The following is a 72089-nucleotide window of genomic DNA, read 5'->3' as shown; positions in this document are numbered from 1 at the left end:
GTTTCCAACTTCCTAACCGTTTCTTTAAATTCAACACCAACGACCTCCAAGTCAACTCCTTTCTAGGATCAAAACCAACCGGGATACCAAGAAAATAAAAATTGCTTTCCTCCACTTTGCAAGAGAGAAAAGAAGCCGCGGCTTCCAAAAAAGAGTCCCTAGTATTTATGCCAATTAATTTGCTTTTGTGAAAGTTGATACCAAGGCCCGACACAATCTCAAAAGCTCTTAACACCCCCTTTATCGCCCTTATTTGCTTCCAAGATCCTTCCCCCACCAAAAGAGTGTCATCCGCAAATTGGAGAATGTCCACCATACAAGTGTTCTTAATTCTAAAGCTCTCGAATTCCCCAATTTCTATAGATTTCCTCACCAACCCCGCGAGACCTTCCGCCACCAAAACAAAGAGAAAAGGAGAGAGAGGATCTCCTTGTCTCAAGCCTTTAAAAACACCAAAATCTTTCGTAGGACTTCCATTAACAAGCACCGACATGTTACTATTGAAAACCAACAATTCCATTCAACCCATCCATCTCCTACCAAAACCCATTCTCTTCAACAAATACCTCAAAAAATTCCAACTAACTTTGTCATAAGCCTTCTCAAAATCAACTTTAAACATCACACAATTTTTTCTTTCCGTCCTCGCATAATCCACCACCTCATTAGCCACCAACACTCCATCCAAAAGGTATCTATCGGGAACAAAAGCATTTTGACAAGGAGAAATCACCGAATCAAGGACCCATTTAAACCTCCCCGCCAAAAGTTTGGCCACCACTTTGTACATGCAACCGACCAAACATATGGGTCTATAATTATCAAGAGATAGCGGGTTACTTTTCTTCGGGATCAAAGACAGAAATGAGGAAGAAATAGCCTTTGAGATTACATTGCCGGAATAGAAGTACTTGAAATAACTCACAAAATCCTCTTTTATGAAATTCCAACATTTATTAACAAAAAGAAAAGAAAACCCGTCCGGGCCCGGGCATTTATCACCCCCGCAACTCCACACCGCCTCCTTTATTTCCTCTTCAAGAAACGGTTTTTCAAGACTCTCCGCCACCTCCTCATCGATACTCTTGAAATCAACACCTTCCAACAAAGGTCTACTCTCCTCCATCTCCACAAATTTCTCTTTAAAGTGCTTAAAAACCGTTTCCCTCACCTCCTCCACCGTAACCGCCATTCCCTCCTCCGTGACAATAGGTCCCAAGTGATTAAAACTTCTCTTCTCTTTCATTACCTTGTGAAAAAAACCACTATTTGCATCTCCCTCTTTCATCCATTTCAAACTAGCTTTTTGTAAGAGCATATTTTCTTTTATTCTCAAGTTTCTCCAAATCTTACTAGACGCCTCCCTCCTTAAATCAAGATTAGCCTCAATAAGATCCTCGGAAATGGTCTCCAAACAAACATCGACCGAATTCAAATCCCTAACACCTTCTTCCATGTCCAACTCGTATCTACCGAAGACCTCCCTATTCCACACCTTCAATTTATCCTTCAAAAGCCTAAGCTTTTCTTTAAGAACAAAATCGCCTCTCCCATAAATTTTCATGTTCGCCCACTCCTTCTCCACGAAAGGCAAGAAGGAATCAAAAGAAAACCATTCATTATTGAATCTAAACGGTTTTGGACTCCAATTAGAATTATCCACCTCAAGCCATATAGGACAATGATCGGAAATATCCCTCTCTCCAATCAATTGAACGATCACTCCCCACCTACTAACCACATTATCCACCACAAGGAAACGATCAATTCTACTCATAGATTTTCCATCACCACTGTACCACGAAAAATTCTTCCCCTTACAAGGAACATCCACCAAAAAACTTTTGTTAATGAACTCCGAAAATAATCCCATTTCAAGATTATTCACCACCCCCGTTCTCCCTTTCCTCTCCTTTCTATCTTTAACCGCATTAAAATCCCCTCCTATAATCCACTCCCCGTCAACAAAAGACTCCTTCAATCTTAGAAGCTCATTCCACAATATTCTCTTCTTAACCAAGTCACAAGACGAGTAAACATTCACAACATAATAGCAATCACCCTTCCACAACACTTTAATACCTAAAAAACCCTCTCCTTTGAAGCTATTCACCACCTCCATTTTTCCCGCCTTCCACAAAATTAACAAACCGCCCGACCTTCCCAAAGAATTCGAGAAAGAATATCCAATGTCCGATGAAACCCAAAAACTCTTCGCCACCTCCTCATTCAAAGAAGTAATTTTCGTCTCTTGGATCATAAAAATCTCCGCTTTTCCCCTCCTAATCACCTCATCAATCCTCCTCCTCTTTAGCGCACTAACGCCTCCTCTAATATTTAAAGACCCAATAATAATTGTAAACAACTTTTTTCCCCTTCCTTACCCCCTTTCCTCCATTCTCCAAAATATTTATCCGGCTTTCCAATTTTTTTCTTCCCTCCGCATCTACCACCCCCAAAGCCACAATAGCCGATAAAATTTTATCGCCACTATCACCATCCAAAAACGCCCATTGTCTTTTATTACTCCTACAAATATCGGACTCCTCATTTTGATGACCATATTGAGTTTTATTATCCACAACCACATCCTTACCCCTTCCTGCTAGCGCCTCCCCTCTGCCAACACCTAAACATTCCAAATTACTCTCCTTTGATTTTTTCACTTCTCCCTTCTTACTTCTACCTACTGCATTGCATTCAGCCAAACATTTTACCTTTAACATTTTTTCCTTCTCTGGCAGCTACCACCGGATTCAAACTGCAATTTACAACCGACTCATTTACAGATACTGGATGCAGCACCGCTACATCTCTACCTGGACTATCGACATTCTCTTTATCACTAAACCACTATATTTAAAAATTTATATAATTTTAATACCTATAAATGATTAAAAAAAATTATTTTCTATAATAAATTAATACTAAATATGAACACAAATTTATATTTAAAAAATTATTTATGAAAGTTCATATTTACTTAAATTGATGTTTTAAAATTTATAAAATATTTTAAAGACATGTTTTAATTAAACCCGTGAAACGCACGGGCCATAGATCTAGTTATTCGTAAAGTATCTGTAGTCGAGCTTTATTGTGAAGTGGGATAATATTAAAATATTGAGACTATTATGAAGATAGCATGATGACCACATATCATGGATCATGGATAAAGAGTTATCAAGTCTTAACATATGTAAGATATTATGAGTAATATTTATATTAGATTGATCCTTTTTAAGAATACTACATAGAATATTATACAAAAGTGTTATACGTTATTCTGATGGTGGTAGTGATGTATACCACCCTTCGAATTGAAACCACTATGGATCCTAGATGTGAAGTCAAGTACTTTATTGCTAATCAAATATTGTCCGTAACTGTATGACCATAAAGACGGTTGATGATACTCCACAAAGCATGCCAAGGGACATGAGTGGCCTAGATGAAATTTGTCCATCCTGCATAACAAGATAAATGTCTAAGAGTCCAATATTGAACTAGACAAGGGTGACACGATTTATGTCTTGTGTTTAATATAGACATGAGAGCAAAAAGGTAATTGTACACAATATATAATATTATCACGAAAAGATTTTTGTCAGATTACATGACATTTTCGTGACTTGAGTAGTAGTGATGTGTTGCTAGATACCGCTCACTATTTATTATATTAAATATTTGATTTAATACAATTGACAACGCCACGAGAACCTGCAAGATAACATACTTAAGGACAGTTGATGAGAGAGATAGAATAAATAAGAAACACTATAAGGTACGTACTTGAGAGATTTATGAAACACCGTAAAGTACTATGTAATTAAGATAAATATAGAACAATATATATTATAATGTGTTTATTTAATTAATAGTTATTATAATATAATAATAATAATAGTAATATTATTATTATATGATGCACTTAAGTGGTTCTATAAATTGAGCCCTTGTTTAGAAGCAAAAACACTTTTGATGAAATTTGGTTTCTGAAACTCGATGACCATAATTTCTCTACTTCTCACTCACTCAAAGTTTTCATTTGTAGTAGCTATCATTGAGATTGAAGACACACTATACATGTGGACTGAGTAGAGGCGTTGATCATTGTTCATCGCTTGTGATCATTCATTCGGATCTACATCAGAGTTGTTAATCACCACAAGAGGTAATTGTTCTATCACTGATCATTCATCATTCCTAAGGATCAACAAAATAGAAAAAATTTGTTTTCCATTGCGTCTTGTATCGCAATTCTCTTAAGTGGTATCAGAGCCACTTACAAAACCATGAATTAGGTACATGTTTATTTTCATTACTTTTTTGGTTTAATTCGATAAAAATACATAATAAATTAAATAATAAAGATAATTCATTTTTGGCATCATATTAAGGACGATTTGGATGATTAGATATTGACTATACTTCGTAATCCAACTTTTCTATAGTGAACCAACGATATATCGATCATGCATAAGTTACATAAAAGTTATGCTTTTTTTGGGTTTAAACACATGACATTGTGGTTTAGACTATTTAGAAGTGAATGTGAGTTTTTAGAAGTGACACATAAGAATATCGATGATTTAGCACAAATGTGACTGAAATTTTAACGTGAAAATTAATATTTTTATTTAATATATTATAAATAAATTACAACTATAAAAAATATCTTGACATTCAAAATACTGTTAAATTTTTCTAGAAACATTATCAAAAATCATTTTAGTTTGCGTGGATGAATCAACGGCGGCTGGGTCTAACTTTGACACTGCAAGGTTTATGGCGAGAGTGAAATTATCTCACGAGTTGAAGAAGTTCATGGTGGTACAGATTGATGGGAAGGAGGTCAAGCTTGTGCTTAGGGAGGATGCTATTGGTTCGATTCGAAACTCTTCAGGTACGCAGAAATCCCATTCTTCTGTTTCTGTTTCTTCGGAATCCGAAGATGTGTGGTCTGAGAATTTGTTTGATGATGTTGGGGTTTTAGAAAGGACTGACAACTTGCATTGCAGTCCCTTAGACCCAGCGATTAGTCCGGTATATGTTCCTAATAGTGTAGCTCCGAGTGTCAATGAAGGCTCGGATTGTGGTAATTTTCTGTCCGCGAGTGTTCCTAGGGTGGATCCGCCTAGTCTGGTTCCTTGTGTCGCAGGGAGGAAGAATGTTAATAATGCAGAGGGAAGTGACTTCAACCAACCATCGGCATCAGTTAGCGACTTGGTGAAGGAGTTTGATTCTACTGCTAGGCCTTTGGTTGTGTCGGTTTCGAAGGATGAGAGTGGTTCGGTGGCGAGTAGGGCGGCCGGGAAAGATGGAAGCAGGAGTTTGGGTTCATTTGATTCAGCGCTCCTCTTATTGAAGGATAATGGCAGTGAGGGAGTGGGAAGGAGGTAGAATGTGTTGGGAGACGGTGAGGTGCAGTTTTCAAAATTTGCAAATGAGGATAGTGTTGGTCCTTCTTTACCTTGTTCCTTTAGGGGATCTGGGAGTAAATATAAGACCAAGAAAGTGAAATACAAAAGTTTGTCAGATGTAGGTGTGACCAAAGGAGGGACAGTGGTGGATGGAGGCAAGAAGGGCGTAGTCTTGAAATCTCAAGGTAAGAGGAAAAATGCTGTGATTAAAAAGGTGAGGAAGAAAGGGCCGCAGGTTCATTTTGTTCCTAGCGCCGCTTCGGACTCTATTCATTCTTCCGATGGAGATAGTCCGGAGACTTATGGTGTTCAGAAGGAGGAATCGGATATTCGGAGGTGTAACAGTAGACAATGGGAATTTCTAAAAGGGGATATGGGGGGAAAGCTTTGGGCGGCTATCGTTGCTTTGGGGGTTGCGGAGGCGGAGGGAAGGGATAATTTGTCAAGTAGGATTGAGAAACTTGAGAATTATAGTGGTGTGAGAATCTTTGATAAGAAGGAGTCTTCAAAAACTTTGCGATGATAATCGGCTCTTTGAATATTAGGGGAGGAGGTAGTGCTTTAAAGAGAAGGAAGGTGAGTTCTATAATTAATAAGGGGAAGGCGGACATCTTTTTGTTACAAGAAACAAAAATTAAAGATTTCAAGGATTCCTTTGGTAAGAGTTTTTGGAGCGGACCGGAAATTGGTTTTTCCTTTTCTAATTCAAATGGTCGATCGGGGGGTATGCTAACTCTTTGGAGGGTTGGCAAAGTGGAAGTGGTGAATAGTTTCAAAGGGGAAGGTTACTTGGGCATCATAGTTAAGAGTGATAATTTGTGGTACTACATTGTAAATGTGTAATCTTCGTGTGTCCTCGAAAAGAAGAGAAAACTATGGGAGGATTTGTTGTCTTTAAAGGAGATATTTAAGGATGGGGAATGGATTATAGGAGGAGATTTCAACGCGATCAAAAACCGTAGAGAAAGGAAGGGGAGGGCCGCGGTGGTAAATCTTAACGAGGTGGATCTTTTTGCCGATTTTATTCACAAAAGCTCTTTGGTGGATGTTCCTTGTAAGGGCAAGAAATTCTCGTGGTATAGTGGTGATGGTAAGTCCATGAGTAGAATCGACCGGTTCCTTTTATCGAATGAGGTGGTGAATAGATGGGGGGTGGTCGGTCAATTCATTGGATCTAGAGACATCTCGGACCATTATCCTATTTGGTTGGTGGTGGACAATGTTGATTGGGGCCCGAAACCATTCAAATTTAATAATGAATGGTTTTCTTTGGACTCTTTCTTTCCGTTCGTCGAGAAGGAATGGAAAAGCCTTGAAGTGGAGGGGAGGGGAGATTATGTTCTAAAGGAGAAGTTAAAACTTCTCAAACCCATTTTAAAGAAGTGGAATTGCGAGGTTTTTGGGAGGTTTGACTTGGAAGTAGAGGAAGGTGTTAGGGACATAAACCTCAGAGATGAAAAGTTGGAAGAGGTGGATGACATCTCGTTTAACGAGGTGGTGGAGAGGAGAAGGGAAGCAAATTTTAGTTTTTGGAGGAATTTGAGGATTATAGAGAATATGATAATTCAAAAGTCGAGATTGAAATGGTTAAAGGAGGGAGATGCTAATAGCGGTTTCTTTCATAAGGTGATGAAAGATAGACGGAGAGTGAATCATATTGGTCCTATTCTTGCTTCGGGGCGTTTGCTTGATTCGGTGGAAGAGGTTAAAGATGAGGTTGTGAATCACTTTCAAAATAAGTTTAAAGAAATGGATGAACATAGACCCACTACCGAATTTAAGGTGGGCAAAGGTCTAAGGCAAGGTGATCCTCTCTCGCCTTTCCTTTTCGTGTTGGTGGCGGAAGGTCTTGCGGGATTGGTTAGAAAATCTATGGAGATGGGTGATTTTGAGAGTTTCGATTTTCAAAGAAGTTGTGAAGTGGATATTCTCCAATTTGCGGATGACACTTTGTTGGTAGGAAAAGGGTCTTGGAAACAAGTGTGGGCTATTAAAGTGGTTCTCAAGGCCTTTGAGCTAGTGTCGGGGTTGGGAATCAATTATAATAAAAGCAAGTTGATTGGTATAAATGTGGGTAGAGGTTTCTTGGAGGCCGCTTCTAACTCTCTTGCTTGTAAGGTAGAAGAGAGTAACTTCTTTTTTCTTGGAATACCGGTGGGTTTTAATCCGAGAAAATACGAGACGTGGAGCCCGCTAATTTCCAAAATGAAAAATCGGTTGGAGGGGTGGAAAAATAGGTTCCTCAACATAGGTGGTAGAATTACGTTATTGAAGTCCATTTTGAGCTCTCTAAGCGTTTATACTATGTCTTTCTATATGATGCCCAAAAAGGGGGTGAAGGAAATAACAAAAATCCAAAGTAATTTTCTTTGGGGAGGAGGGAATGAGAAAAGGTGTATTCATTGGATTAGTTGGAACGATGTCACTCAACCGTTGGAGAAGGGGGGATTAGGAGTGAAAAATATAAAAGATTTTAATGTGGCACTTTTGAGCAAGTGGAGGTGAAAGATTATTCAAGGGGCGGATTCTCTTTGTTACAAAATCTTAAAATCTCGTTATGGTGATCTTTCGGTGAAGATGTTGGGAGGGGTGGTAGATGTTAAAGATGTGAGGAGGGCATCTTTTTGGTGGAAGGATATCTTGAAAATTGGGACCGATTTTTTTCTTGACCCGTTTGTTTCTTTGTGTAGGTTTTCAACTCATAATGGGTTTCGAACACCTTTTTGGGAGGCGGTGTGGTTGAACGGGAGGGTTTTGAAGGTCGACTTTCCGGTCCTTTATGAGGCGTCGGCGTTGAAAGGGGTGGCGGTAGCCGCGATGCGGGGTTGGGTGGACGGTAAATGGTTGTGGGGGATCTTGGTATAGCGGAGCACTTGTTGTCCAACGGTGCTATCTTGACCGAATGGGAGGAGATTAGGAATTTGTTGGTGGATTTTGGGGATTTGGGGGAAGACAACGACGGAGTGGAGTGGAATCACAATAGTGGTGAAGGTTTTTCGGTTGCATCGTGTTATACGGAGTATGCTAGTATGCGTGCTCCGTTTGGTCCTCTTTGTAGATTTCATGAGGCGAAGGGGTTGGTTTGGAAGTCGAATGTCCCTTTCAAGATAAAAGCTTTTGCTTGGAGGCTCCTTGCCAATAGGCTTCCAACAAAAGACCTTTTGGTGCTTCGTGGTATTCCTTTCTCTCTTGATAACTTAAAGTGTTCCTTTTGTATGAGGGATTTGGAAAATAGAGACCATTCTTTTTTTTGCTTGTTCTTTTGTAAAGAATATTTGGAGGAATATAGCGGGGTGGATTGGAAAGAGTGGGATAGAGGAAAAAGAGAGCTTGTCGAGTTTTATGGATTGGCACTCCTTTTGTATATCAAAGAAGGTAGATGTAAAGAAAGTAGACATTATTTGGTTGGCAACGACTTGGGCTATTTGGTTAGGTAGGAATGGGGTTGGTTTTAGGGAAGAGGTTTGGAATTTTGATGATTTAGCTTGGAACATCAAAATTTTGGCTTGGAAGTGGTCTTTTTGCAGAGAAATTACACACTCCAACTATTCCTTTTACGATTTTGTCAAAGAACCTCTAAGGTTCTTATCGTAATTATATTTGGGGTGTAATTTCTTTGTTTTGGCGTTTTAGTCGTTCCTTTTGTAAACAGGTTGGAGAACCCTTAGTTCTCCGGTTATATAATATCTTGTTTACTAAAAAAAAATCATTTTAGTCCAAATTTACTAAGACCAAAAAATCAAAATACAATTTGTTTCTCTCTAATTTTTTTTATTTACATTATTATTAAATAAAATTTATACTTATTTATTCTAGAATTGTTTTACAAAATATTCAAAACTAGATCTAATTATTAAAAAATGTTAATTAAGAAGAAAAAAGTTACATAAATATTTTTAGGGATTGAAATAAATTACAAATTTATTATAACAAATATTATTATTATATTAGTAATCTTTTTTTGACAATTATATTAGGAAACTTATAAAATATATTAACGCATAAATAGGAAAGTTGTAATAAAATATTCCAAACGGATAAACACGGAAAGAAATTAAATTCAAATATGTAGACTTTTGGAAATTTAAGATTTTAGAATCCTTATTATCAAATTTGTTCAGATTCTAATTGAGTGATGGAGTTTCTCTTATATAATGTTACTTTTTCACAACTTAGAAACCCTAAAACCATTTGTGTTAGGGTTTGTGCTTTGTTCTCATGGATATTTCTCCATTGGTATTCATTCCTGAGGAACTCGTAGCTGAAATCCTATCCTTGCTTCCAGTTAAAACTGTATCGAGATTCAAATGCGTGAACAAGTTATGGAACACTCTCATCTCCGATCCAACCTTCATTGATAAGCATCTTAACAAGTCATCACAAAAACAACATCTCATTGAAGTATGGAGGGATACCAGAGATTTGATTATCGTACCATTCCCCTTGTATGATCTACACGAAAATCCATCCATCACTATTCACAGAAACAATCTTCGTTGTTTGAATGACGGCGATTATTCCGTTGTTGGAACTTGCAACGGATTGATCTGTTTGTATAGTAAATCTCTCTACAAAGTATCAACTTTCGGGTATAAAGAATCATCTGTTGAGTATATGGAATACTCAATCCATTTGTGGAATCCTTCCACGAGAAATAAACCCGAAAATTTTGCTTCCATTCGTCATATCCATGATATGAAGTCTTTTCATTTCGCATTTGGTTATGATGATTCAAAAAAAAGTTATAAGGTTGTGGCTTATCATATTGAGGCTTGTGCGGAAAGTGAGGTTAAAGTTTTTATTTCGGGTGATAATGTTTGGAGAAATATTCAAAGTTTTCCGGTGGTGCCTCTTAGTTGGGAGGGGTATTCCAGTGAAACTTTTCCTAAGAATGGTGTGCATTTGAGTAACACTTTTAATTGGTTGGCTATTAATGACTATTTCTTTTCTTTTTATCGATGCACGGATATTACTCATGTTGAGCAAATTGTGATTATTTCACTTGATCTTTCGACTGAGACATACAAAGTGTTGCTTGTGCCACAAGGTTTAGTTGAGGTGCCACAGATGCAGCCAGTTATTAGTGTTTTGATGGGATGTCTTTGTTTTTCTCACCAAGAGAAACATGAATTTGTTTTATGGCAGATGAAAGAGTATGGAATTCGGGAATCTTGGACTCGATTATTTAAGATTAGTTATCAAATCCTTCCCATGGATTTCAGAGATGAAAGTTTTCGAATGGCTTGCCTTTATAAAAAGGGTGATATGGTGGTATTTGTAAGTGATTGTTCGCATGATCCAGTGATATATAATTTGAGAGATAAAAAAGTAGAGGAAGTTATAATTAATGGCGGTGGGTACTGGTTCTGTCATGTAAATGTTTATGTAGAAAGCTTGGTTACGGTTTGTTGAGATTGAAAGTAAGTTTCTCACCTATGGTTATAACTTATTTAATTAATGGTGTTTGCAACTTTGCATATTATTTTTGTTGTGGTAGTCTAATAGGTTACTTTTGATGAGCAGCATATCTTGGTGAAATTGGAAACGGAGCTATGGTTGGAGAAGCACTTGATATCATAGGACGATGATGCATGGATGAGACAATCAGTTATATTTCCTTAATAGAATCTATACATTAGAAATACTAATTTATATATATATCAGTTTATGCAAATGTTTTCATATTTCAGAAGTTTCTTTTTATATACAATTAAGTTATTGCCGAATGATTTAGCATTATATAGCATATGAAGATTCAGCTTGGCTTCTTTTCTATCTAATTAGGACTTAATGCTTGTGGCTTCTCTTCTTTGTTATATTTTCATAAGCTTTTTTCTTTAGCTAAGATTTTTCTAGAAAATTTATTAGCAGATTAATGTTTAGTCCAAACTCCAAATTTCCAAGGATGAAATGTTTTCGCAAACTCCAAATTTCCAAAGATGAGATTGTTTCAAGAAAATTTTTGTTAAAGTAAAAAACTATAATTCAAGTAATGTAATCCGATACTACGGGATTGTAATCGGTTACGAGTGTGAGTAACACTATTAGTATTTTTCTGTTTTGTAGCCGCGGTAAATTTTTCAACTTTTAGTTATTAGGTTTGTTGTTTGTATCTCAATCCACTTGTAAACATATAAATAATTTGGAGGTATTGTTGTCAATGTTAATAAAAAATTCTCTCTCACTCTCCCTCTCACTCTCCACATTCAAACCCTCTATTTTTACCAACCAATTGATTCTAAGTTCTAACATATAGCATCTTGAGTCTGGTTTGATCCACCAAACACCTTGTGTGCAACATGAATTTTGTCTCCAATAAAAGAATCCGTACAAACCTACTCGTTCTTAATGCGAAGAATTACGACAAATGGTGCAAAAAAAATGAAAGTGTTGCTTGGCTACCAAGATGTTCTTGAAGTGATCAAGAACGGGATGAACCCTCTTGTCGGAGGTGCAACAGATGCCTAGCAAGCAACGCATAAAGAAGAGAAGAAGAAATATTTCAAAGCGCTATTTTTGACCCATCAATGTGTGGATGGTGACAACTTTGAGAAAGTTGGAGATTGTGAATCGTCAAAGCAAGCGTGGAAAATCCTGGAAAAGGCATACGCAGAGTTTGACAAGGTGAAGGTGGTGAGGTTACAAACTCAAAAACGTCAACTTGAATTAATTCAAATGAAGGAAAATGAGATAATCAACAATTACATGACGAGAATTACTCGATTGGTGAACAAAATAAAAGCATGTGGAGAAACTGTTACGGAGCGGAATGTCGTCGCGAAAATCTTGCTTTTTTATGGCAAGATTTGATAACATTATATCAATTGAGGAATCAAAGGATCTTGCGACAATGAGCAAAGAGGAGCTACAGATCTCCCTTAAGGCTCATGAGCAAATAATGAAGGGGAAAATAATGACAAGGCAAAGACAAAGATCGCTTTGTAAGCTCGTTTCAATGAGAAAAACAAGAAATCAAAATAAAAATGGCCCATGAAGAGTAGAGGGGATTTTCATAATTTTGGTGGAAGAGAATTCCAAAATTCAAAGAATTCGACTTGTCAAAAGGGTGAGGGCATTTGCAACAAGATGATGGTCAAGGCATGAAAAGGGAAAGATTGACAAAAGCAAGATACAATGCTTTGATTGTCAAAAGTTTGACCATTTTGCAAGAGGTTACAATGTGAACAAGAAAGAACCTCAAGGGGATGAAGCCAAGGTTGCAAGATAAGATTGTGATGAAGATAACACACTCTTAATCATGATCACAAAAGAGGAATGCACCAACAACAGGATGCAAGACAACAACAACAGCAATTCTGGGAACGCTGCAGAAACATGTTGTAACCGGTTGCGTAAAAACTATAATCGTTTACATGCGGAAGAAAACATAGTGGTAACTGTGAGAGAAGTATTTCAGAGCAGTGAGGAATGGTATTTGGACTCTAGTTGTTAAAAGCATATGACGGGTGTAGCGGGGAAAATCTGAGATCGAAGCCATAGGATTGACTCGACTCAATATTTCAGTGAAAGTCGCCACCGCGCTTTATTGTTTCCAAAGGAAAAGGGAAAAGAACGAAGAAAACTCAAAGTTTGTTTTTAAAACAAAAAGAAAGAGATCTTAGGTACGGGTGTTGTTTATACAAGGGGAAGGTTATAAGCACCCCTCATATATGTGGTACTCCACAGGAACCTTTTTGAAAATCTGTGTCGTGTGTGCTACAAAAGGGTTTGTTTTATTTTTAAAATAAGCTCGGCAAGACGTTAAGCCTTGTGCCTACATACCTCCTCAGTGCAATGGAGAAGTCAGAACTAATGTAGTTCCGCTTAAAAGGGAAAAACGTTTTAAAACAAATAAACACTTTATCATCGTCGGAGAGAAATACTCAGCCATTGATCTTGAGCATGAGAACAAACGAGTTCTTTGCATCGCAAATGAAAGAAGGGCTCCAACTCGGATAGAAATCAACAAGTATGCCACTAGCTCTCTCACGCGGAAAAGATCTCATTATATCAATCAATTTCAAAATCGTGGGGTCTCGCCACTCGTTTCGACAATTAGTCGTGTCTAAACTTTTGAAGAAAAGCCACTAAGGGCAAAAGATATTTTAAAGAAAGGTTTTGAAAAGATTGCAAACATAAGAAGGTTTTTGAAAAAGGGAGAAGATTTTGAAAATTAAAGAAGGGGAGGAGATGAAGAGGCTATCCTATTGCGTAAAATAAAAGCTAAGGAAAAGAGCGGTCTAACCGAAATAAGAAGCCAACACTTGACATTAAGAGTCAAGGTATATTTCCCATCCTTTGGACTTATCAATACCAAACCAACACATTATCACTTGAGGATCCAGATGAACTTATTATCTTTAGCACCACTTTGCATTAAGCACATTAAAATTCTGACGGAATCGGGCAGAGTAACGGCTGTTTTCGGGTAAAATCCTTATATCAATGCCTTGGAATTAGCCATCAAGGACTTTCAAGGAAATACCTGCATGCATAAACAGACAACAATCCAATGCCAGACAGACAGAATAACAGCAGAGTAATAACGGAATAAGGGTCCAGAGGTACTAAGTCCATAAGTCCAAATCTCCATAATGCTCGGGATAGTAACCAATAGTCCGAAAGAGAGCCTTAAGCGTTTTTTATATTTTTGTTGTTTATTAGTGTTTTAGCATAAAAGTAAAGTATGGTCCAAGTGGACAAAAGAAAAATAGCGGAAGCATAAACATATGTCCAAATGGACAAAGAGAAAATAGCGGAATATAAACGTGATGAAATGATAAAGTAAAGCATAAAGCAAGAAATATAAAGAGCAATATAATAAAGTGCGGAAATTAAAGTCAATTGTTAGATGTTAAAGATAACCATCTTGAAACTTGTCAAGTATGTTATCAAAGTTAGTAAGAAAGATCGATGGTGAGTGAAGGATGTTCTCGGATTTAAATTCAATGGAACTTTATCAGAAGCTTGATAAAATCATAGCGACTACACGATAAATTTCCATAAGTCTTAAATCAACCGCATACAATTCTCTTCCATATTTGATCTTTTTATGATTCGGGACACGAAATATTGCGCTATGTTAAGCAGATCGCCAAGTGATTTATGTAGAAATCACCATACAACGAGGCCGGTCAAAACTCTATGTACTAATGCATGCGAGAGAAGCGATATGTAGATCACTCTCCGAAAGCAATACCGCACGAAAAGAAAAATAGGGAGCGATCTAGTCTTTACCAAGAATCCATAAGAATTCTCAAGGCATTAAGACTTTCATCGATCGAAATAAAAAGAAGTAAAAGATGGAACCACATTCAAAGGCTCCTTTCATCAATAATTTCAATCACTTAATTTTGCGGATTTGGATTCTCATCCTATCGACGCCCTAAGTCCATTGAAATTATAGAGAAATTAGGCCTCTAACTTGTGATTCAAAGAAAATATCAAAAGAATGGAGTAGAAGATGAGTTATAACCAAAAACAAGTTAAAAAAGGCAAAAAAACACATTCTGCTCAGATGTAAATGGATTTGCACAGAGTGTAAATCGATTTGCATAACTCTGTTCTCAAATCTGCGCAGTTTTTTAGTTATGTAAATCGATTTGCACCAGATGTAAATCGATTTTCACAACACAGTTTTAAAAAAAAAACAGCAAATAAAGAGAAGAAAACTTGTTTAAACATAAAACCAAACACCTTGTGATCTTGGATCAATTTGTGCACGAAAATGTATCAAGTAAGCAAGAAAAAGTCAGCAATGTAGCACCAAGGGTGCATCAAACATAAACAACAATGGATCACATCTTGGATTATGGAAAGGATCTAGAATTTTACCAATTCTTTCACAAACTTTGAATCTTCTTCAAGAACACACAACCACAAGCCTTGATCTCTCACAATTGATGAAGAAAGTAGTGTTTAGGTTGAGGTTTAGCTCTAAATTAGTGAGGTTCAAGATGTGACTCACTAATTTTTGTGGAAGAAACAAGAGCTTTGAGTGAGGGGTTTGGAAGAGGTGAGGAGAGAAAGAGCAAGAGTTTTCTTGGCTATCAAAGCTTGAAAAATGAAGAGGGTAATGCATCAATTTATAGCACTTAGGCTTGGGAATTTTTGTGGTTTGGAGTTAGGATTGGAAAATAGAATTAGGCTTGGGAAAAGGATTTGGAGCCAAAAATGAGATCCAATGGTCTTGATGCAATCACATGAGGGTTTATGATTAAATGATGTAGGTAATCAAATACAAGAGCTAAGTCATGCTTCCCATGCTTGCAAATGATGTCAACACTTTCAAAATCTGAAATTTGCCTTCATTTTTCCAAATTCGCACTGGTGCAATCGATTTACACTTTATGCAAATATATTTACATTGCTGAAAAAGGCAAAATCTGGGGCAAAAATAGTTATGTAAATCGATTTGCACATTATGCAAATCGATTTGCACTGATGGTAGAAGCAAATCTGGGCAAAATCAGTTGTGTAAATCGATTTACACCTAATGCAAATCGATTTGCACAGTGAAATTGTTGAAAAATGCCCTTTTTGATGGATACTTTGACTTGGTACCTACAAAACACAAACATACAAAAGCACAAGGCAATATTTTTGGTATTTTGGTTAGTAAAACAACATATACAAGAAAAACATTGGTGCTTGATGATTCCTTTGCAGATGAATTGTACACAACATCACAAGTAGAGTTCTAAGTCGAAACTTCTTGATTGATGATTGATATGCAAATGATGTATGATCTTAGGGTCAAATATTTGGGTATAACAACGGGGAGGAAGGATGATTTTTGAAAATCAATTGTGCCACAAAGAACAAAGTGAAGTTCGCATATAACACCACTCTAGCGGCCGATGGGATCGGTGACATTTTGACCATGATAAGGGATAGTGGAAATTCCTTGATCAAATATGTATTTTACATTCCAAGAATCAAATTTTACCTTCTAAGTATTAGCCAACTGCTTGAGAAGGATTACAAGATTTGTAACACCCGTATATTTTAATTTTTAATTTAAATGGAAATTTAATTAATAATTTGAATTATATGTGGTTTGTGGGATTTAATTGGAAAAGGATGGTTTATGGTGTTGGGTCATGTGTGATGTTAAGGAATGAGGGGGTGTTATGTTAGTAAAGGTCTTATTCCAATTAAAGTTTATTTTATAAAATAATAAGGAATTGAGAATAAGAGAAAGGAATGTGAAAAGAGTTTGGAACACGAAGAACGTGAAAGAGGAGCAATGGAGGGAGAGACCAATCAAGAACTCTTGGCTAAGGTAAGGGGGGACTCTTCCGGTTAATTTCTATTATGTGATTATGGGTAATAGGATGGATTAACGTATGATTCGATTCGATTGGGCATATTGGGATTTGATATTGTTAGGTATGTTATGATTTGGGATAATTGATGAATTTGTATAGATTGTTGGTTGTTGATGTGTTGTTTTGATGTATAATGATGTGTGATGAGAAATTCGATGATTATATGCCTGTCTGCTATGTCTGGAATCGTTTTTGGGTGAAAAAGATGTGAAATCACATAGTCTAACGCAGACCCGTAATTCTGCAAAATCGCCAGGTCGCGCCGCGAACCTCTGTTTGCGCCGTGAACCGTGGGCAGAAAACCAGGAAGTTGTGATACGCTCAGGTCGCGCCGCGTCCATGTGTTGGCGCCGCGAAGGCGTACTTATTTTCTCGTATCGCGCCGCGTGCATGAGTTGGCGCCGCGAACGTGTTTGTGTGGTTCAGGTCGCGCTGCGAACTTTGGTTGCGCCGCGTGCTGTAGCGATAGTTATTTCTTGGGAAAGTTAAATGGTGTGTAACTTTCGAATCGTAGGTCTGTTTTTAGTGTCGTTTCGAGTACGATGAATCTTATGAGATAGCCTACGTGTTTAAACGATGGAATGAGGTGTGAATCCAATTATTTTTAAATATGATTTTATTTCTTGGTGAATGATGTATTGTACATATATGTGATGAGATGTGTTAAATACATGCTATGTTGAAATATTAATCATGTGACGATTTGTGTAATTGGATGATGTATTGTTGACATATATGACGAAATGTGACAATATAAGAGGTTGTTTTGAAAACATTACGATGTGATGATTGTTGAGAATTATATGATGATGATTGAGGATTTGTGAATATTAATATGCTGTTAATATTAATATGTTGATTGTGGTGAATGTATGTGAATGATTGAATGATGCTTGGACATGTACATACTTGTTTGTGATGATATTGGTGAGATGAAATGAGACGATGTTAAGCATCGGATCGGTGATGATATAAGTATGTGATATGTGTGCATTCATTCATAAATCATTTACATTGGATCCCGTTGATGAGTGGATCGTTGGTGGCTAATTCCCATTGTGCGGAGATTAGAAAGCAGTCATCGTGTGCCCATGGGGGTGTGAGCGATGAGGTTAGTCGTGTGCCCATGTGGGGTGAGAGCGACTTGAAGGGCAGTATCGCAGAGAGAAGTCCTGTGAATGTGATTCACGGATTTTGGTACCACATGCATAGTGTCAGTTGTGTCATATGCATTTTGTCATAACATGATTGTATGGATTTCTGTGTTGTGTTGTAATCTATTATTGTGTGAATTGATGAATACACTACAACGAGGAAGGGCTTTTAAAGCGCTTTTTTTGGCCTTTAACAGCGCTTTAAAGCGCTGCCAAAGTCAGCGCTGGCATAGGCTACGAAAGCGCTTTTAAAAGCGCTCTGGTAGGCCCCCCTATAAGAGCGCTTTTCTGGAAAAAGCGCTCTTGTAGGCCCCCCTTTAAGAGCGCTTTTCAGGAAAAAGCGCTCTGGTAGGCCCCCCTTTAAGTGCGCTTTTTCCAGAAAAGCGCTGTGATAGGCCCCCCTGTGAGAGTAAAAAATAAAAATAAAAACGCAACATACTAAAGCGCTTTTGTAAAAGCGCTCTTATAGGGTGGGCTTTAAGAGCGCTTTTTCCAGAAAAAGAGCCCCCCCTATAAGAGCGCTTTTACAAAAGCGCTTTAGTATGTTGCTTTTTTTTTTTTTTGCTTTTTTATTAATCTTTGGCAGCGCTTTTAAAAAGAAGCGCTTTAGTATGTGGGCCTTTAAGAGCGCTTTTTAGAAAGCGCTTTAGTAGCTAAATGAGGTATTTTAATGTGCAGCCTGTAATTTAATCCTCCCAGTCGACCTGTAATATTTTCGACCTGTAATATGTTTTCAACCTGTAATATTTTCGACCTGTAATTTATTTTCGACGATATTATTTCAGCCATCAGTAAGACAATATATATATATATACTAATATAATACCATTATAATATCCAAAATTATATATATACATCATTACAACATCAATTATATTATAGTACTTCAATTCGACACAAATCCTACATGAAAAAGCGCTTAATATAAAAATGACACAAATCCTCTTTTATTTCTTCCAACTTAAGTTTCGGGTATCCAGCGGCACGGAATTCGTCAAGGTACTACAAAACAAAAACAAAATATGAATGATACATTTAGTTAAATGTAATAAATTATATGAAATTATCTTAAGTTATAAATTCATACCGTGAGCGGAATCTCTAATTGATTTGCCTGAAGGATTTCTTTCATAAACCTCAATACAAAGTATCCGCAATCGTAACTGTTTTTCTGTTGCGGACACTACATAGAAAAACAAATAAGATTCTATAGTTGTGCATTGTTTTATCAAGTAGCATAAATATATTATAAGCAACATTGTGAAAAATAATGTACCTGCACTTGGATCCAAGTAATGTTGCTAGATTTAGTTCGGGATACCTGTGCGTCCCGTTGACTTCGGAACACTTGTATTGATCTAATTAACAAATATATAAAAGCATATGTTTAGATCAATCCCACAAATAAGTAAATATATATATATATATAAATATACACGAATATATATTTAGAACGATCCCACTTACAAATCAACGATGTCCTTCATGGCCGGATAATTGGTCCATTCACCATTTACCGAATTCAGATAATACACGACTTCCCTTATAGGGTTGATAGCAAGCAGCAACCAGTGTGCTCTATAAATAAAAACAATAGGTTATATGAAAATTTTGCTATACACAAAAGAAACAGAGATTAGATGAACAAAGAATGAGAAACTAACCCTACTGGTCGGGTATTATACGCCCAAAGATGCAGACATTCTGTATTGCCGGTGGACATGAATCTATCGACTAATCGCTGTCTAACTGATTCCCGTTCCGAAGCAATTGCCATTCCGCTGCAGTGGGCGGAAGACACGAAACGGAATCTGTTAGACAACGGAGTCCCGCGCAACACTCTGTCATACAACAACCTTGAATAAAAACATAATAAACATTAGATTATTTTCATTGAAATGTGTAAATAAATTATATTGTGGGACTAATTAAATAATATATCGGATGAGGGAATATTACCGGATGTATGAGTGCATGTTATTGACGCCTAGTTGATCATGCTTAAAAATCTCCTCCAAGTCATCAAGTGTAATAAGTGACTTGAATTCAATACCGAAGACACTCTCATCCATAACGATTTCACGTAAAGCACCATCCTTCAAATCGGACATATCAACCATTATTGCGAGCGTCGACCGGTACTGAGGCATAAAAGCACCGCCTTTTTTTCCCGCTGGCTTCGGAGGACCAGTGGGTGGTACGGTACGAACTTGCTGCGTCACTTGTTGTGACTCTCGAGCGGATGCCTAAAAATCATATAAGTTAGGTAAAATATAAAATCATGCAGATTTAGATTCAGATTAATTATTAACACTTTAAATGTACCTCTTTTAGTGATGCAACGGACTCCTCCTCCTGTAAAATCCCTTTACCCTTAACTGTGGGTTTTATAGGAGCAGTCTAAAATTAAAATGTAAAAAATAATTAATAAACGGTTTAGAATTGACATTCGAAAACTAAATGATTCATAATCGTTTTCAATATACCTCATCACTAATGGTAATGAGCTCCGAGGGCCATGCAACAAATGATCCTATTGCATCTCGCAGCAATGTCGTCTCTGAAACCATGTCAGGTACCGGTAGCATCGCATCATGATCTACTACAACATCCACCGATACTTTCAGGTGTCCATCCGGGAGCGGTCTATGGTGAAGTAAATCTGCCAAAGTGTTGTGCACTTTTCCCTTGCCAACTAGTTGATAACTCGGTTCCGATAAGTATAGTTGGCAAGATGAAATGCCCTAAACCAATAGTAAATATAAAGTCATTATCATTAATAAAATAGAACAATTTAAAAGGAAAAAAAATTATAATTACCTCGGGAAATTTCCTTTGATAGTTGATACTAGCCTTATCACTAGTTTCTTTCACCGATGAAGTGTTGCACTTTTCTCTCATATACGCCTCTTTATCTCTTTGCAATTCAGAGACTTGTGCTTGCAATTCCGCCAAATTTTGCAACACTTCTTCATTTGAAGGATTTCTTCTCCTAGGACTCTTGTAAAAAGAGGTTGGAGTCACTCCATGACCCTTACCCCTCACCCGACCGGGATACTCAGGAGCATCTAGTGCTCTACTAAGTACGCTCCCCTCACCGGTGGATGCCGATTGCGACAAGGTCTCCTGTAATTCATTTACATTAAAAAATCATTTATATATTAAAAAACATTTGATTTAATTAAAGACACAGTATTATACTTACACATTCAGTAAAAACTCTCTGAACTTCGGGATCGACAGCATGATCCTTGCCCACACGAGCTTCCCTCCACAACACATGTTCAGGAAGTGAGGTTTCCTCACTTTTAGTCTCCTCTAACTATGCATTGACACAAATGATAAAATCGTCAAATAAAACACATTTAGACAATTAATTAAAACGCATTTCTATTTACTTACAATTTTATCCTCCAAGCGTGCATATCCCAAACGCCCTTTTTTGTATGGATATGCGGGTTTGGATGCTCTCGCACTATTCTTGGCACTCCTTTTCCGAAAATCTTCATCTCTTTGCTCTACAAACTTAGCCCAATCTTCTTCACCAATGAAGATCTCATACTTTTTTGGCCGTCCCGGTGCCTCTTCAAGAAAGTTTCCATCTTTATCCTTAAGATAAGTGTTTGTCAAAAAAGCTTTCCACCCTCTATATCTTTTGCCGGCCAAACCAAGTATGTAGCGTCTACGATCATCTGGTATCTCAAAAGTCCTCTGCAAAAAAACATACTCATAGTGTGTTAGTATAAGTAATTTAAACAATTTATCGTCAAGATAATAACAACAATTAACCATATATGATATATACCTGAAGCTCGTCCCAAATCGCTTTTTTTTTCGCATCCAAGTCTTCGCTTTTCAGATTCCATTTAGCTACGGAGACCAGAATATGCATACGAACAAGTGTACCAATATAACTTGTCAACTTTGCAGAATTAGGACCAATTGCTTGTTTATCAGAATTCCATTCCAATCGGTATACTAATCCTTGGTCTCTATGTCGAACGATTCCCTTCATGATAGTGATGCCTCGTGCAACTTCTTTTGCTTCAGTATCAGGTGGAGCATTTGTATCCGTGACATCTCTTTCTTGAGCATCTCTTTCTTGTGAGTTTTCAGGTGGAGCATCTCTATCCGGAGCCATTTAACCTGTATCAAACAAACTAAAGCACATTAGTACACTATTAATAAGCTAACAATCTATACAAGTAAAATGGAAGTCAAACCATGCATGTACAAGTAAATCGGAAACGAAATCGGTACAAATCAAAATAAGCGTCAAAAAATAAAGTTGTCGGAATTGAACGAAATTTACATGGCTATGGTAAAACGTCCCCACGGACTCAAAAATAAAGTCGGTTTTCCGAAATTCAGACCCTAAGCCCGACTTTTGATTACGGGCAGAAGCAAAACCGATAAAAAAACAGTCCCGAAATGAACATATAAGTGCATGAGCAGCTCCGGAATCGTCAAAATAGTATAGTTACATGTAAAGAAGTCGACAAACGGATACATGGTTCAAAAGTTATGTACAAAACGAGAATATGCACCAAAATTGAATAAGTACTATACTATTGATTAAAACAATCGGTACAAATTGAATAAAACAAATTAGTCGGAATATGTATACTATTACCTTTATCACTAACGTCTCTTTCTTTTCTTGGTAGGATTGTGTTCTACGCGTCTCTTAACAACGCGGACGGTTGGATTGATCCAAATACCCTCATTATGATCATTTCTAGTACAAGATTCATTCTCATTTTGATCGTTTCTTGTACAAGATTCAATGCCAACACCAATATCACCTTGATCTTCAATGTTTTCATCTACTATTTTGTTAGATAAAAGCACTATAGACCATTTCGTACTTGTCGGATCATTGACATAGAACACTTGTTTAGCTTGAGAGGCTAAAATGAAAGGCTCATCTTTGTACCCTACCCTATTGAGATCCACTTGCAAAAATCCTGACTTATCCATTCGTATGCCACTATTATTTTCAACCCACTTGCAACCAAATACAGGAATCTGAAACTTCGCGTAATCAAACACCAAAATGCGCTCGATAACCCCAAAATATGACAAATTTGCAAATTTCGGATTTAAGTCATTCGCACTTGATATGTGCATTGCTTCAGCTACCAAGGTAACACCACTATTTTTCATAGTACTTTTATCATCCTGTTCTTTGGTATAAAATGTGTATCCATTAATAGCGTATGCGCTATAAGAAAGCACAATTACAGTTGGACCATAGGCTAAACATCTCAACCTTTCTGTTACTGAAGCAGGATCTGAACGATACTTTGAATAAATATGATCCCTAAACCACGGTATGAAACTTCGATTGTGCTCTCGTACTATCCAGTTCTCATTTCTATTTGGATTTAAATCTCGGAGAACAACCTTGTGCATTTCAACATACGGCTCAACCTCAATCTCACTGTGCAGAACATACAAGTGCGCTTGATCCCGTTCGACCATTGATACTGTCACAACTTTATTTCCAATTAGCCTTTTTCCTTCTTTTTTTTCGACAATATGAGATTTGGGGAGTCCAATTGATTGAACATTTGACAGATATTCAGTACAAAACTCAACCACTTCTTCAACAACGTATCGTTCGGCAATACAACCCTCTGGTCGACTTCTGTTTTTCACGTACCCTTTTAATATTTTCATATAACGTTAAGCAGGGTACATCCATCTCATATAAGCTGGTCCGCACAATTGTGTCTCTTTCACAAGATGAACCATTATGTCAAAAAACGAGGGAGGAAAATACATTTCAAGATCACATAAAGTAACAACTATCTCTTTTTGCAATGTTGGTAAGATCGCGGGATCGACCACCTTACTGCAAATTGACCTGAAGAAGAAACACAGCTTAGTTATTGCGCTTCTTACTTTTTCTGGCAGAATAGAACGTATACCTATTGGTAAAAAATGTTCCATTATAACATGACAATCATGCGTCTTCAAACTCTTTAACTTGAGGTATTTCATGGACACAAGTCTTCTAATATCTGAAGAGTAGCCTTCTGGAACTTTAACTTCACTGAGGAACTTACACAATGTTTTCTTCTCCTTTCTAGATAGAGTGTAAACAGCAGGTGGCAGATATGTTCGTCTTCCTTTCGTCACGGGTCTCAATTCAGTTCTCATCCCCATGTTTACCATGTCATTCCTTATGTTAACGCCATCCTTAGACTTTCCTGGTATATTGAGTAACGTACCTATAACGCTGTCAAATACATTTTTTTCAATATGCATAACATCCAGGAAATGTCTTACGTACAACGACTTCCAATATGGAAGTTCAAAAAAAATGGACTTCTTCTTCCACCCACCCTTGACAAGTGAATGTGCAAAAGGCTTGCCAAACTGAGTGCTCACATCTTTCACCTTTTAAAAAATTTGATCACCTGACAAAAAAGGCGGGGCTGTACCATGTTCGGCCTTTCCGTTGAATGCTTTTCTCCACCCACGGTAGTGATGATTAGAATTTAAGAATCTACGATGACCGAGAAAGACATTCTTCTGACAAAGATCCAATCGTGTCGTATCGGTTTCATCTTCACAAACGGGACACGCCTTTTGACCTTTATTGCTGTACCCGGATAGATTTCCGTATGCTGGAAAATCATTAATTGTTCCAAACAACATCGCCCTCAAGTTGAAACTTTCCTTCCTATACCCATCGTAAACCTCCACACCGTTGTCCCACAAAAACTTTAAATCTTCGATTAACGGTGCCAAGTATACGTCTATGTCATTCCCTGGTTGTTTAGGCCCAGAAATTAGCATTGATAACATCATGTACTTACGCTTCATACATAGCCACGGAGGTAGGTTATAGATCATAAGAATCACAGGCCATGTGCTATGCGAGATACTTTGAATACCATGCGGGTTCATTCCATCAGTAGACAATGACAACCGAAGGTTTCTTGCTTCTTTTCCAAATTCAGGATAATCAGTATCAACTTTCATCCATTGTGGTGAGTCTGCCGGATGTCGCAACTTTCCATCAATAATTCTTTCATCTGCATGCCAAGTCAAGTGTCTTGAATCGGTCTCACTACGATACATGCGACTAAATCTCGGAATTATAGGAAAATACCATAAGACTTTAGCATGAGACAACTTTTTCTTATATCGAGGGGCACCACATTTAGGACACTCATTCAACGCTGCATACTCGTTTCGAAACAAAACGCAATCGTTTGGACATGAATGTATCTTATCATAGCTCATGCCAATAGAGGACAACATCTTTTTGGCTTCATACGTTCGATTGGGAAAAACATTATCCTCTGGTAGCATATCTTTCATAATGGCTAATAACTCTGTGAAACTTTTATCCGACCATCCATTGTCCGCCTTTAAGTTGTACAACTTTAACACCGCAGACAATCTTGTGAATTTTGAACAACCATCATACAACGGTTTCTCTGCATTGCTTACCAACCTCTCAAACATTTTGGGACAATCCGCAAGATCTTCTTCAAGCGCTTCTGCAATCTCTTCGACTCGATCGCAATCGTATGTGTCTGTGCAATCATCGTTTGAAGCATACTTCCTATTACAACTCGACCCAGCATTCCCGTTACTTTTCTCACCATGCATTGTCCAACATGTATAACTTCTATCAATTCCAAACCGTAGTAAATGGGATCCCAACTGTTTCCTGTCAACCTTATCCCCATAACAGCAACCCAAGCAAGGACACGGCATTCGAAGCGGGTCTTCGGAGTGCTTAACCGCAAACTCAACGAATTCCCATACCCCTTTCTCGTACTCTTTCGACAATCGGTTTGATCTCATCCATGTCTTATCCATGACTTAATTAAGCTAAACAAATGCTTCTTGGTTTCTCTATCAGGTACTAAGGAATTTTGTCAAGATAATAAATAGTTATCATCATAATAGAATACCTAATCAGAATACCCGATTTCTTAAAGAAGACATTACCTTATTTCAAGGTAATATAAGTCCACAAACCAAAAAATTGGTTGAGAGACACTAAATTGATATTAAATAGAACCATAAATAATAAACTATAAGCAAAAAATAACAAACTATAAGCAAGAAGAAAGGGATAGTAACCTGAATTAGACTTGATGTGGGAGATGGTAGGTTTGAATCGGCGTTGTACAAGTAGAAACCAGAGACTTCAAAGTAACTGTAAAATTAAACACACACACACACACGATGCAGTTAAATACAAATATTATAAAAGTGAAGGAAGTATATGCAAACTGTAGCATATTCAACTATTTGTTCAATACCATTATTAAGACCAAAAACTACCCTCTACAGAGGAATAAAAATATATTAGGATTCTAGTTCTACAAAACATTAGTTAGTGGTTGCATTTGTGAAAGCATTTATGAACTGCCTTCAAAATATATGGTTGTTGTGTCTCAATGTCTTCAAGTATTAATAAAAAGAGATAATACTAGTACTGCTAAGCCTCAAACTGAGACTTATCTATAATGAAACAGTGTGCAATTCTCATTAAAAAAATCCTATAAATAGTACCATAAAATATAATAGAAGTAGACAAATCTCACTTTCAATTTCAAAAAGTAAGAGTGGCTAAGCATAGATAGGATAAGGATGGCCACGGTTCAGTCAATAATATTTTATAAGAAGTTTAATTATCAAATACCACTAGGTGGAATAACTTAAACACGTACAGGAAGATGACTGACCAAAATTTATTAACTCAAATAAGTGCTTTTTATTTTATCAAATAAGTGATTTTTTAATAGTCACTAAATCACGAAAGTAACGAGAATTAACATATCTTTTCCATGCATGCATGCTTTGAATTAATAAGAATGTTATTCTATCGTTAATTTCAAAGGATACTATTAAATCTTAATAATCAATAAGATAGCACTCAAAATATCTTCACTAGTTTGTCGGTGTCGTGTTGTATTTACACACAACATAACCTACAATCACTCAAATTATCTTCACTCTTTTATGAATATATTTCAACAAGAATCCAATTTCCAAACCAAATATAATCCGGGAATTTTCAAAAAAGAGTCATTAAAATGCAATCCTATCAATTACTATTTCTCTTCCCTAAATGCACCTGGACATGTTATAATATCATCAAGTGTAACAAGAAAATTAGTAAGTAAGCGTCCGGTTCATTCACCATAGATGCATGTTTCGGCATAACCGATCCGATTGTCATATTTCGGCATGATATCTCAACTTCACCACTCAATCGACACTAGTAAAAATAACTATAATGTTTCAGCTTAATTGAAAATGATTAAAACCTAAGCAGTATGAATAAGAAGTATGAAGAGAACACTAGAATACAGAATCCTCTCTCAGCATATTCAAAAACCTAAGCAATATGAATAAGAAGCAGAAGAGAACACTAGAATACAGAATGATATGAACCAGATGATTCAATATGAATAAGAAGCAGAAGAGACAACATAGAAATTACCTAAAGGGATGCAGCAAACCAGAGGCGGAGGGAGAACGGAGAACGACACTGAAGCGGCGGAGACGGCACTGCACTGAAGCGGCGGAGACGGCTGAAGGTCGTGGCAGGTCGTGGCGGAGGATTGAAATTGATTTAGGGAAGAAATTGATTTAGGGATTCTGTGTTATGTCGCGAAGGAGAAAGATACTGAGAAGCGCTTCTGAAATTAATTGGGGCAAGTTTAATTTGTTTTATTTTAAAACACCTACGAGGGCACTTCTGAAAAGCGCTTTAGAAGGGCCACCTATGCCAGCGCTTTCTCTTAAAAAGCGCTTTTGTAACCCCCCCCCCCCCCCCTTTAAGAGCGCTTTCAAAAGCGCTTTCATATCCCCCACTATAAGACCCCTATAAGAGCGCTTTTGAAAAGCGCTGTCATACCCCCCCCCTTTAAGAGCGCTTTTAGAAAGCGCTTTCATAGCCCCCCCTATAAGAGCGCTTTTGAAAAGCGCTTTCATTACCCCCCCCTTTAAGAGCGCTTTTTTAGCGTGTTTTTTTATTTTGTTTTTAGTGCAACCTATAACAGCGCTTTTTACTAGAAGCGCTTTAGTAGGTGTGCTGCTAAAACTTAAATTTGGCGTATTATATAATAGATGTGAATCTGAATATATGACAAATTGGGTGAATGATATATTATGATGTTTTGTTGCTTATGAATGCATAACATTGATTAATTGAGAATGAGACTCACCCTTACTTGTTGATAATTTTTAGATTGAGGATAGCTGCTTTCGACTTGGTGAGGATTAGCTCATAAGTCGGTTTAGTTGTTGTGTCGGTGTCATGCTCTGATAGATGTAACACTGGGGACGCGATGTTTTGAGTTTCGAATTATAACTCTATTGTTTATTTTATTTGAAGTCTGATACATTAATGATGTAATGTTGACTTGATGATTTGATTCCGATGTGTAAACATGATTTTTATCCATGAGTTATAATTTCAGATGTTTCAGTGAATGCATGACATATGCCGAACGTGTGTTTTCTTTTATTTTTGAATTGTGACACCCTTTGCATGTTTACTCTGATTTAATTTTGTTAATTGCCGTGGGGTATTAGAGGGGTGTTACAATAGTGGTATCAGAGCAGGTCGGTCCGTCCGGCCAATTGTTGAGTTAGTTGAGTTGCGCGACAGTTGTATACTGTCGGTGTATTATTCCTTGGTACGCGACATGTGAGTGAATCACTGTCGGTACTTGGTTGTTTGTTGCAGGTGTTGGATTGAAACAAGTGGGGGAGAAGCTTCGCTTCTCGGTTATGTTTCAGTTGTAAGATGATTGATTCAGTAGTCTGTTATTGGCAACAGTGCAAGCGTTGTGGAAGTTTGTTGTTTCCCGAATTGAAGGTGACTTGGAATTAAGATTTGACTGGTAATTGAGTTGGGACATCTTGAAGGAAGATGATTAGAGGTAATTGACAGTTATTGTAAGAGAAGGAAATTGGAAAGTTGCGATGTGTCAGCTCTACTGGTGTACTGCGAAGATGTCAGTTGAGTAGCTTTACGTCTCGGGAGAGATTCAGCTGCAAGTTTGCAAAGAGGATTGCTGTCGTAATGTTTCAGAAATCGCACTCCGGCGATGGGATGTGTTGCTCAAGTTATAAGAATGTTTGGAAGTGAAGAGATATGATAAGGAGCTGTTTGGAATGTGATCGAGTTGAAGAGAATGAGTTTTGGAGTGAGATTTTCGTAAGCAAAACGCGGGAAAATTGTTGAATAGCTGCGGAACTTCGAAAATTCATAATTGGGGTTCTGGACATCCGAATTGAGTTCCGTTTGAAGCGTCGGAAAGCTAACGAGATGAACTTTGTTATAAAAATAGTTGCAGCAGGTGTAACATATTTAATTGTAACAGGATGACGTTGGAAAGATGTGAAGTTACGGTTACTCTTGTTCTTATAACTAGACTTGTTTATTGGTACTGCACGGGATGTCAGTGTCAGTGTTGAATGGATCGAAGGAATAATTAGAAGGTTTATTGAGGAGTAATTTTAAGAATTGAATTTACCAATTGAGGAGTTTTGGATATATCGTATAGAGTGTCGCTGCATGATGTCAGTGTTGCATTTTCGGGCAATGATTGGAAAATTCATATCTTGAGTTCCGAGTGTCGGATTAATGTGCCGTTTGAACCTACAAGGAGGAGGGATTGTGTTCTAATTTATGGAAGAGTTATAAATACAGTAGAGTGACCCTATGAGGAAAGGTTTTGAAGTCGGTTATGGAAGCGTGAAACTTGTTGAATAAGAATGCCTACTACCGCGATTGTTTGAAACGACGTGGAGTAGAACCCTTGGAACCGTAATTGTGATGGCAAAGTAACGATAAAAATAGCATTGGGTCTTTGCTAAAATTATAAAAGCTACAGTTGGTTTGACTAACTTTTCCTATGACTATCCATTTCCAAGCCAAGATATTAGAGCTCCACACTATGTCGTTGACATTCCACGTATCATTTCTGAACACTATTCCATTCCTTACCAACCAAATGTTCCAACATATTTCCATCCACAAAACCCCTTCTTTTCCTTTCCTTACTTTCCTGAGTTTGCAAAAGCCATAGCACTTCATAAAACTCTCCTTCAGACTATCAAACTTGTCCGCCTTCCGACCAATCCAATCTGCCATATATTTCCAAACCAAAGAAGCGACGATGCAATACAAGAAGAGGTAATCAGTTGATTCGGAAAATAATCCGCAAAAACAACATTGAGGGGAAGATATTATACATCTAATCTCCAGCGCGACTCGAGTCAAAATTCTATTAGTGAAACACCTCCAAGCAAACGCCTTCACCTTCATTGGAACATTCATTTTCCAAATAATTTTGAGTACTTTATCATTTCTTTCCATAGGGCCGCAAGGTATATGCACGGGGTTGATGATACTATAGAAATTAGACACCGAAAACTCCCCACTATTGTCAAACGCCCAGCTGGCCATATCCGTCCTAGCAGTGGAAACAGCGTCTAAAGAAACTTCAGCCTCATGAGAAGCCGCTGCACTGTTGGAGATAAAAGCAGCAGCCAAAACAGAATTTGACAGAGATTCAGTACCTGCACAGACAGGATGGTATCGAGACAACAGAGAATTAAAGTTGGCGTACATAAGTTCCAGGTTCTGTTCTACACGAGAGCTATGAGGAATGGCAAAATCCGACCAAATCCAAACGTTAGAGTTCCATCCTCCCATTGATGCCATTGAAACATCCTGTAAAACAGAAAAGGAAAACAAAATAGGAAATAATTCTTTAAGGATTCCTTCCTTCGTCCACCACGCGTGCTAAAAGGACGTTTCGAAGCCATTACCCACACGAATGCGACATCCGTGCACGAAAAAATTGGCTGGAGCATAATTATCTAAGGCTGGGATATTCGTCCACCAAGTAGAACATAATCTCCTTCCTCTATACGAACCCCCCTCCATTCATCACTCGAATCTTCACGTCTTCGTATCGAGCCTTCAAAACCTTATACCATAATGCTTCCTTCTCCCCCAAAATTCTCCACTTCGACTTACTCAAAAGCGCAACATTAAAGTCCTTGATCCTTCTTATTCCAAGTCCTCCTTGATCGATTGGAAGACAAGTCGTTTCCCAACTAGCCCAGTGAATGCACCGTTTGTCCTTCGTGCCTCCCCACAAAAACGTGCTTTGAATTTTATTGATCTCCTTAATCACTTTCTTGGGAACTCTATAAAAAGATAGAGTAAAAATCGTGAGGCTTCCCAAAACCAACTTTAGGAGTTTTATCCTTCCACCTAAACTAAGGTAACGATTCTTCCAACTGAGAAGTCTTCTTTTGATTTTGGTCACTAAACTGTTTCACGTAGAGATCTTTCTAGGATTGTGACCAACCAGAATACCCAAAAAATTGAACTCCTTGTCCTCCCTCTTACATGATAAGAAGGTTTTATCTATTTCCAAGAAATTGTCGCTTAAGTTAATTCCTATTAACTCTTATGAAAGTTTATGCCCAGCCCCGAAATAAGTTGAAAGCTAGTTAGAAACGATTTAATGGCCCATAAATGATTCCAACACCCGTCCCCCACCATAAGGGTGTCGTCCGCAAATTAAAGCACATCAACAAAACATTTGCCATGAACGTTAATCCCCGCATAAATGCCGTTTTCCACCGCTCTATTAACCAGCCACTTTAATCCTTCCGCCTCGATGCCATAGAGAAAAGGCGGTAAAGGATCTCCTTGGTGCAAACCCGCTCCACCTTAAATTCTTTAGTAGGACTCCCGTTAACCATGACACATAAGAATATCGATGATTAAGCACAAATGTGGCTAACATTCCAACGTGAAAATTAATATTTTTATTTAATATATTATAAATAAATTACAATTATAAAAAATATCTTGACATTCAAAACACTGTTGAATTTTTCTAGAAACATTATCAAAAATCATTTTAGTCCAAATTTACTAAGACCAAAAAATCAAAATACAATTTGTTTCTCTCTAATTTTTTTTATTTGCATTATTATTAAATAAAATTTATACTTATTTATTCTAAAATTGTTTTACAAAATATTTAAAATTAGATCTAATTATTAAAAAGATGTTAATTAAGAAGAAAAAAGTTAAAAGAAGTTACATAAATATTTTTACGGGTTAAAATAAATTACAAAATTTATTATAACAAATATTATTATTATATTAGTAATCTTTTTTTGACAGATTATATTAGGAAACTTATAAAATATATTCACGCATAAATAGGAAAGTTGTAATAAAATATTCCAAACGGATAAACACGGAAAGAAATTAAATTCAAATATGTAAACTTTCGGAAATATTTTTGTATCTTCTCTTCTCTTGTAACTTTTGGAAGTTTAAGATTTTAGAATCCTTATTATCAAATTTGTTCAGATTCTAATTGAGTGATGGAGTTTCTCTTATATAATGTTACTTTTTCACAACTTAGAAACCCTAAAACCATTTGTGTTAGGGTTTGTGCTTTGTTCTCATGGATATTTCTCCATTGGTATTCATTCCTGAGGAACTCGTAGCTGAAATCCTATCCTTGCTTCCAGTTAAAACTGTATCGAGATTCAAATGCGTGAACAAGTTATGGAACACTCTCATCTCCGATCCAACCTTCATTGATAAGCATCTTAACAAGTCATCACAAAAACAACATCTCATTGAAGTATGGAGGGATACCAGAGATTTGATTATCGTACCATTCCCCTTGTATGATCTACACGAAAATCCATCCATCACTATTCACAGAAACAATCTTCGTTGTTTGAATGACGGCGATTATTCCGTTGTTGGAACTTGCAACGGATTGATCTGTTTGTATAGTAAATCTCTCTACAAAGTATCAACTTTCGGGTATAAAGAATCATCTGTTGAGTATATGGAATACTCAATCCATTTGTGGAATCCTTCCACGAGAAATAAACCCGAAAATTTTGCTTCCATTCGTCATATCCATGATATGAAGTCTTTTCATTTCGCATTTGGTTATGATGATTCAAAAAAAAGTTATAAGGTTGTGGCTTATCATATTGAGGCTTGTGCGGAAAGTGAGGTTAAAGTTTTTATTTCGGGTGATAATGTTTGGAGAAATATTCAAAGTTTTCCGGTGGTGCCTCTTAGTTGGGAGGGGTATTCCAGTGAAACTTTTCCTAAGAATGGTGTGCATTTGAGTAACACTTTTAATTGGTTGGCTATTAATGACTATTTCTTTTCTTTTTATCGATGCACGGATATTACTCATGTTGAGCAAATTGTGATTATTTCACTTGATCTTTCGACTGAGACATACAATGTTATTAGGCCCAATAGAGTTAAAACTAAACCCATATGGATGAAAGACTATGTGACAAAATAAGTCTAGTTTTATTTTTAATTTTGCAATTTTTGTTTTGGGCTAGACCCATGTTTGGGAAGTCCTTTTAGGTCTCAACAACCCTAGAGTATTTAAGGGTTGTCTTGTCTCCTTGAAATCCTAAGAAAATTTTCACAAGCTATTTCTTTATTGTTGCTGCAAATCTTTGTTTTATGTTTGTTTTGGTTACCCTTAGATTTTAGATTTATTAGTTGCTGAATTCCTCTTTATCAAATTGGTGCTTTCATCTTGAATTCATGGCACCTCCAAAACCACCCAACCCCAAAGAGATTGTGGATGAAGCTGTACAAACAGCCCACGCCCATCTTGACAATGCTATGCAAGAGACTCAACAACAAATGGATGAACGATTTCTTAAGGCTCATTGCGAAATGGAGGATCTTCATACTAGATTGGACAAGGAGAAACAAATTTCAGACTCTAGGTATGAAAATATGATGAGTTTGCTTACAAAGTTAGCTTCACAAAGTGAAAAACCACCCACTAACACTACCCCAGCCGCTACTGTTCACGGATCTGCCACCCACAGCGGTACTGTTCACGGATCCACAAACCCTACCGCTACTATTCATGGAAAAACAGCCCTTTCACCTTCTGCTGTATCTGCCGCTACTGTTCACAGCGGGTATCTCTCCTCTGCAAACTCAGGTACAACCCAAATCCCTCTTTTCACTACTTCTACTCATACCCCTCACTCATCCCCACACACACGTTTCACCCAACCTCTTTCTTTTACTCACAGCCCTCCCCCACACAGCCAAACCCCCGTTCCCTCATTATCCTTCCAAACAGCTTTTTCTCCCTACCAAAGAATGTTTACAACCTCCCAATACATGGATCCACCTTTCTATACAGCACCCCCAGTTTACACTACCATACCCCCTTTCTCTTTTGCTCAAACTCCCCAAACTCTTTACCCCCAACAGCCCACTAATTCCACACTTCCAACTTTCCGCACCCCCAAATTAGAACTTGCAATGTTTGACGGATCTCAACCGTTGGAATGGTTGTTCCAGGCGGAACAATTCTTTACTTTTTACAATGTACCGGCTGAAAACCGCTTAGCTATGATGTTTTTTTACATGAAGGGTGAAGCCCTAGCTTGGTTTAAGTGGATGCATAAAAGTAATGAATTAGTGGATTGGACATCTTTTACAAGGGCATTAGAGTTACGTTTTGGGCCTTCCACGTATGCTAATCACCAAGCAGAATTATTTAAACTTAAACAATCTCATTCTGTTGTTGAGTACCAGGCCCAATTTGAGAAGTTGGGAAATCTGGTGGTGGGCCTTTCTAAGGAAGCAATCCTGAATTGTTTTCTTTCAGGGTTAATACCGGAAATTCAGAATGAACTTGCTATTCTCAAGCCCACTTCTATATCTCAAGCTATCGGGCTTGCGAAACTTGTGGAATCCAAATTAAGAGATGCAAGGCCCAAGTTTCATAAAACCTTTCCCCACCCCACCCGACCCACCCCCACTTCTACCATTTCCCCGAATCCCACCCTCCCCACAAAACCACAAAATCCGGCCCAACCCACCAAACTTCCCATTCGTAAATTTTCCAATAGTCAACTACAGGAACGTCATGCTCAAGGATTGTGTTTCAACTGCGATGAAAAATTTATTCCGGGGCATAAATGCTCCACAGGCAAGTTCCTAATTTTGGTGGAAGATGAGGATACACAAATATTGGAATCTGTTGATCAGTGTGAAGACGAGGAGACTCCTTGTGAACAGAATGAAACTTACTTCCAACTCTCACCCCAGGCTGCTAATGGATATTTTTCTCCCAAAACTCTGAAATTCAAAGGTTCCATAAATGGACTTGATGTTGCGGTTTTGATTGACACGGGTAGTACACACAATATTCTACAACCACGGATTGCCCAGCATCTCAAAATTCCAACCCACTCTATTCCTAATTTTTCAGTCATGGTTGGCAACGGCTCCAAATTAGAATGTAAGGGTATCTGTCCAAAAGTTCCGATCAAACTACAAAATACTTCTTTTTCCATACCATTTCACTTATTTCCAATCGAAGGGGCAGACGTGGTACTAGGAATGGAATGGCTACGAACTTTAGGACCTATTGTTGCTGATTTTTCTATTCCTAAGATTTCTTTTACCTACCACAAGAATGAAATCACAATCACCGGTGACACAAAATCTATCATCACACCCTCAACTTTCAACAATTTCTGCCACCTCATCCAAACAGATTCTGTTGCTTCAATCCACCTTCTAATTTGTCAACCATTCAAGGATCCTTCCCCACACTCCCACACAGACCCACAATCAACCCTTGACACCTTACCAAGCTCAATTCCTCATCAAATTTCGTCCCTTATACAAACCTATTCCAAAATTTTTCAAACACCTCAAGGCCTTCCTCCAGCCCGCGCCCATGACCATCATATTCCTTTACTACCTAACACTCCACCAATCAACGTTAAACCATACCGTTACCCACACTCACAAAAAGACGCCATGACTACAATTATCAAAGATATGCTACATGAGGGGATCATTAAACCAAGTAATAGCCCTTATTCCTCTCCGGTTCTTTTGGTTAGAAAAAAGATGGCTCTTGGAGATTTTGTGTAGACTATCGAGCCCTTAATGCAGTTACTGTTCGTGACCGTTTCCCTATACCAACTATCGATGAACTTTTTGATGAATTGGGTTCAGCAACTATTTTTTCTAAGATTGATTTGCGATCCGGTTACCACCAGATCCGGGTGACACCACAGGACACTCATAAGACTGCGTTCAGAACGTTTGACGGACACTACGAGTTCTTAGTGATGCCATTTGGCTTAACTAACGCTCCTAGTTCTTTTCAATCGGCTATGAACGATTTGCTGCGACCATATCTGAGACAGTTTGTGTTAGTTTTCTTTGATGATATACTTATTTATAGTTCTTCATTATCAGATCATACCCATCATTTAAAATTGATTTTAGACTTGCTTTTATCTAACCAATTTTATGCCAAACTTTCAAAATGTGTTTTTGCGGTTCCTAATGTTGATTATCTAGGTCATATTATATCAAGTGATGGTGTAACCCCAGATCCAACAAAGATTCAAGCTATCCTAGATTGGCCAAGGCCACGTTCACTCACGGCACTCAGGGGTTTTTTAGGCCTCACCGGATTCTATCGACGCTTTGTTCGTCACTACGCCTCTCTCGCCGCTCCTCTCACCGATTTATTACATTTCAAAAAGTTACAATGGAGTTCAGATGCAGATACAGCTTTCGAAACATTAAAAAGAAAAATGACAGTTACTCCTGTCCTTGTTCTTCCTGACTTCTCCAAACCCTTTGTGCTGGAAACAGACGCTTCGGGTGTTGCGATTGGTGCGGTTCTTTCACAAGGTGGTCATCCAATAGCTTTCTTCAGCAAGAAACTCTGTAATCGTCTTCAAGCATCATCAGTATATGTTCGGGAGATGTTCGCCATCACCGAAGCTGTCAAAAAGTGGAGACAATATTTAATTGGCAGACACTTTCATATATTCACAGATCAGAAAAGCCTAAGAAACTTATTGGTCCAAACGATCCAAACACCGGAACAACAAAAATGGGCCGCTAAACTACAAGGCTTTGAGTTTGACATACACTACAAACCTGGGAAGACGAATCAAGTTGCTGATGCTTTAAGCAGAATCCCTTCTGACGAAGAATCCCTCTTGCTCTCTATCTCCTCACCAGTTCCAGTCCTCATCAAACAGTTAAAAGATTACTATAGATCAGACCCAGATGGAAGGTTTTTGATGAACAAGATTCAAACAGACACCACAGGAAACACAGACTTTCAAGACAAAGATGGTTTAGTATATTTCAAGGACAGAATTTTCTTACCTGAACAAAGCTCCTTGCGAAAACAAATCATCACCGAATACCATTGTTCACCAGAAGGCGGCCACTCCGGACTGCAACCAACTCTTGCCCGCTTGTCCTCTTCGTTCTTGTGGCCAGGTGCTTACACAGATGTCAAAAACTTTGTCCAAGCTTGTACAACCTGCCAACAAAACAAGTATATGACAACCAGAAAACAGGGCCTCCTTCAACCCCTCCCTACACCTACTGAAGTTTGGAATGATTTGAGTATGGATTTTATTACACACTTACCAAATTCAAAAGGACACACCACGATCTAGGTCGTATGTGATAGACTATCAAAGTTCTCTCATTTCATAGCACTTCCCACCAAGTTCTCCGCCAAGGATCTCGCCATCCGCTTCTCGGTGGAAATATGCCGTTTACATGGGATCCCAAAATCCATAGTTTCGGACAGAGATCCGCTATTTCTCAGTGCCTTCTGGAAAGAGTTGTTCCGTGTGCAAGGTACAACTTTGAAATATAGCTCCGCCTATCATCCTGAAACGGACGGTCAAACAGAAGTCATTAACAGGTGTCTCGAAACGTACTTGAGATGTTATACGAGTGACAATCCAAAAAAGTGGTTTCATTACTTACACTTGGCGGAGTTTTGGTACAACTCCACTTATCACTCAGCACTGAAAATGTCGCCATTCGAAGCCCTTTATGGCCGCCCCCCTCCTGCTTTTCCAAGCTACACATCTGGATCAGCCTCCATTCCAACTATTGATGAGTCTTTACAGAAAAGAGAAGAGTTAAGACAAACTTTGCAGAGGAATTTGTTCAAAGCGAAAAAGAAGATGGAAATCCATAGTAACAAACACAGAAAAGACTGTACCTTTACCGAAGGCAACTTTGTATGGCTGAAATTAAAACCCTATCGACAACTCTCGGTGGTGCGTCGTTCCTCGCAGAAATTGGCAAAACGGTACTTTGGTCCCTTCAAGATCTTGCAACGGATCGGCAACACAGCTTACCGACTAGACCTCCCACCCTCGTCGCGGATCCACCCGGTTATACATGTTTCTCAGCTTCGAGCTTTCCATGGAACACCACCATCCCACTTGCTATCTCCGATTCCGGCGGACATGGAACCATCTGAGGACCCGGCACCTGCAGAAAACGCAAAAGATTTATCAGATTCGGATAATACAACTCAGAAAACGGAAAGCGTTCCTTCGTCCCTTACCTCTCACATACACACCACGACGGCAAGGCACAAGCAACATGCAGACACTCAGGGCGGTGCGAACGAAAAGAGTGTTTCCAAGGGAGAAGTTATAAAGTGTTTTCAAAATAGAGAAAGAGGAAGCTCCGAAGATTTGATTCAAAAAGAAGTGAGTCAAAATGAAGGAAGAGAGAGCGCTAAAGATATTTTTCAACGAAGAGAGAGAGAAGTCTGAGGAGTTTAAACACTTAAACTCTAAAGTTAAACCTTTCAATACTTTAGACTCTTCATCAAGTACAGCAGCTGATAGACTCACAAGTTTTCCCACGCCATCTTCATCTCACCCGTTAAAGTCTTTGGATTCCCTGACGCTTCGTTCTCCACCATCGGATGAGTGTACCGTTGCAACACTTCCCAAGGAGTCCCACGTGACTATGCATAAAACGAGGAGTGAGCTGTCTGCCACTAGCTCCGCGCCGCTGCCAACTGAAGCTGCAAACCCTAATTCTTCTATGCTGAACACAAATGGGCCGGTGCATTGGGCCTCCACTAATTCTGCAGCACAAAATCTAATTGAACCCAACCTTGAGGACAAGGTTGTTTTTGGACCGGATGGTAGTGTTATTAGGCCCAATAGAGTTAAAACTAAACCCATATGGATGAAAGACTATGTGACAAAATAAGTCTAGTTTTATTTTTAATTTTGCAATTTTTGTTTTGGGCTAGGCCCATGTTTGGGAAGTCCTTTTAGGTCTCAACAACCCTAGAGTATTTAAGGGTTGTCTTGTCTCCTTGAAATCCTAAGAAAATTTTCACAAGCTATTTCTTTATTGTTGCTGCAAATCTTTGTTTTATGTTTGTTTTGGTTACCCTTAGATTTTAGATTTATTAGTTGCTGAATTCCTCTTTATCATACAAAGTGTTGCTTGTGCCACAAGGTTTAGTTGAGGTGCCACAGATGCAGCCAGTTATTAGTATTTTGATGGGATGTCTTTGTTTTTCTCACCAAGAGAAACATGAATTTGTTTTATGGCAGATGAAAGAGTATGGAATTCGGGAATCTTGGACTCGATTATTTAAGATTAGTTCACTACAAGAAAAAAGCCATATAGTGACACTCATTTACAGTGATGGTTCAATATTTGTCACTAAATACCACTTTTAGCTACAGTTTTACTCTATCACTAGTATTTGTCACTGAATACTACTTTTACCTACAACTTTACTCTATCACTATTGTCCTACTAGACAAATAAACACCACTTTTACCTACAGTTTTACTCTATCACTAATGTTTGTTATTAAATACCACTTTTACTTTCAACTTTATTCTATCACTATTGTCCAATTAGACAAAAAAACATAGAATTGACTTTTACTGTTAAGCAAACAAAATTAACTTTATATTTTAAAAAAATATTACTATTTTCATTAAAAACAATTTAATTATTTATGATAACAAAAATTAAAATAACTTTTTTTATTTAAACAAAAAATAATTTTTGACAAAAATAAATCGTAGATTGTAAAACAATTATTATAGATAAAAAATTATTTTAATTTATTTTCACCATAACAATTTTTATTTATTACTATATCCTATTCCAAAATTCAAACCCAAACGAAGCTGAACCAATTCAATTGCTCACACAACACAAAAATTCCACAAACCAGAAATCGAAATCGAGAATCGAGAATCGAGAGCATAATCAACCATCATTCTAGAGCGCAAAACAAAAGAAGAACCAGAGAGAGAATAACCAAGGTAGCTAAAAATGGCGGAAGCGATGATAAGGAAGAAGCCAGGAATGGCCAGCGTGAAGGACATGCCGGTTCTTCAGGACGGTCCACCTCCCGACGGTTTTGCTTCGGTCCGGTTCGCTCGTCCTATCCCTAATACTGGTCCGAGTGCCATTGCGATTTTTCTCACCACGTTTGGTGCTTTCTCGTGGGGAAGGTACCAGGTTGGACAGGGTAACAAGATCCGAAGGTAATCTCTTTTTTTCATTTTCGATTTTTCATTTTTGATGCAATGATTTAGGGTTCGAATTGAAGTATTAATTGAATGTGAAGTTTAATTGAAGGATTGTGTTGTTGATTAGAGAGAAGAACATAGGATTTTGAATTATGGTGTGGATGCGTTTTGATTATAGGGGAGAAATGATTTGCAAATGAAAATAATTTTGGTTTTTTGAACTTAGTGTGTGTTTGGTTCTGAGGTGATTGGGGGTCATTGGGTGTGTTCTAGTTTGTTAATCAGCTTCATGGTCATAGGTGTGTTCTAGTTTGTAGGATTAGCTTCTACATATTTGTTTTCTCCATATTACATCTCTCACAATCGCATGTTTATACTCATTTACCGTCATGCTATTGCTGATACTTTGTAGAATGTATAGCTTTTTCTATTCAAATTTGGGTTTTGTTGAATGGCTTTGCCTATTTCAATCACTCAATAGACTCACAGGTTAGGGCAGGTGTATGATGCTAGTTGAAGTGCATTATGTGTCTCCCTTCTGCGTTAAAGCTTTCAATGGACTTACAAGTTATAATCAAATAGTAGTCAGCCTTGGTTGGGTTACCTTTCTGGGGGTTAAATATTTATCTTTCAATCAAATTTATAAAGCCTTGGTTGGGTTAAATATTGACTGCATTTGCACAACTTAAATCCATGATCTACAGGATAAGCAATAGAAAGGAATTGTTTTGCATCTTTGTAAAATAGTCTTTCGGAATCAATCAGACCAACACATTGCACGAAACATGCTTTGTTTACCAATAGAACACAGTTGTAAATTAGTTATGTATTGTTTAATATAATCAATTTAGAAGTTTTAAATTGCTGTTATATGAATGTGAAACTTGTTAAGTCCATTTTAAAGTGCACAAAAAAGGAACCTGATTCAGGTAACATGATGTTAATGTGTTTTGTTTATTTTTTTTCATATCATTTCAGATTGGTTCATTTCTTATGGGATGGTTTGGTGTTGAATTCAAAAAAGACATATCTCATGTGTCAGAGCATCTAGCCATAGGAACAATGACTGGTTACTTGGGGAGCCTTACAACCTTCAGTGGTTGGAATCAAAAAATGCTTGAACTCAGTGCTTCCGGTCACTGAGTCATCTGTGCATTGGGCTTTATAGTAGGTTAGTAAGTTCATTTCATGAAGGTGTACTATTATTTTAAGCTTATATCCATTTCATTCAAAAAAAATTCCTTCAGTTTTGAGTTTTACAATTGGAAATTCTCAGGTTTATCTCTTGTTGTCGTCTCCATCGCATTTGGGGTTGAAACTGCAAAAGGTTTTAGGTGGCTTCTCAACAGGCTGAATATTGCAAGTCTAGAAAATGGCATCTCTAAGGTCAACTACAAAGTAAACAGCTACCATTGCCAAATGACAGCTATGGTGATATTCTTGGTGATATTGGGTATTTTATGGGGTGTGAGTGGTGCATTTGTAAAGGCTAAGTTTAAACATGGTGGAAGTGCTGCTGAGTAGTGGTTTGCTTGCATGGTTGGACCTAGAGGTGTATGGATTAGATGGTTCTTAGCGAGGCTTAATGGGCGTGGGTTAGGAAAGGAAGGTTTGTTTCAATGGATACCATTTGGGACTCTAATTGCCAATGTATCAGCTGCTTGTGTTATGGCTGCACTTTCTACTATAAAGAATGCAGTAAGTTTCTTTGTCATCATTCATTTTTCTAGGCCCCCATGCTCAATTTTTCATTGAATTCATGATCTAAAATAAATCATTTAGAGTTTTCTAGAAGGTCTGAAAATACTATTTATCCTTGCGAAATTACACCTTGATGTATTTTTAATATCTATGAAAATGAATAATAAACTGAGTAGCGTGACGCAATTACCCACCACTTCCTTCTTAAGGTAGTAATTGAAAGAAGAAGAAGAAATTAAAGACTAAAAAAAATCATAGAGAAAATTCTCTAAATTATTATGGCTACTTTGCTATGGACACCTTCCAATTCCTACTCCCTCAATCTCAATCTCAACAGAAAACAATCTCCTCTCAAACTAAACGCAAACCCCTCTCTTCACTTCAACCCTCGTTTTCGTTTCAACACCACAATCTCTTGCAATTCTACTAATCACAACAACGATACGAAACCAAAATCTCAACCTGAAACCATTCAAATTTACTCCCAAATCGAAAGGTTCTTTCTCTTTTTACACCTACCATTCTTTAATTGGAATCCTAAAAATGATTGAGAATTAATTTGTTTTAAATTTTATAACTTGTATTTTTGGTTTATGGATTTCTTTACAGATTAGTTACTACTTCTGCTAGACAATCACAAGATGCATGGGGTTCTGCTGATTGGACTGAAGTGGAGGTAATGGAATCCTTTCTGTGTGGTACTAATGGAAAGCAAAAGGGAGAGGGGTCTGTTATGTTGAATGGCTATACTATTAAGGGCAATGGAAGGATTGAAATATATAGACATTGAAATTTGGCCTTGGGCTTGATACCACATAGTTGTGCTAGTTGAAAATATTACTTACTATTCTCTCTTTATTAATTAATGTTAACCTATGATCCGCTCTTGACTGTTTGCAACCGTTGGTTCTATTATGTCTGGAATCCTTTGATCCACGTTTTCCTCCATTTGTGGGTGTAGCCCGTTCCTTAGAAGGGAAAGAATTCTGTTTAGTTTGCTCAGTAAAACTGTGAGATAAATGTAACTTGTGATACTTTACTATTAGAATTTAGAGGGCTTTGATTGTTCTGCTGCAAGTTCTTGTCAGTCTGTGTATGCTCCTTGGAACTGTGAGCTATTGGTTATTATTTTATTGTTGTTTAAGACCTTGATTAATTTGAGTTTAAAATGACACTCAATGCACATACATAAACACCATCTCACTTATTGATACTAATTCAGTTGTATTTTTTTAGGATGTCAAGTACGTGAATAGAAGCAGGAGGTTGCAAGAGGAAGTAAGAGGAATGATTAATGATGAAAATATGGAAATCTTAGAGTTAATAGATGTGAAACGCTTAGGCCTCAGCTACCACTTTGAAAAGGAGATAAAAGAAGCACTTGATAGATTTCTATTGTTGGAAGAATATCATGATGCATTTATTGGAAAAAGTCTACATGACACTGCCTTGAAATTTAAGGTTCTCCGAGAATTTGGATATGATGTTTCTGCAGGTACATATATGCATGAATTCTTAATATTTTTACCATATTATTTGGTGACATTTTTGGTGTGAATATGGATATATTATTTATAGAATGATAAAATTGAAATAAGGGCATTTTCCTTGGATGTTTTTTCTGTCCTATAGATATAGAACAACAGGTAAAGCCTTAATTAAACCTTTGGATTTTATTAAAAAAAGATAAAATTTTATTTTTAAAAAATTGTCATTTTATTCTTATTAGTTAGCATTGATAGTTCACTATTATTAGCAGGTAAATTGACATTTTTTAATTTTTATATATTTGGTACATAGATGTTTTTGAGAGGTTTAAAGACAACACTGGAAATTTTAAGGCATGTCTTGTGAAAGATGTACAAGGGATGTTAAGTTTGTATGAGGCATCGTTTATGTCTTATGAAGGAGAAAACATTTTGGATGAAGCAAATTCCTTCACGAGTTTCCACCTTAGAGGAGTTCATGGCAATATAAGCAATTTTCTTTTTGAACAAGTGAGTCATTCATTGGAACTTCCACTGCATCGTAGATTTCAAAGGCTTGAAGCTAGATGGTTTATTGTGTTATATGGAAAAAGAAAGGATGCTAATAAGGTGTTGCTTGAAGCGGCTAAGTTGGATTTCAACATCGTGCAATCAAATCTACAACAAGATCTTATAGAAATGTCAAGGTATATGAAAACGTCAATCATATTTGTATAAAATGTCTTATTTGCATTTTAATTATTTGTTTTAAAATAATTTTTCTTTAATAATAAGGCATGCACCCCTGTGTCTATGTCCGATATAGGTCCGCCCAACCCAAGAATCATATATAAGTGGTACTTACTAAGTCTTAATTTTGAAGAAATCATGAAAGTGGCCATTTCATCCACCCTCTACTTTCATGAATAATATAGCAATTAATGGGGAGTCCAAAGACAGTATCTGCCATGACAAAGAAATATATGATTTAATACATGGATTCATGAACAAATTTAAGTGAAATCAATACTATCAAAATTCCCTTACTAAAATAATTGACATTGTTTCATGCTCTTATTATGGTTCTTAGTTTCTCATGTGGTTAAAAATCTGAAGTAGTGATGAACATCCTTCAACCTTAAATTCACTTGGTTTCATAGTTTGGTGTATTTTTTTAAAGAAAATAATGAAACTTGGTTTGAAAAGTTACGATCTTTTGAAGTTCTGGTTGTTTAAGTGTGAATCTATTAATAAAATATTGAGTTTTTTTTTAAATTGATCATTTAACGAAACTTTCGTTTATCGAATCTCCTTGCAGTACATTCCACAAATGATGGGATCAATTCAGTTGCCGCACTGACCGGTCTGGGTTGATCACTGCAGCTCGTTGGTCAGTCCTTAATAGTTTTGCACCTCTTACAGTAGCTAGTAACCATTTTAATTAGGTTTTTGTACATCTGTGCAGGATAAGTCTCCCGAATTAGTTGCAATGGGAAACCCTTTCTTTTAACGCCGGTGATATTTTCGCAATGATTGCTGCTTCTCTTGTTGCCATTGTAGAGGTTTTCCTCAATCTTTTCTTTTTAAATTTAGACTAATTTACGTACGGATAATTATTGTATATTTTTATATATGTCGATCACGAAAGCTGTGTTTTTCTCCCTAAGCATAAGTTGTCTACGAGAATCACTTTAGTTGGTTTCATCTACAACTGCTACATTTTATCATATCTTTATACTATTGTTACTGTAAGTTCTTATAAGGAAGGGAAGCACAATTTAGTTAGATGGTTATATTAATTTTCAAGTGGTTTTAATGGAAATTGCAATAAATTATGAGTGCTGATAATCATATATAATCATACTTACTAGTTGACTGGTTATTTGTGTGTGCTAAGATTTTTGGATTGGTTTTTAATTTCAGAGACTGAACAAGAGGTTGCTTTGGCGATTTGTAGGGGAGTAGTTGACTTTAAGAGGGAGCCTTAGCCTCAGATTTTTGACAGTGCCAAGAGTCTCGTGCCTCAACATTTAGGTGTCCATTCTGTTTCAACAAGGAATATTATTTTTGAGTGAGCTTTGGAGACATACTTCAAGAATTGTTGGTTATGGGGAATTGCTTAGTGAGACTATGATAGAAATTGCTAGGTCTAGATTGTAAGAATCTAAAAAATAAGAACATGAAAAATTCGATTGTAAAATTTTAAGTATATAATATTTTTTTTTGTAAGTAGTTCTAATTTACATAATATGAAATGAAACTTAATGTTTGAATTTAATAAAAATTTACATAAATGTTTAGATTAAGTTATTTAGTTTTGTCATAGTTGAAAATATATTATATAGTATTTTTAATGAATAATTTTATTTTAATATTAATAATATTAAAAAATAAAATTTAGAATTTATTGTATTTAAATAATAAAATTTAAAAATATTAAAATTATATTTATATAAGCTTTAGTGACACCTACCAAGTCGTAGGTATAACTTTTGCTACATATTAAACTAAAATAAGATATAGTGACAAACATTTTATACTGGCTGTAGCTAAAAGTTATAGTGACATCCAGTTTAGCATCACACCACACCCCCTTAAAGTTGACACCAAAAGGAGGTGTCACTAAAAGTTTTTCATACTTCTACCTACAGATATTTGACTTTTAGTGACAGATTATGAGTGTCACGAAAAGTCAATTTTCTTGTAGTGGTTATCAAATCCTTCCCATGGATTTCAGAGATGAAAGTTTTCGAATGGCTTGCCTTTATAAAAAGGGTGATATGGTGGTATTTGTAAGTGATTGTTCGCATGATCCAGTGATATATAATTTGAGAGATAAAAAAGTAGAGGAAGTTATAATTAATGGCGGTGGGTACTGGTTCTGTCATGTAAATGTTTATGTAGAAAGCTTGGTTACGGTTTGTTGAGATTGAAAGTAAGTTTCTCACCTATGGTTATAACTTATTTAATTAATGGTGTTTGCAACTTTGCATATTATTTTTGTTGTGGTAGTCTAATAGGTTACTTTTGATGAGCAGCATATCTTGGTGAAATTGGAAACGGAGCTATGGTTGGAGAAGCACTTGATATCATAGGACGATGATGCATGGATGAGACAATCAGTTATATTTCCTTAATAGAATCTATACATTAGAAATACTAATTTATATATATATCAGTTTATGCAAATGTTTTCATATTTCAGAAGTTTCTTTTTATATACAATTAAGTTATTGCCGAATGATTTAGCATTATATAGCATATGAAGATTCAGCTTGGCTTCTTTTCTATCTAATTAGGACTTAATGCTTGTGGCTTCTCTTCTTTGTTATATTTTCATAAGCTTTTTTCTTTAGCTAAGATTTTTCTAGAAAATTTATTAGCAGATTAATGTTTAGTCCAAACTCCAAATTTCCAAGGATGAAATGTTTTCGCAAACTCCAAATTTCCAAAGATGAGATTGTTTCAAGAAAATTTTTGTTAAAGTAAAAAACTATAATTCAAGTAATGTAATCCGATACTACGGGATTGTAATCGGTTACGAGTGTGAGTAACACTATTAGTATTTTTCTGTTTTGTAGCCGCGGTAAATTTTTCAACTTTTAGTTATTAGGTTTGTTGTTTGTATCTCAATCCACTTGTAAACATATAAATAATTTGGAGGTATTGTTGTCAATGTTAATAAAAAATTCTCTCTCACTCTCCCTCTCACTCTCCACATTCAAACCCTCTATTTTTACCAACCAATTGATTCTAAGTTCTAACATATAGCATCTTGAGTCTGGTTTGATCCACCAAACACCTTGTGTGCAACATGAATTTTGTCTCCAATAAAAGAATCCGTACAAACCTACTCGTTCTTAATGCGAAGAATTACGACAAATGGTGCAAAAAAAATGAAAGTGTTGCTTGGCTACCAAGATGTTCTTGAAGTGATCAAGAACGGGATGAACCCTCTTGTCGGAGGTGCAACAGATGCCTAGCAAGCAACGCATAAAGAAGAGAAGAAGAAATATTTCAAAGCGCTGTTTTTGACCCATCAATGTGTGGATGGTGACAACTTTGAGAAAGTTGGAGATTGTGAATCGTCAAAGCAAGCGTGGAAAATCCTGGAAAAGGCATACGCAGAGTTTGACAAGGTGAAGGTGGTGAGGTTACAAACTCAAAAACGTCAACTTGAATTAATTCAAATGAAGGAAAATGAGATAATCAACAATTACATGACGAGAATTACTCGATTGGTGAACAAAATAAAAGCATGTGGAGAAACTGTTACGGAGCAGAATGTCGTCGCGAAAATCTTGCTTTTTTATGGCAAGATTTGATAACATTATATCAATTGAGGAATCAAAGGATCTTGCGACAATGAGCAAAGAGGAGCTACAGATCTCCCTTAAGGCTCATGAGCAAATAATGAAGGGGAAAAATAATGACTAGGCAAAGACAAAGATCGCTTTGTAAGCTCGTTTCAATGAGAAAAACAAGAAATCAAAATAAAAATGGCCCATGAAGAGTAGAGGGGATTTTCATAATTTTGGTGGAAGAGAATTCCAAAATTCAAAGAATTCGACTTGTCAAAAGGGTGAGGGCATTTGCAACAAGATGATGGTCAAGGCATGAAAAGGGAAAGATTGACAAAAGCAAGATACAATGCTTTGATTGTCAAAAGTTTGACCATTTTGCAAGAGGTTACAATGTGAACAAGAAAGAACCTCAAGGGGATGAAGCCAAGGTTGCAAGATAAGATTGTGATGAAGATAACACACTCTTAATCATGATCACAAAAGAGGAATGCACCAACAACAGGATGCAAGACAACAACAACAGCAATTCTGGGAACGCTGCAGAAACATGTTGTAACCGGTTGCGTAAAAACTATAATCGTTTACATGCGGAAGAAAACATAGTGGTAACTGTGAGAGAAGTATTTCAGAGCAGTGAGGAATGGTATTTGGACTCTAGTTGTTAAAAGCATATGACGGGTGTAGCGGGGAAAATCTGAGATCGAAGCCATAGGATTGACTCGACTCAATATTTCAGTGAAAGTCGCCACCGCGCTTTATTGTTTCCAAAGGAAAAGGGAAAAGAACGAAGAAAACTCAAAGTTTGTTTTTAAAACAAAAAGAAAGAGATCTTAGGTACGGGTGTTGTTTATACAAGGGGAAGGTTATAAGCACCCCTCATATATGTGGTACTCCACAGGAACCTTTTTGAAAATCTGTGTCGTGTGTGCTACAAAAGGGTTTGTTTTATTTTTAAAATAAGCTCGGAAAGACGTTAAGCCTTGTGCCTACATACCTCCTCAGTGCAATGGAGAAGTCAGAACTAATGTAGTTCCGCTTAAAAGGGAAAAACGTTTTAAAACAAATAAACACTTTATCATCGTCGGAGAGAAATACTCAGCCATTGATCTTGAGCATGAGAACAAACGAGTTCTTTGCATCGCAAATGAAAGAAGGGCTCCAACTCGGATAGAAATCAACAAGTATGCCACTAGCTCTCTCACGCGGAAAAGATCTCATTATATCAATCAATTTCAAAATCGTGGGGTCTCGCCACTCGTTTCGACAATTAGTCGTGTCTAAACTTTTGAAGAAAAGCCACTAAGGGCAAAAGATATTTTAAAGAAAGGTTTTGAAAAGATTGCAAACATAAGAAGGTTTTTGAAAAAGGGAGAAGATTTTGAAAATTAAAGAAGGGGAGGAGATGAAGAGGCTATCCTATTGCGTAAAATAAAAGCTAAGGAAAAGAGCGGTCTAACCGAAATAAGAAGCCAACACTTGACATTAAGAGTCAAGGTATATTTCCCATCCTTTGGACTTATCAATACCAAACCAACACATTATCACTTGAGGATCCAGATGAACTTATTATCTTTAGCACCACTTTGCATTAAGCACATTAAAATTCTGACGGAATCGGGCAGAGTAACGGCTGTTTTCGGGTAAAATCCTTATATCAATGCCTTGGAATTAGCCATCAAGGACTTTCAAGGAAATACCTGCATGCATAAACAGACAACAATCCAATGCCAGACAGACAGAATAACAGCAGAGTAATAACGGAATAAGGGTCCAGAGGTACTAAGTCCATAAGTCCAAATCTCCATAATGCTCGGGATAGTAACCAATAGTCCGAAAGAGAGCCTTAAGCGTTTTTTATATTTTTGTTGTTTATTAGTGTTTTAGCATAAAAGTAAAGTATGGTCCAAGTGGACAAAAGAAAAATAGCGGAAGCATAAACATATGTCCAAATGGACAAAGAGAAAATAGCGGAATATAAACGTGATGAAATGATAAAGTAAAGCATAAAGCAAGAAATATAAAGAGCAATATAATAAAGTGCGGAAATTAAAGTCAATTGTTAGATGTTAAAGATAACCATCTTGAAACTTGTCAAGTATGTTATCAAAGTTAGTAAGAAAGATCGATGGTGAGTGAAGGATGTTCTCGGATTTAAATTCAATGGAACTTTATCAGAAGCTTGATAAAATCATAGCGACTACACGATAAATTTCCATAAGTCTTAAATCAACCGCATACAATTCTCTTCCATATTTGATCTTTTTATGATTCGGGACACGAAATATTGCGCTATGTTAAGCAGATCGCCAAGTGATTTATGTAGAAATCACCATACAACGAGGCCGGTCAAAACTCTATGTACTAATGCATGCGAGAGAAGCGATATGTAGATCACTCTCCGAAAGCAATACCGCACGAAAAGAAAAATAGGGAGCGATCTAGTCTTTACCAAGAATCCATAAGAATTCTCAAGGCATTAAGACTTTCATCGATCGAAATAAAAAGAAGTAAAAGATGGAACCACATTCAAAGGCTCCTTTCATCAATAATTTCAATCACTTAATTTTGCGGATTTGGATTCTCATCCTATCGACGCCCTAAGTCCATTGAAATTAGAGAGAAATTAGGCCTCTAACTTGTGATTCAAAGAAAATATCAAAAGAATGGAGTAGAAGATGAGTTATAACCAAAAACAAGTTAAAAAAAGGCAAAAAAACACATTCTGCTCAGATGTAAATGGATTTGCACAGAGTGTAAATCGATTTGCATAACTCTGTTCTCAAATCTGCGCAGTTTTTTAGTTATGTAAATCGATTTGCACCAGATGTAAATCGATTTTCACAACACAGTTTTTAAAAAAAAACAGCAAATAAAGAGAAGAAAACTTGTTTAAACATAAAACCAAACACCTTGTGATCTTGGATCAATTTGTGCACGAAAATGTATCAAGTAAGCAAGCAAAACTCAGCAATGTAGCACCAAGGGTGCATCAAACATAAACAACAATGGATCACATCTTGGATTATGGAAAGGATCTAGAATTTTACCAATTCTTTCACAAACTTTGAATCTTCTTCAAGAACACACAACCACAAGCCTTGATCTCTCACAATTGATGAAGAAAGTAGTGTTTAGGTTGAGGTTTAGCTCTAAATTAGTGAGGTTCAAGATGTGACTCACTAATTTTTGTGGAAGAAACAAGAGTTTTGAGTGAGGGGTTTGGAAGAGGTGAGGAGAGAAAGAGCAAGAGTTTTCTTGGCTATCAAAGCTTGAAAAATGAAGAGGGTAATGCATCAATTTATAGCACTTAGGCTTGGGAATTTTTGTGGTTTGGAGTTAGGATTGGAAAATAGAATTAGGCTTGGGAAAAGGATTTGGAGCCAAAAATGAGATCCAATGGTCTTGATGCAATCACATGAGGGTTTATGATTAAATGATGTAGGTAATCAAATACAAGAGCTAAGTCATGCTTCCCATGCTTGCAAATGATGTCAACACTTTCAAAATCTGAAATTTGCCTTCATTTTTCCAAATTCGCACTGGTGCAATCGATTTACACTTTATGCAAATCTATTTACATTGCTGAAAAAGGCAAAATCTGGGGCAAAAATAGTTATGTAAATCGATTTGCACATTATGCAAATCGATTTGCACTGATGGCAGAAGCAAATCTGGGCAAAATCAGTTGTGTAAATCGATTTACACCTAATGCAAATCGATTTGCACAGTGAAATTGTTGAAAAATGCCCTTTTTGATGGATACTTTGACTTGGTACCTACAAAACACAAACATACAAAAGCACAAGGAAATATTTTTGGTATTTTGGTTAGTAAAACAACATATACAAGAAAAACATTGGTGCTTGATGATTCCTTTGCAGATGAATTGTACACAACATCACAAGTAGAGTTCTAAGTCGAAACTTCTTGATTGATGATTGATATGCAAATGATGTATGATCTTAGGGTCAAATATTTGGGTATAACAACGGGGAGGAAGGATGATTTTTGAAAATCAATTGTGCCACAAAGAACAAAGTGAAGTTCGCATATAACACCACTCTAGCGGCCGATGGGATCGGTGACATTTTGACCATGATAAGGGATAGTGGAAATTCCTTGATCAAAGATGTATTTTACATTCCAAGAATCAAATTTTACCTTCTAAGTATTAGCCAACTGCTTGAGAAGGATTACAAGATTTGTAACACCCGTATATTTTAATTTTTAATTTAAATGGAAATTTAATTAATAATTTGAATTATATGTGGTTTGTGGGATTTAATTGGAAAAGGATGGTTTATGGTGTTGGGTCATGTGTGATGTTAAGGAATGAGGGGGTGTTATGTTAGTAAAGGTCTTATTCCAATTAAAGTTTATTTTATAAAATAATAAGGAATTGAGAATAAGAGAAAGGAATGTGAAAAGAGTTTGGAACACGAAGAACGTGAAAGAGGAGCAATGGAGGGAGAGACCAATCAAGAACTCTTGGCTAAGGTAAGGGGGGACTCTTCCGGTTAATTTCTATTATGTGATTATGGGTAATAGGATGGATTAACGTATGATTCGATTCGATTGGGCATATTGGGATTTGATATTGTTAGGTATGTTATGATTTGGGATAATTGATGAATTTGTATAGATTGTTGGTTGTTGATGTGTTGTTTTGATGTATAATGATGTGTGATGAGAAATTCGATGATTATATGCCTGTCTGCTATGTCTGGAATCGTTTTTGGGTGAAAAAGATGTGAAATCACAGAGTCTAACGCAGACCCGTAATTCTGCAAAATCGCCAGGTCGCGCCGCGAACCTCTGTTTGCGCCGCGAACCGTGGGCAGAAAACCAGGAAGTTGTGATACGCTCAGGTCGCGCCGCGTCCATGTGTTGGCGCCGCGAAGGCGTACTTATTTTCTCGTATCGCGCCGCGTGCATGAGTTGGCGCCGCGAACGTGTTTGTGTGGTTCAGGTCGCGCTGCGAACTTTGGTTGCGCCGCGTGCTGTAGCGATAGTTATTTCTTGGGAAAGTTAAATGGTGTGTAACTTTCGAATCGTAGGTCTGTTTTTAGTGTCGTTTCGAGTACGATGAATCTTATGAGATAGCCTACGTGTTTAAACGATGGAATGAGGTGTGAATCCAATTATTTTTAAATATGATTTTATTTCTTGGTGAATGATGTATTGTACATATATGTGATGAGATGTGTTAAATACATGCTATGTTGAAATATTAATCATGTGACGATTTGTGTAATTGGATGATGTATTGTTGACATATATGACGAAATGTGACAATATAAGAGGTTGTTTTGAAAACATTACGATGTGATGATTGTTGAGAATTATATGATGATGATTGAGGATTTGTGAATATTAATATGCTGTTAATATTAATATGTTGATTGTGGTGAATGTATGTGAATGATTGAATGATGCTTGGACATGTACATACTTGTTTGTGATGATATTGGTGAGATGAAATGAGACGATGTTAAGCATCGGATCGGTGATGATATAAGTATGTGATATGTGTGCATTCATTCATAAATCATTTACATTGGATCCCGTTGATGAGTGGATCGTTGGTGGCTAATTCCCATTGTGCGGAGATTAGAAAGCAGTCATCGTGTGCCCATGGGGGTGTGAGCGATGAGGTTAGTCGTGTGCCCATGTGGGGTGAGAGCGACTTGAAGGGCAGTATCGCAGAGAGAAGTCCTGTGAATGTGATTCACGAATTTTGGTACCACATGCATAGTGTCAGTTGTGTCATATGCATTTTGTCATAACATGATTGTATGGATTTCTGTGTTGTGTTGTAATCTATTATTGTGTGAATTGATGAATACACTACAACGAGGAAGGGCTTTTAAAGCGCTTTTTTTGGCCTTTAACAGCGCTTTAAAGCGCTGCCAAAGCCAGCGCTGGCATAGGCTACGAAAGCGCTTTTAAAAGCGCTCTGGTAGGCCCCCCTATAAGAGCGCTTTTATGGAAAAAGCGCTCTTGTAGGCCCCCCTTTAAGAGCGCTTTTCAGGAAAAAGCGCTCTGGTAGGCCCCCCTTTAAGTGCGCTTTTTCCAGAAAAGCGCTGTGATAGGCCCCCCTGTGAGAGTAAAAAATAAAAAAAAAACGCAACATACTAAAGCGCTTTTGTAAAAGCGCTCTTATAGGGTGGGCTTTAAGAGCGCTTTTTCCAGAAAAAGAGCCCCCCCTATAAGAGCGCTTTTACAAAAGCGCTTTAGTATGTTGCTTTTTTTTTTTTTTGCTTTTTTATTAATCTTTGGCAGCGCTTTTAAAAAGAAGCGCTTTAGTATGTGGGCCTTTAAGAGCGCTTTTTAGAAAGCGCTTTAGTAGCTAAATGAGGTATTTTAATGTGCAGCCTGTAATTTAATCCTCCCAGTCGACCTGTAATATTTTCGACCTGTAATATGTTTTCAACCTGTAATATTTTCGACCTGTAATTTATTTTCGACGATATTATTTCAGCCATCAGTAAGACAATATATATATACTAATATAATACCATTATAATATCCAAAATTATATATATACATCATTACAACATCAATTATATTATAGTACTTCAATTCGACACAAATCCTACATGAAAAAGCGCTTAATATAAAAATGACACAAATCCTCTTTTATTTCTTCCAACTTAAGTTTCGGGTATCCAGCGGCACGGAATTCGTCAAGGTACTACAAAACAAAAACAAAATATGAATGATACATTTAGTTAAATGTAATAAATTATATGAAATTATCTTAAGTTATAAATTCATACCGTGAGCGGAATCTCTAATTGATTTGCCTGAAGGATTTCTTTCATAAACCTCAATACAAAGTATCCGCAATCGTAACTGTTTTTCTGTTGCGGACACTACATAGAAAAACAAATAAGATTCTATAGTTGTGCATTGTTTTATCAAGTAGCATAAATATATTATAAGCAACATTGTGAAAAATAATGTACCTGCACTTGGATCCAAGTAATGTTGCTAGATTTAGTTCGGGATACCTGTGCGTCCCGTTGACTTCGGAACACTTGTATTGATCTAATTAACAAATATATAAAAGCATATGTTTAGATCAATCCCACAAATAAGTATATATATATATATATATATATATATATATATATATATATATATATATATATATATAGATATATATACACGAATATATATTTAGAACGATCCCACTTACAAATCAACGATGTCCTTCATGGCCGGATAATTGGTCCATTCACCATTTACCGAATTCAGATAATACACGACTTCCCTTATAGGGTTGATAGCAAGCAGCAACCAGTGTGCTCTATAAATAAAAACAATAGGTTATATGAAAATTTTGCTATACACAAAAGAAACAGAGATTAGATGAACAAAGAATGAGAAACTAACCCTACTGGTCGGGTATTATACGCCCAAAGATGCAGACATTCTGTATTGCCGGTGGACATGAATCTATCGACTAATCGCTGTCTAACTGATTCCCGTTCCGAAGCAATTGCCATTCCGCTGCAGTGGGCGGAAGACACGAAACGGAATCTGTTAGACAACGGAGTCCCGCGCAACACTCTGTCATACAACAACCTTAAATAAAAATATAATAAACATTAGATTATTTTCATTGAAATGTGTAAATAAATTATATTGTGGGACTAATTAAATAATATATCGGATGAGGGAATATTACCGGATGTATGAGTGCATGTTATTGACGCCTAGTTGATCATGCTTAAAAATCTCCTCCAAGTCATCAAGTGTAATAAGTGACTTGAATTCAATACCGAAGACACTCTCATCCATAACGATTTCACGTAAAGCACCATCCTTCAAATCGGACATATCAACCATTATTGCGAGCGTCGACCGGTACCGAGGCATAAAAGCACCGCCTTTTTTTCCCGCTGGCTTCGGAGGACCAGTGGGTGGTACGGTACGAACTTGCTGCGTCACTTGTTGTGACTCTCGAGCGGATGCCTAAAAATCATATAAGTTAGGTAAAATATAAAATCATGCAGATTTAGATTCAGATTAATTATTAACACTTTAAATGTACCTCTTTTAGTGATGCAACGGACTCCTCCTCCTGTAAAATCCCTTTACCCTTAACTGTGGGTTTTATAGGAGCAGTCTAAAATTAAAATGTAAAAAATAATTAATAAACGGTTTAGAATTGACATTCGAAAACTAAATGATTCATAATCGTTTTCAATATACCTCATCACTAATGGTAATGAGCTCCGAGGGCCATGCAACAAATGATCCTATTGCATCTCGCAGCAATGTCGTCTCTGAAACCATGTCAGGTACCGGTAGCATCGCATCATGATCTACTACAACATCCACCGATACTTTCAGGTGTCCATCCGGGAGCGGTCTATGGTGAAGTAAATCTCCCAAAGTGTTGTGCACTTTTCCCTTGCCAACTAGTTGATAACTCGGTTCCGATAAGTATAGTTGGCAAGATGAAATGCCCTAAACCAATAGTAAATATAAAGTCATTATCATTAATAAAATAGAACAATTTAAAAGGAAAAAAAATTATAATTACCTCGGGAAATTTCCTTTGATAGTTGATACTAGCCTTATCACTAGTTTCTTTCACCGATGAAGTGTTGCACTTTTCTCTCATATACGCCTCTTTATCTCTTTGCAATTCAGAGACTTGTGCTTGCAATTCCGCCAAATTTTGCAACACTTCTTCATTTGAAGGATTTCTTCTCCTAGGACTCTTGTAAAAAGAGGTTGGAGTCACACCATGACCCTTATCCCTCACCCGACCGGGATACTCAGGAGCATCTAGTGCTCTACTAAGTACGCTCCCCTCACCGGTGGATGCCGATTGCGACAAGGTCTCCTGTAATTCATTTACATTAAAAAATCATTTATATATTAAAAAACATTTGATTTAATTAAAGACACAGTATTATACTTACACATTCAGTAAAAACTCTCTGAACTTCGGGATCGACAGCATGATCCTTTCCCACACGAGCTTCCCTCCACAACACATGTTCAGGAAGTGAGGTTTCCTCACTTTTAGTCTCCTCTAACTATGCATTGACACAAATGATAAAATCGTCAAATAAAACACATTTAGACAATTAATTAAAACGCATTTCTATTTACTTACAATTTTATCCTCCAAGCGTGCATATCCCAAACGCCCTTTTTTGTATGGATATGCGGGTTTGGATGCTCTCGCACTATTCTTGGCACTCCTTTTCCGAAAATCTTCATCTCTTTGCTCTACAAGCTTAGCCCAATCTTCTTCACCAATGAAGATCTCATACTTTTTTGGCCGTCTCGGTGCCTCTTCAAGAAAGTTTCCATCTTTATCCTTAAGATAAGTGTTTGTCAAAAAAGCTTTCCACCCTCTATATCTTTTGCCGGCCAAACCAAGTATGTAGCGTCTACGATCATCTGGTATCTCAAAAGTCCTCTGCAAAAAAACATACTCATAGTGTGTTAGTATAAGTAATTTAAACAATTTATCGTCAAGATAATAACAACAATTAACCATATATGATATATACCTGAAGCTCGTCCCAAATCGCTTTTTTTTTCGCATCCAAGTCTTCGCTTTTCAGATTCCATTTAGCTACGGAGACCAGAATATGCATACGAACAAGTGTACCAATATAACTTGTCAACTTTGCAGAATTAGGACCAATTGCTTGTTTATCAGAATTCCATTCCAATCGGTATACTAATCCTTGGTCTCTATGTCGAACGATTCCCTTCATGATAGTGATGCCTCGTGCAACTTCTTTTGCTTCAGTATCAGGTGGAGCATTTGTATCCGTGGCATCTCTTTCTTGAGCATCTCTTTCTTGTGAGTTTTCAGGTGGAGCATCTCTATCCGGAGCCATTTAACCTGTATCAAACAAACTAAAGCACATTAGTACACTATTAATAAGCTAACAATCTATACAAGTAAAATGGAAGTCAAACCATGCATGTACAAGTAAATCGGAAACGAAATCGGTACAAATCAAAATAAGCGTCAAAAAATAAAGTTGTCGGAATTGAACGAAATTTACATGGCTATGGTAAAACGTCCCCACGGACTCAAAAATAAAGTCGGTTTTCCGAAATTCAGACCCTAAGCCCGACTTTTGATTACGGGCAGAAGCAAAACCGATAAAAAAAAACAGTCCCGAAATGAACATATAAGTGCATGAGCAGCTCCGGAATCGTCAAAATAGTATAGTTACATGTAAAGAAGTCGACAAACGGATACATGGTTCAAAAGTTATGTACAAAACGAGAATATGCACCAAAATTGAATAAGTACTATACTATTGATTAAAACAATCGGTACAAATTGAATAAAACAAATTAGTCGGAATATGTATACTATTACCTTTATCACTAACGTCTCTTTCTTTTCTTGGTAGGATTGTGTTCTACGCGTCTCTTAACAACGCGGACGGTTGGATTGATCCAAATACCCTCATTATGATCATTTCTAGTACAAGATTCATTCTCATTTTGATCGTTTCTTGTACAAGATTCAATGCCAACACCAATATCACCTTGATCTTCAATGTTTTCATCTACTATTTTGTTAGATAAAAGCACTATAGACCATTTCGTACTTGTCGGATCATTGACATAGAACACTTGTTTAGCTTGAGAGGCTAAAATGAAAGGCTCATCTTTGTACCCTACCCTATTGAGATCCACTTGCAAAAATTCTGACTTATCCATTCGTATGCCACTATTATTTTCAACCCACTTGCAACCAAATACAGGAATCTGAAACTTCGCGTAATCAAACACCAAAATGCGCTCGATAACCCCAAAATATGACAAATTTGCAAATTTCGGATTTAAGTCATTCGCACTTGATATGTGCATTGCTTCAGCTACCAAGGTAACACCACTATTTTGCATAGTACTTTTATCATCCTGTTCTTTGGTATAAAATGTGTATCCATTAATAGCGTATGCGCTATAAGAAAGCACAATTACAGTTGGACCATAGGCTAAACATCTCAACCTTTCTGTTACTGAAGCAGGATCTGAACGATACTTTGAATAAATATGATCCCTAAACCACGGTATGAAACTTCGATTGTGCTCTCGTACTATCCAGTTCTCATTTCTATTTGGATTTAAATCTCGGAGAACAACCTTGTGCATTTCAACATACGGCTCAACCTCAATCTCATTGTGCAGAACATACAAGTGCGCTTGATCCCGTTCGACCATTGATACTGTCACAACTTTATTTCCAATTAGCCTTTTTCCTTCTTTTTTTTCGACAATATGAGATTTGGGGAGTCCAATTGATTGAACATTTGACAGATATTCAGTACAAAACTCAACCGCTTCTTCAACAACGTATCGTTCGGCAATACAACCCTCCGGTCGACTTCTGTTTTTCACGTACCCTTTTAATATTTTCATATAACGTTAAGCAGGGTACATCCATCTCATATAAGCTGGTCCGCATAATTGTGTCTCTTTCACAAGATGAACGACTAGATGAACCATTATGTCAAAAAACGAGGGAGGAAAATACATTTCAAGATCACATAAAGTAACAACTATCTCTTTTTGCAATGTTGGTAAGATCGCGGGATCGACCACCTTACTGCAAATTGACCTGAAGAAGAAACACAGCTTAGTTATTGCGCTTCTTACTTTTTCTGGCAGAATAGAACGTATACCTATTGGTAAAAAATGTTCCATTATAACATGACAATCATGCGTCTTCAAACTCTTTAACTTGAGGTCTTTCATGGACACAAGTCTTCTAATATCTGAAGAGTAGCCTTCTGGAACTTTAACTTCACTGAGGAACTTACACAATGTTTTCTTCTCCTTTCTAGATAGAGTGTAAACAGCAGGTGGCAGATATGTTCGTCTTCCTTTCGTCACGGGTCTCAATTCAGTTCTCATCCCCATGTTTACCATGTCATTCCTTATGTTAACGCCATCCTTAGACTTTCCTGGTATATTGAGTAACGTACCTATAACGCTGTCAAATACATTTTTTTCAATATGCATAACATCCAGGAAATGTCTTACGTACAACGACTTCCAATATGGAAGTTCAAAAAAAATGGACTTCTTCTTCCACCCACCCTTGACAAGTGAATGTGCAAAAGGCTTGCCAAACTGAGTGCTCACATCTTTCACCTTTTCAAAAATTTGATCACCTGACAAAAAAGGCGGGGCTGTACCATGTTCGGCCTTTCCGTTGAATGCTTTTCTCCACCCACGGTAGTGATGATTAGAATTTAAGAATCTACGATGACCGAGAAAGACATTCTTCTGACAAAGATCCAATCGTGTCGTATCGGTTTCATCTTCACAAACGGGACACGCCTTTTGACCTTTATTGCTGTACCCGGATAGATTTCCGTATGCTGGAAAATCATTAATTGTTCCAAACAACATCGCCCTCAAGTTGAAACTTTCCTTCCTATACCCATCGTAAACCTCCACACCGTTGTCCCACAAAAACTTTAAATCTTCGATTAACGGTGCCAAGTATACGTCTATGTCATTCCCTGGTTGTTTAGGCCCAGAAATTAGCATTGATAACATCATGTACTTCTTCAACCTCTGGTAGCATATCTTTCATAAGGTCTAATAACTCTGTGAAACTTTTATCCGACCATCCATTGTCCGCCTTTAAGTTGTACAACTTTAACACCGCAGACAATCTTGTGAATTTTGAACAACCATCATACAACGGTTTCTCTGCATTGCTTACCAACCTCTCAAACATTTTGGGACAATCCGCAAGATCTTCTTCAAGCGCTTCTGCAATCTCTTCGACTCGATCGCAATCGTATGTGTCTGTGCAATCATCGTTTGAAGCATACTTCCTATTACAACTCGACCCAGCATTCCCGTTACTTTTCTCACCATGCATTGTCCAACATGTATAACTTCTATCAATTCCAAACCGTAGTAAATGGGATCCCAACTGTTTCCCGTCAACCTTATCCCCATAACAGCAACCCAAGCAAGGACACGGCATTCGAAGCGGGTCTTCGGAGTGCTTAACCGCAAACTCAACGAATTCCCATACCCCTTTCTCGTACTCTTTCGACAATCGGTTTGATCTCATCCATGTCTTATCCATGACTTAATTAAGCTAAACAAATGCTTCTTGGTTTCTCTATCAGGTACTAAGGAATTTTGTCAAGATAATAAATAGTTATCATCATAATAGAATACCTAATCAGAATACCCGATTTCTTAAAGAAGACATTACCTTATTTCAAGGTAATATAAGTCCACAAACCAAAAAATTGGTTGAGAGACACTAAATTGATATTAAATAGAACCATAAACAATAAACTATAAGCAGAAAATAACAAACTATAAGCAAGAAGAAAGGGATAGTAACCTGAATTAGACTTGATGTGGGAGATGGTAGGTTTGAATCGGCGTTGTACAAGTAGAAACCAGAGACTTCAAAGTAACTGTAAAATTAAACACACACACACACGATGCAGTTAAATACAAATATTATAAAAGTGAAGGAAGTATATGCAAACTGTAGCATATTCAACTATTTGTTCAATACCATTATTAAGACCAAAAACTACCCTCTACAGAGGAATAAAAATATATTAGGATTCTAGTTCTACAAAACATTAGTTAGTGGTTGCATTTGTGAAAGCATTTATGAACTGCCTTCAAAATATATGGTTGTTGTGTCTCAATGTCTTCAAGTATTAATAAAAAGAGATAATACTAGTACTGCTAAGCCTCAAACTGAGACTTATCTATAATGAAACAGTGTGCAATTCTCATTAAAAAAATCCTATAAATAGTACCATAAAATATAATAGAAGTAGACAAATCTCACTTTCAATTTCAAAAAGTAAGAGTGGCTAAGCATAGATAGGATAAGGATGGCCACGGTTCAGTCAATAATATTTTATAAGAAGTTTAATTATCAAATACCACTAGGTGGAATAACTTAAACACGTACAGGAAGATGACTGACCAAAATTTATTAACTCAAATAAGTGCTTTTTATTTTATCAAATAAGTGATTTTTTAATAGTCACTAAATCACGAAAGTAACGAGAATTAACATATCTTTTCCATGCATGCATGCTTTGAATTAATAAGAATGTTATTCTATCGTTAATTTCAAAGGATACTATTAAATCTTAATAATCAATAAGATAGCACTCAAAATATCTTCACTAGTTTGTCGGTGTCGTGTTGTATTTACACACAACATAACCTACAATCACTCAAATTATCTTCACTCTTTTATGAATATATTTCAACAAGAATCCAATTTCCAAACCAAATATAATCCGGGAATTTTCAAAAAAGAGTCATTAAAATGCAATCCTATCAATTACTATTTCTCTTCCCTAAATGCACCTGGACATGTTATAATATCATCAAGTGTAACAAGAAAATTAGTAAGTAAGCGTCCGGTTCATTCACCATAGATGCATGTTTCGGCATAACCGATCCGATTGTCATATTTCGGCATGATATCTCAACTTCACCACTCAATCGACACTAGTAAAAATAACTATAATGTTTCAGCTTAATTGAAAATGATTAAAACCTAAGCAGTATGAATAAGAAGTATGAAGAGAACACTAGAATACAGAATCCTCTCTCAGCATATTCAAAAACCTAAGCAGTATGAATAAGAAGCAGAAGAGAACACTAGAATACAGAATGATATGAACCAGATGATTCAATATGAATAAGAAGCAGAAGAGACAACATAGAAATTACCTAAAGGGATGCAGCAAACCAGAGGCGGAGGGAGAACGGAGAACGACACTGAAGCGGCGGAGACGGCACTGCACTGAAGCGGCGGAGACGGCTGAAGGTCGTGGCAGGTCGTGGCGGAGGATTGAAATTGATTTAGGGAAGAAATTGATTTAGGGATTCTGTGTTATGTCGCGAAGGAGAAAGATACTGAGAAGCGCTTCTGAAATTAATTGGGGCAAGTTTAATTTGTTTTATTTTAAAACACCTACGAGGGCGCTTCTGAAAAGCGCTTTAGAAGGGCCACCTATGCCAGCGCTTTCTCTTAAAAAGCGCTTTTGTAACCCCCCCCCCCCTTTAAGAGCGCTTTCAAAAGCGCTTTCATATCCCCCACTATAAGACCCCTATAAGAGCGCTTTTGAAAAGCGCTGTCATACCCCCCCCCCCCTTTAAGAGCGCTTTTAGAAAGCGCTTTCATAGCCCCCCCCTATAAGAGCGCTTTTGAAAAGCGCTTTCATTACCCCCCCCCCCCTTTAAGAGCGCTTTTTTAGCGTGTTTTTTTATTTTGTTTTTAGTGCAACCTATAACAGCGCTTTTTACTAGAAGCGCTTTAGTAGGTGTGCTGCTAAAACTTAAATTTGGCGTATTATATAATAGATGTGAATCTGAATATATGACAAATTGGGTGAATGATATATTATGATGTTTTGTTGCTTATGAATGCATAACATTGATTAATTGAGAATGAGACTCACCCTTACTTGTTGATAATTTTCAGATTGAGGATAGCTGCTTTCGACTTGGTGAGGATTAGCTCATAAGTCGGTTTAGTTGTTGTGTCGGTGTCATGCTCTGATAGATGTAACACTGGGGACGCGATGTTTTGAGTTTCGAATTATAACTCTATTGTTTATTTTATTTGAAGTCTGATACATTAATGATGTAATGTTGACTTGATGATTTGATTCCGATGTGTAAACATGATTTTTATCTATGAGTTATAATTTCAGATGTTTCAGTGAATGCATGACATATGCCGAACGTGTGTTTTCTTTTATTTTTGAATTGTGACACCCTTTGCATGTTTACTCTGATTTAATTTTGTTAATTGCCGTGGGGTATTAGAGGGGTGTTACAATAGTGGTATCAGAGCAGGTCGGTCCGTCTGGCCAATTGTTGAGTTAGTTGAGTTGCGCGACAGTTGTATACTGTCGGTGTATTATTCCTTGGTACGCGACATGTGAGTGAATCACTGTCGGTACTTGGTTGTTTGTTGCAGGTGTTGGATTGAAACAAGTGGGGGAGAAGCTTCGCTTCTCGGTTATGTTTCAGTTGTAAGATGATTGATTCAGTAGGCTGTTATTGGCAACAGTGCAAGCGTTGTGGAAGTTTGTTGTTTCCCGAATTGAAGGTGACTTGGAATTAAGATTTGACTGGTAATTGAGTTGGGACATCTTGAAGGAAGATGATTAGAGGTAATTGACAGTTATTGTAAGAGAAGGAAATTGGAAAGTTGCGATGTGTCAGCTCTACTGGTGTACTGCGAAGATGTCAGTTGAGTAGCTTTACGTCTCGGGAGAGATTCAGCTGCAAGTTTGCAAAGAGGATTGCTGTTGTAATGTTTCAGAAATCGCACTCCGGCGATGGGATGTGTTGCTCAAGTTATAAGAATGTTTGGAAGTGAAGAGATATGATAAGGAGCTGTTTGGAATGTGATCGAGTTGAAGAGAATGAGTTTTGGAGTGAGATTTTCGTAAGCAAAACGCAGGAAAATTGTTGAATAGCTGCGGAACTTCGAAAATTCATAATTGGGGTTCTGGACATCCGAATTGAGTTCCGTTTGAAGCGTCGGAAAGCTAACGAGATGAACTTTGTTATAAAAATAGTTGCAGCAGGTGTAACATATTTAATTGTAACAGGATGACGTTGGAAAGATGTGAAGTTACGGTTACTCTTGTTCTTATAACTAGACTTGTTTATTGGTACTGCACGGGATGTCAGTGTCAGTGTTGAATGGATCGAAGGAATAATTAGAAGGTTTATTGAGGAGTAATTTTAAGAATTGAATTTACCAATTGAGGAGTTTTGGATATATCGTATAGAGTGTCGCTGCATGATGTCAGTGTTGCATTTTCGGGCAATGATTGGAAAATTCATATCTTGAGTTCCGAGTGTCGGATTAATGTGCCGTTTGAACCTACAAGGAGGAGGGATTGTGTTCTAATTTATGGAAGAGTTATAAATACAGTAGAGTGACCCTATGAGGAAAGGTTTTGAAGTCGGTTATGGAAGCGTGAAACTTGTTGAATAAGAATGCCTACTACCGCGATTGTTTGAAACGACGTGGAGTAGAACCCTTGGAACCGTAATTGTGATGGCAAAGTAACGATAAAAATAGCATTGGGTCTTTGCTAAAATTATAAAAGCTACAGTTGGTTTGACTAACTTTTCCTATGACTATCCATTTCCAAGCCAAGATATTAGAGCTCCACACTATGTCGTTGACATTCCACGTATCATTTCTGAACACTATTCCATTCCTTACCAACCAAATGTTCCAACATATTTCCATCCACAAAACCCCTTCTTTTCCTTTCCTTACTTTCCTGAGTTTGCAAAAGCCATAGCACTTCATAAAACTCTCCTTCAGACTATCAAACTTGTCCGCCTTCCGACCAATCCAATCTGCCATATATTTCCAAACCAAAGAAGCGACGATGCAATACAAGAAGAGGTAATCAGTTGATTCGGAAAATAATCCGCAAAAACAACATTGAGGGGAAGATATTATACATCTAATCTCCAGCGCGACTCGAGTCAAAATTCTATTAGTGAAACACCTCCAAGCAAACGCCTTCACCTTCATTGGAACATTCATTTTCCAAATAATTTTGAGTACTTTATCATTTCTTTCCATAGGGCCGCAAGGTATATGCACGGGGTTGATGATACTATAGAAATTAGACACCGAAAACTCCCCACTATTGTCAAACGCCCAGCTGGCCATATCCGTCCTAGCAGTGGAAACAGCGTCTAAAGAAACTTCAGCCTCATGAGAAGCCGCTGCACTGTTGGAGATAAAAGCAGCAGCCAAAACAGAATTTGACAGAGATTCAGTACCTGCACAGACAGGATGGTATTGAGACAACAGAGAATTAAAGTTGGCGTACATAAGTTCCAGGTTCTGTTCTACACGAGAGCTATGAGGAATGGCAAAATCCGACCAAATCCAAACGTTAGAGTTCCATCCTCCCATTGATGCCATTGAAACATCCTGTAAAACAGAAAAGGAAAACAAAATAGGAAATAATTCTTTAAGGATTCCTTCCTTCGTCCACCACGCGTGCTAAAAGGACGTTTCGAAGCCATTACCCACACGAATGCGACATCCGTGCACGAAGAAATTGGCTGGAGCATAATTATCTAAGGCTGGGATATCCGTCCACCAAGTAGAACATAATCTCCTTCCTCTATACGAACCCCCCTCCATTCATCACTCGAATCTTCACGTCTTCGTATCGAGCCTTCAAAACCTTATACCATAATGCTTCCTTCTCCCCCAAAATTCTCCACTTCGACTTACTCAAAAGCGCAACATTAAAGTCCTTGATCCTTCTTATTCCAAGTCCTCCTTGATCGATTGGAAGACAAGTCGTTTCCCAACTAGCCCAGTGAATGCACCGTTTGTCCTTCGTGCCTCCCCACAAAAACGTGTGTTAGGAGTAAATTAATGGTAAATTCATGTGTTAATATAAGTGATTTCTTCTCTAAACTAATGCAAATTGTGATGAATCCATAGGTTTTTATAAAGAATTGAACTGAATAAGTTTAGTTCGTGTATAAAGCAAATCGAATCACTTGTGGGTGTTATTGTTGCAGGTTTAGAGCTGAACTGGAGCTTTAGGAGAACATGAAGAGGAAAGGAAGCTAGAAGTATCAAAGGCAAAGCAAAAAGATGAAGTTTGACAAGGGCGCGCCGCGGGAGTTCTAGCCAGCGCCGCGCCAAAGTCTCTGTTTGTGAGCGCGCCGCGCCAGTCCGATGCCGCGCCGCGGCCTCGGCGTTAAAAGCCCAAGAGTTCTGTTTTAAAGCCCTAGTTTTCCAAGTGGTGGATATACTTTGTGGGAGCGAAATTAGGAGAGCTATCTGATTCTGAAGCTGAGAACAACAATTGAAGGTGGATTCTTTACCAATCGAAGACATTCTATTGATGAAGATGAATTCCTCCATTGATTCTTGTATGTTCTTCATGTCTATGGAGAGCTAAATCCCTCTTGTTGAGTCTAAGGTAGTAGTTAACCTATGAATATACATTACCATTGATTAATTCCTGTGAACAATTGTTTGAATTTATTATCAATAAGAAACCTTGTTTTTATTCGTAAATTATCGTTGAATCTTTGATCGAAAGAAAGGATTTAACTTTTGCCCTAGGTTACTATATTGATTCAATTGCAATTTGCAGAGATGGAATTGTAATTGGGTTTTCATAATTATCGTTCTTAATTACTATTATCGTTATTGTGATTTGGAGAGATCGAATCTCATACCGGTAAAAGTTATCTAATTCGATTTGCAGACATGGAATCTTATTTGAGGATAAGTGAAGATAATGATTCAAAGGATTGTTCTATTGGGAATTAATTGATAATTGTATAGGATTAGGTTGATGAACCCTAAAGACTCAACATCTTTCTTTAATTGTTAACACAAAGTCCTTTACTTGCTTTTATTTTATTATTTGCTTTTGATATTATTATTAGTATAAAACAAACCAAACCAAATTTCTTAACTCAAAATAAACAACTATAGAACGGCAGTGATATTAACCAATCCCTGTGGATACGATATATTACCGAAAATATTTACCCACAAATACTTTCAACAAATTGGCGCCGTTGCCGGGGATTGGTGTCAATATTGCATGCATTGCAATAGTTCTTATTTTGAGTTTTAATTTTTATTTTCTCTATTTGGTTGTTTCACGTGTTTGCTAGTTTTGCAGAAGATTGTGTATGCGCAGCAAAGTTTCTAGCAATCAACTTCTTTTTGATCCCGAGATCGAAAGGACCGCTAGGAGGTTAAATAGCAAAGCACGAAAAAGAGCGAACATAGCAAAAGCAAGAGACAACGCAACCGCGACATCGTCACAACAACTTGAAACCATTGACGAGTCGCAAGAAGGATTCTTCTTTCACGAACTATTCACGGAGGAAGAACCGGAAGTTTTTAGACAACCTACTGTTGGCAACATGGCTGCTAATGGTCCATGTGCTAATAGTCCAAGACTCAATCCTCAGTTCGCGAGAACTGCCGCCAACGGGCGACCGACAGAACTGAAGACCGGTATCATACAATTGATTTGTGCAAGTCCTTTCGCCGGATTGGACCATGAAGACCCGTACACGCATCTTACTCGATTCTATGAGTTAGCGGGTACTACGGGTGTCGCTCAAGCTGATGAGGAAGCATTATTTAAGAGGTTGTTCCCACACTCTTTGCTATCTAAGGCAAAGGATTGGTATCTGGATCAACCCGAGGTAGTGATGACAAATTGGAACACATTGGAAGAAAAATTTCTGGAGAGGTTTTACTCTCAAAACCGATTCTTCGAAGCAAAAACAGCAATAGCAGTATTTTCTCAAGGTAGTAATGAATCTTTGAATGAAGCATGGGAAAGGTATAAAGCTATGTTGAGAAAGTGCAAAGGACACGGTTTTTCAGACGTTGACCAAATCCATATGTTCCGTAACGGTCTCACAGCTACAAACAAGACACTTTTGGACGCCACAGCTGGTGGTTCTCTCATGTCCAAAACACCTGAAGAAGCTACTCAGATAATAGAGCGAATGGCTCTAAATGATCGTCAAGGCAATCATGATCGAACGGTAAGAGATAAGAAACCCGGAATGTTAGAGTTGAACAACAGTGATGCTCTACTTGCTCAGAACAAATTGCTAACTTCACAAGTGGAACTTTTGACACAACAAATGTCTAAATTACCACAACAGATCAAGGAGCTGAACTGGGTATCTAATTCATATCAAGTTGCTAAGTGCGAATTGTGCAAGGGAGATCATCAAACAGGATTCTGTCCACCAGTGCAAGAAGAAGAAGTGAATTACATGAATAATAACCAAGGACAAAGGCAGAATCAATATCAGAATCAGCCATACCAACAAGGTTATCCCCCAAGATATAACAATCAAGGGTACCAACAAAGGCCACCGAATCAAGGGTATCAACAACAAGCATTCCAACCATACACTCAACCACCACAACAACAGCAAGGAGGACAATCCAAGTTAGAGGAAACAGTGAATCAGTTCATTCAAACATCAGTGATAAATCAGAAGAACCAGGAAGCTGCAATTAAAAATCTGCAAACTCAAGTGGGGCAAATAACACATCAGCTTACTCTACAGGCACAAGGAGCCCTGCCAAACTCAACCGTGAAAAAACCGCAAGACCAAGAGAAAATTAATGTTGTTACAACAAGGAGTCAAAGGGGTTCAGAATCGGAAAAAGAGGAAGAAGAGGTAGGTGACCCTATGGCGATGGAGGTAGATCTGGAAATAAGAGAGGACCTAAAAGAGCCAGAAGTTGTAATATTACCAATGAAACCAGTTGAAGAAAAAAATAAGAAAGATGTTGAACAGGTGATTAAACTACCCCTCCCTTTAAGAGTAACAAAGAAGGATTCAAAAGAGAAGGACGTTCGGAAATTTACGTCCTTGTTCAAAAAGTTAAAAGTGAATTTACCTTTCTTTGAAGCGCTGGAACACGTGCCTGTGTATAAGAAATTTATGAAGGAGGTATCGGAGAAAAAAAGATCACTAGAAGGAGAACCAAAAATGGCAATCGAAAAATGTAGTATAGTCGCTGCAGAAAGAAAAATCCCAATTAAGAGAAGAGACCCTGGGGCGGTGGCGATACCATGCACTATCAAGAATATATCATTTAAAAAGGTACTTCTCGATTCTGGCTCTAGTGTGAGTCTAATGCCGTTATCCATTTTCAAAAGGCTTGAATTAGACAAGATTAGTGAAAGTAAGTCGCAATTACGGTTCGCCGATCACACTATTAAGAAATCTTATGGAGTAGCGGAAGATGTACTAGTAGAAGTTGATAAGTTTGTTTTCCCTGTTGACTTCCACATCATGGACATTCCGGAAGATGAAGAAACTCCGATCCTTCTTGGGAGACCCTTTTTGTCGACAGGACGCTGTAATCTTGACATTGAAAAGGGAACGCTAACGCTAAAATCATTTGATGAAGAAGTAACCTTGAAGATGCTGGGAGTCAAGAAACACAGGTCAGGGGTAAATGAGAAAAATTCAACTGGTATACCGGAAGGTGCACAAGAAAACAAAAATCTCAAAAACCTCCAAGAAAAAGTCTCTAACATATCTTCTCCAATGAAACCAAATTATGATGATGTCAAAAGTCAAAAGAGGGCTAAGGAGAGTGATAAGAATGGGGAAGATAAAGTGAAGAGAAAAGCTATCCATGCTTTTTATCTTCATGAGTTTGTGGGTATGGAAGTACAAAGTAGCGAGTGTTGGAAAAGGAAATACCCGCCATAAAACAAGGGGGTAATGGACCGTCGAGCCATGCGACGTTAAACGAAGCACTTTGTGGGAGGTAACCCACACTTCTAATGTTTTATTTTTGTCTGTTTTTATTTCAGGAAATAATAAGGGAACCTTTCTGGTGAAAGCTAGGAAGAGGCAAGTAATATTGTAATACCCTCTGTGAGTCAACCCTCTCGGGCTTGTTACGAAACATTGAGGTCAATGTTTAGTTTAAGCTTGGGGGTGGATTTACTCTTTGCATTTTTTATGTTCAATTTTATGTTTTTATGTCTGTTATGTACTCCCAGTTAGAGTAAGTAGTCCCGTAACAAAGCGAGAATCTCAAGCGAAGTATCAACAAGGAAGCAACATGTATGAAAAGTGGTAGGAAGTGAATGTTCAAAAATTTTTCACTTTCACTTTCTTTTTCAATAAGTAACAAAGCAGGTATGAATTTTTAAACTCAAACTCTTAATGTGTGCAATGAAACTTAAGGTGTTAGTAAATACTGTCAGAAGTTCTTTATGATACATTGTTTGTTGGATCGGCTTAGCCTTAACCATTGTGAGGAAAGCTTTCCATTGTTTACTATATGCAGGAGACCATCAATTATTTTGACTTGTTCGTATCATGCTAAACCGGTTGTTGCATCGTCTGTGGAAATCTGTGGAAGTGATTTAGGCAATTGTTTGAATTTGAGAGTTCTTTGAGCCGACTCTACCGTAAAAATTATTTTCTTCTGTGAGAGTGTGATCCTTTGCTAACCATTCTTTGAGCCTGAGGTCAAGGTAAGTATCATAATATGCACCAAGGAAATACCTGGTGAGTTTTGATCTCAATAAAAAGTTTTGTTTTAGACCATCAACCATAAAATTTGGTGATGTGTTTTCTCTTTAACCCTTTTTAGAAAGTAGGGGAGCATTCATATAATCTGAATACAGGTTGATCTCCAAGTTGGGGAGAGTCACATTCAAAAGAGGAGTAAGTACTTATGGTAATCGGTGAAAGATAAAAGAAGTCGTAGCTTGAAAAAAAAAAAGAAGAGTCTATGGAAAAAGAACAACGTTTGAATATAACAGTTGTTGAAAAAAAAAAGAGTGAAAAAGAAAAACCAAGCTACGAATGAAAAAAGATAGACAGGTATAGGAAGTAGAGTTTTAGAGAAAAAAGAAATAAGTTATGAATTGGATGCTTCCCTATATTAGGAACAACCCTTGATTATCTTCTTTTCTTTGAATCTAAACCACATTACAACCATAGAAAGACCTTATGATTCTCAGATTCCACAAGACTTGATGCGAGCAATTTGGTGAACGTATGATATGAATCTTTGTTGATTTAATTGTTTGGATGAGTGTTTAACCCCTCTTTTATTCATCATACTTTTTGATGAGAGTGATTAGTGCTGATTCAATTACAATTGTGTAGTGTTTTGAACTTCTGGAGGTAATTTGCTTTCAACGTTTGTTTCATGTGTATATTCTGAGTTTGCAGGTAGAAGAGGAGTATTTGACTTAGTTACTGGATTGAACCACTTGAGAAAAACTTTTTGAAAAACTTGTTGCTTGATTGTCGGTAAACTTTGCTGGAGGTAAGTAATTTTGTTTAGGGACAAACAAAACTCTAAGTTGGGGAGAGTTTGTTAGGAGTAAATTAATGGTAAATTCATGTGTTAATATAAGTGATTTCTTCTCTAAACTAATGCAAATTGTGATGAATCCATAGGTTTTTATAAAGAATTGAACTGAATAAGTTTAGTTCGTGTATAAAGCAAATCGAATCACTTGTGGGTGTTATTGTTGCAGGTTTAGAGCTGAACTGGAGCTTTAGGAGAACATGAAGAGGAAAGGAAGCTAGAAGTATCAAAGGCAAAGCAAAAAGATGAAGTTTGACAAGGGCGCGCCGCGGGAGTTCTAGCCAGCGCCGCGCCAAAGTCTCTGTTTGTGAGCGCGCCGCGCCAGTCCGATGCCGCGCCGCGGCCTCGGCGTTAAAAGCCCAAGAGTTCTGTTTT

At 37.2% G+C, this 72089-nt stretch overlaps 3 protein-coding genes across 7 annotated transcripts; all 3 read left to right on the top strand.

The window, feature by feature from the left end:
• Nucleotides 1–9641: 9641 nt before the first annotated feature.
• LOC131635495 (F-box/kelch-repeat protein At3g23880-like) lies at nt 9642–10835 on the top strand. The gene has a single exon (XM_058906115.1). The coding sequence runs from the start codon at nt 9642–9644 to the stop codon at nt 10833–10835; it is 1194 nt and encodes a 397-aa protein (XP_058762098.1).
• A 21561-nt stretch (nt 10836–32396) lies between these two features.
• On the top strand, nt 32397–33269 carry LOC131635494 (F-box/kelch-repeat protein At3g23880-like). Its single transcript, XM_058906114.1, has one exon. It carries the CDS (start codon nt 32397–32399, stop codon nt 33267–33269), a length of 873 nt encoding a protein of 290 aa, XP_058762097.1.
• A 6923-nt stretch (nt 33270–40192) lies between these two features.
• On the top strand, nt 40193–45710 carry LOC131635507 (tricyclene synthase TPS4, chloroplastic-like). 5 transcript variants are annotated; one of them, XM_058906129.1, is made up of 7 exons: nt 42048–42514; nt 42628–42694; nt 43255–43513; nt 43819–44191; nt 44803–44874; nt 44930–45046; nt 45408–45710. In XM_058906129.1, the coding sequence occupies exons 1-5, from the start codon at nt 42297–42299 to the stop codon at nt 44816–44818; spliced, it is 933 nt and encodes a 310-aa protein (XP_058762112.1). In that variant the 5' UTR covers nt 42048–42296; the 3' UTR covers nt 44819–44874; nt 44930–45046; nt 45408–45710. The 5 variants fall into 5 exon arrangements, with proteins under 5 accessions (XP_058762113.1, XP_058762109.1, XP_058762112.1 ...); XM_058906128.1 differs by having other exon boundaries at nt 44950–45046; nt 45408–45709; XM_058906130.1 differs by lacking the exons at nt 42048–42514; nt 44803–44874; nt 44930–45046; nt 45408–45710 and adding exons at nt 40193–40332; nt 41296–41488; nt 41594–42015 and having other exon boundaries at nt 43819–44727.
• The last annotated feature ends 26379 nt before the right edge of the window (nt 45711–72089 follow it).

This window comes from Vicia villosa, unplaced genomic scaffold (genome assembly GCF_029867415.1).
Source record: "Vicia villosa cultivar HV-30 ecotype Madison, WI unplaced genomic scaffold, Vvil1.0 ctg.001502F_1_1, whole genome shotgun sequence".
In the NCBI taxonomy this organism is placed as follows: Eukaryota; Viridiplantae; Streptophyta; class Magnoliopsida; order Fabales; family Fabaceae; genus Vicia; species Vicia villosa.
This window is presented reverse-complemented; position numbering and strand designations above follow the sequence as displayed.

Bases quoted from the DNA above. Each gene is read 5' to 3' on its own strand.
- LOC131635495 (XM_058906115.1), top strand. From the start codon at position 9,642: ATGGATATTTCTCCATTGGTATTCATTCCTGAGGAACTCGTAGCTGAA.
- LOC131635494 (XM_058906114.1), top strand. From the start codon at position 32,397: ATGGATATTTCTCCATTGGTATTCATTCCTGAGGAACTCGTAGCTGAA.
- LOC131635507 (XM_058906126.1), top strand. From the start codon at position 42,297: ATGGCTACTTTGCTATGGACACCTTCCAATTCCTACTCCCTCAATCTC. The intron at 42,515-42,627 runs GTTCTTTCTCTT...ATTTCTTTACAG, and splicing joins ATTTACTCCCAAATCGAAAG to ATTAGTTACTACTTCTGCTA. The intron at 42,695-43,254 runs GTAATGGAATCC...GTATTTTTTTAG, and splicing joins CTGATTGGACTGAAGTGGAG to GATGTCAAGTACGTGAATAG.